This window comes from Ictalurus furcatus, chromosome 6 (genome assembly GCF_023375685.1).
Source record: "Ictalurus furcatus strain D&B chromosome 6, Billie_1.0, whole genome shotgun sequence".
In the NCBI taxonomy this organism is placed as follows: Eukaryota; Metazoa; Chordata; class Actinopteri; order Siluriformes; family Ictaluridae; genus Ictalurus; species Ictalurus furcatus.
Genome location: NC_071260.1, coordinates 6699528 through 6771616, shown reverse-complemented (window position 1 = coordinate 6771616; position 72089 = coordinate 6699528). Strand labels below are relative to the sequence as shown.

The following is a 72089-nucleotide window of genomic DNA, read 5'->3' as shown; positions in this document are numbered from 1 at the left end:
CAGTGGGACAGCCCACACCAAGCCCAGTGTAGGCATACTGTGGGACGCCTAATGGCATTAGGCTTAGTGGCACTAATGGCCACTAATGGCAGCTCACTGGGGGCCCTGTTACTGGCGTTGAATGCAGGGCACGTGTGGGCCCCACATTGTGGGGTCCAGGTTGGGCTCCAATGGGACAGCCCACACCCAGCCCCAAGTGGTCTATGGTCATGTTTGGGCCCACACTGGGTCCCACTGGGGGCTCACTCTACTTATTGTGGGCAGCCCACACTCTGCCCACACTTTGGGCTGTCACACTGGGGCCGCACCTGGGCCCCAATGTGTGGGGACCAAATGTGGCCTGCATTTCACGCCAATAATGGGGCCCACAGTGGACTGCCCAATGTCTCATATTTGCTGGGAGGTGTGGAGCTGGGCCAGTGTTGGTCTAACTGTAACTCAGACTGAAATTTGCCTCAGACTAAAATTTACCCTAGACTGAAATTTACCTCAGACTGAAATTCACCTCAAACTGAAATTCACCTCAGACTAAAATTAATTTAAGATTAAAATTCACCTCAGAATGAAATTCATGTCAGATTAAAATTCACTTAGACTGAAATTCAACTCAGCCTAAATTTTAGCTCGGATTGAAATTCACCTCAGACCGAAATTCACTTCAGACTGAAATTGACCACAGACTGGCGAATTTCAGGCTGAGCCAAATTTCAGTCTGTGGTAAATTTGGTAGATTAAATTTACTACGGACTGAAATTCTCTTCAGACTGAAATTCACCTTAGACTGAAATTGATTTTAGACCGAAATTCATCTCAAATTAAAATTTACATCAGATTGAAATTCACCTCATTTTAAAATTTACCAGAAACTGAAATTCAAATCAGACTGAAAATAGCCCCAGACTGACATTCACCCCAGACTTAAATTTACCACAGACTGAAATCTACTTCAGATTGAAATTTACTTCTCCACAAGCAGCACCAGCAGCTTGAAAAACTGGTCAGCACTTGCAATAACACTGCAATGCTGTCCCTGAAAAATGGTCACAAGCAGATTAAATGAAACTGATATATGTAAATAGGGTTAATGAATAAACACAATCTTTTGTATATTTTTGCAATGCCGAACACTATGATATTTAACTGTATTTTAGATTAATGTAAATATATAGGCCTACAGGCCTTTTAAACATTCTTATGACTAATTTTCAAGTTTTGTATGATAAAAATAGTATGATAAATGTGAAACCTTGTATGTAAACTTAAATCTTGCATGTCAGTACATGTTTAAAATATATACATTTCATGTCAGTATGTAAATTCAACTGTAATCAATTTATAACTATGGGTGTTTTCACACCTAGTTCGTTTGAGCCCTCCAAACGCTCTCGGAGCGGTTCAGCGTGAATATGTGAACAAACCAAGTGATCTCAGACCCCCCTAAAAGTACCCAAAAGCGAACTGTACTCAGACCAAAAGAAAATTTTTGCACTGCTGGAGGTGGTCTGAATACCTACGGCGCCCCTAAAGGGACATGGTCATGGAAAAAAATTGGGATGGGAGAAAAAAATTTTTTAAAAAGCTTTTGCAGTCTCTCGCAAAACTTTTGCATTCCCACGATAAACTTTTGTGTTCCCTCACAAAAACCTGTTATGAGTTCGGTCATACACTTCCTGTTTATTTTCCCGCTGGTAGAGATTCAGACATCTCCATAGGTTCACAATGGAGTGGTTCATAGAGTTTTATTTTGAACTTGGATTTAAATATAAAGAAATGCGGTCTGTGCTTAGTTTGAGGCACGGTTTTGACGTAAGTGAAAGACACCTGAAAAGGATATTACGTGAAAGAGCATTGTCTCGATGAAAAAAATTACTCAAGTGATGCTGTGAAGATACAAGCGCGAACCACCACGCAGAAGTCTCTCGCGAGAACACAGGTTTCACGAGAGAATACAACAGGTAGGCTATCTTTGTGAGGGAATACAAAAGTTTCTCGGGGGAGCGCAATCGTTTTGCGAGAGAACGCAACATCTTTGAAAAAAAAATTTTCTCCCATCCCAAATTTTTTTCCACCACCATGTCCCTTTAGGGCCTCCGTAGATTCGCGAGAGAACACAACAGGTAGGCTATCTTTGCGAGGGAATGCAAACGTTTTGCAAAAAAAAATTTTCTCCCATCCCAAATTTTTTTCCACCACCATGTCCCTTTAGGGGCTCCGTAGTTTCGCGAGAGAACACAACAGGTAGGCTATCATTGCGAGAGAACGCAAAAGTTTTGAATTTTTTTTTTCTCCCATCCCAAATTGTTTCCACCACCATGTCCCTTTAGGGGCTCCGTACTTTAGGGGCTCCGTAGCGTACGGTTTGTTTGTGGGTCCATTTGTGGTTTGATTACTTTGTGATTCAGGTCCTGGTCCGCTTTGCGTTACATTTTGACATGTGTACTTGGAGGCTTGCCATACCTGCAGCTATGTTCCGTCACTGCTGAAAAAAACACAAAACTTTTCACCATGTCAGGTTGCGGGGTTGGGTGGTCTCAGGAAATTTGGATATTTGGAAAGAGGATTGCATTAAACGGCAACTATCCTCAACAGATAAGAACATAAAAGTGTTTTGTTTGTTTGTTTGTTTTCTCACAAAATGAAGGAAAGAGGCTATAACAGAACAACACTACAATGCTGGGTAAAATGTAAAAAATACGACAGAAGCACCCGTAACAAAATGCGTCGAAGTGGAGAGTTAGCTGAAATTAAGGATTCCTGTCCCTTCTATGATGACTTGGATGAAATTTTGAGTGCAAGCTTGGGTCTGAGTTCTTTTGAACTTGTGGTGTGAACAAGAAAGGGTCAGAGATCATTCACTGCTGAAGAGGACCAAAAAAAGAACCGGGTTCTGTTTTGAGTCCACTATATTGTAAACACCAAAAGGACTGAGCTCACTTTCGGCTGGTCCCCTTTCTGGTTCACTTTAAGTGAACTGGGTTTGGTTCTTTTAAAACGAACTATATGTGAAAACACCCTATATCATATTGCAGTAGAACTTCTTACTGTTTTACAGCACACAGACTGTAAGACATACTTTACACTTTTCTCATAATCTCATTACATCTATTAAATGATTTTGATCGATCTCCCAACAAATTCATCCATAAGTTGGGGTAGCATGTGTGAAAAGTAAAATCCTCTCAAACGCTGTACTTGCTCCTGCGCATACAGCTCATCAAATGTAAGCATGCCATTCTCATGACGTGTCCATATGAATAGTTTTGCTGTTTTTAGATATGTGCAAAACATGGAAAGTTGCAATTGAATGTAGTATCCCCTACTACCAGTTTTCTGCAGATGCAGCTCTGCATCTACTAATTTAAAATCACTGTGTGAACTCTGAGTGAACTGGTTAAAGAATGATGTATAGTTTTAATTTAGCACAGGACATTTTATTTCTAGAAGTTCATAGGTGTCAATCACTAGATCAGGACTTACTGAGAGCCAAGGGTTCTTGGTCACTTATAACAGTTCTCATGTGTGTAATGTTCATGCCCAACTCTTTCAGTAGTTTGTAAACTGTAATTTCATTTGCTTTATTTTATTAGATTTTTTTTTTTCGTTGCTGCCATGAAAACTGTGACACATGAACTCACATTTGAATTCATTACCTTTGTAGCTGCATATACAAGAACCTTTTTGGCTGAACTTGCTGGAATTCTGATTTTCCTTGAACTTTGCACTTTTTGGTATATCCAAAGCATATACGTTTTAATGAGTTCATGCATCAATGGGAATGAAACTTATGACTTTGGCATTGCTTCCTTCCACAGGACAGCTGCTGCATGGCTACAAGACTTCCCTAACCCTATAACACACAAGCAACCAACCATCTTGATCACTCCACATTAAGAGGTAACATGTGGAGAGGGCAAATGAAACACTATGCATGTCTATGCAGAACTAATATCGATTCACTGAATTCAAAACGATTGTAAATTATTATCTTATGCCTTCTGATGTTAACATGAGTGTGTTCTTTAATATAATTTGTTTTCCAGATACTCCAGATTTTGGAGGAATCATGTCTTGCTTTGTCCCAGGAAACACAGTATTAGTATTACTTATTATGTGATTTATTTATGAGGGTTTATATTAAATTAAATTTAAATAAAGTTTTATTTGTATAGTGCTTTTAACAATGGATATTGTCCCAAAGCAGGTTTACAGAAATACATAAATTCAGAATATAGATCCCTAATGAGCAAGCCAGAGGCGATGGTGGCAAGAAAAAAACTCCCTGAGACAATATGAGAAACCTTGAGAGGAACCAGATTCAAAAGGGAACCCATCCTCATCTGGGTGACACCAGATAGTGGGATTGTAAATAAATCCAGTTTATAAATGTGCTAATATTACATGGTCAAATAGTGCAATTGTGTAACCAGGAAATTCATTGCAGTTTTTACATGAAGTTTTATTGAACTTCTCCACTGTTTGTGGTAATTGTAGTCCTAAGCCATCATAGCATAACTCTTCATATGAATTGAGGTCCAAAGCCATCTTTATAGTTTTTAAGTGGTACCATCCTCAGTAATCTCTATGATCTTTAGGCTGCACCATGTGGGGCCATCCTCAGCTGCAGCATGTAACTTCCAGTTAATGAGAACTCCAAACAGTAGGGCATCAGGATGGATCAGACATGTCTGAAGAGCAGAAGGGGTCAGGATGACGGGTATCTCAGGAGTATCATGTGTAGCTTGACAGAGGGAGAGAGAGGGAACTAGATTGCGATAGCAACTAAAATCCCAGTTTACCACAACACTCTATGCTTGTGAGCCCTCTAGATCTGTTATCTAAAAAACTATTCCACGATACTCTTTTTGAGATGCACCTGTAGAAGCCCAAGCTCAGGATCAAACCGAGGGTCACTATTCGCTATACCACCATACAGCCTCTGAATAATTTCATGGTCAAACATAAATGTGGTCAATTTAAAAGGCAGAGGTATTGGTTTTAATTATAATTATCACAATATTTTCCCTCATTTTTTAACACGGGGGTTTCCAGACTTTTCTTGTTGGGGGCCAGATGGACAAAGAAATATGCAGTATTAAACGGTTTTCCAAGCTGGGCTACAATTTGAGCTACCAGATAGCCTTTGCAGCATTTTCTTGAACTTGGTTATAAGGAGAAAAACTGGTGGTGTTGAGATAACAGGCTAGCTACCAGTCAAACGCCGGGGAGCGTTTATGATTATTTTTATGTGATAGCGACACCCAGTGTTCAAACTAGGAACCTCGCTTTTTAAAACTTTTTTAATAGTGAACCAATTTTATTTCATAAATACCTCTCTAGCCCTTTCAGAAATTAGCTTGGACAACCCTGCTTTAAAATTATGACATAATGGCTCATAATTATCCAAAGTTCAATTCCATTAAAATGTGTCCTCACCATATAAACTGTGCTGATGGTCATGGATAGGATACTGGATACTGGTCATGGATACTGGTTATCCAAGTTTATCAGTTAAAGAGAATGCATGTGCTAATCTTAAAATACTGCTTTAAGACTTTGAAATATTAGATATATTAGTTTTCACTTCATGTTGATGCCATATGTGCATTCTATTGTATCTGTCTATTTTCCTGATAAACAGCAATTTTATCTGTTCTGGTTCTGGATCCGACTGAGTCAGAGGACGAAAGATGTGTAGGATCATACAAATCTGTGTTTTGGCCCCAGATAGAGTATTCTCCGATTGTATCTGTCTATCTTCCTGATAAACAGCAATTTTATCTGTTCTGGATCTGGATCCGACCGAGTCAGATGAAGAGAGATGTGTAGGATCACACAGATCTGTGTTTTGGCCCCAGATAGAGTATTCTCCGATTGTATCTGTCTATTTTCCTGATAAACAGCAATTTTATCTGTTCTGGATCTGGATCCCACCGAGTCAGAGGAAGAGAGATGTGTAGGATCGCACAAATCTGTTTTGGCCCCAGATAGAGTATTCTCCTAAACAATTTTAACAGTACACACACATACACACACACACACACACACACACACACGCAGACACATTAATAAATGAAACAAAATAGGTTAAATATTTGGTGTGATGATGTTTTTCTTTTTCTTTTTTTTTCTTTTTTTTTTTTAAAAGTATTCTCAGGTACAGTTTGTGCAGTTTTATAAGGAAATGAGCTGTAAGTTTTCTTGAAAATCTTGCAAAACCAGTCACAGTTCTTCTGGAGACTCTGACTGTCGCACTTTCTTCCTATTTTTGCAGCAAAACCCAGCAGACTTCATTATGTTTTTTTGTCTGAAAAGTGGTCTCTTGTGTAATAGGTTGCTTTCTTCACTGACATACAAACATTTTTCTGTAGCATTTAATTTTGTGATGGACAATTAATGTTTGAAAATCTAAGTTTTTGAATGTTTATACAAAAAATAGATTGCCTAAGATATTAAAAAGAGCAGATTCCATCATTCATAATTGATGATGATGATGATGATGATGATGAACGCACATGCTGGACATTTAAGCCAACTGAGGAAGTACAACCTGCCACAGGAGCTGGTGACCCAGTTCTACTCAGCTGGCATTGAATCTCTTCTGTGCACTTCAATACCTGTCTGATTTGGTTCAGCTACCAAATAGGACATAAGAAGACTACAACAGACAGTCTGGACTACTCAGCGGATTATTGGTGTTCCCTAGCCTTCCCTTCAGGAACTGTGCTCCTCCAGAATGAGGAAACTAACAGGAAAAAGCATCTCAGACCCCACTCACCCTGTCCACAACCTCTGTGAACAGCTGCCCTCTGGCCAGTGCCACAGAGCACTGAGCACCAGAACATCCAGACACAAGACCCTCCTAGTGCAATTTTTTTCACTGTGAATAGACTCTTATTTGCAATTGTAAATGCACTCCTATTAATTCTATTACCTATATATACGTTATATATATATATATATATATATATATATATATATATATATATATATATATATATATATAATATTTATTTACTTATTATTTTACACACTGGACGCTTTACATATCTAGTCCCTGTGTGAGTGAGCACTTGGTAATAAAGCTCATTATGATTCTGATTCAAATGCCTGGGTTACTGTGGAACTTGAGCATCTTCTGGAGTGAATCCTGTCACTGTGACGCAACAGAAGAAGCCACTGTAAAAATGTTAAGAATAGAAAGGCGGAGTTTCAGTGTTTACTTGAACTTTTTAATTAACAGGCGGTTTAACCGAGTTCAGTGCTACAATGCAGTGTTTACAGTTTTTTACAATTGCTATGACAATTTTTTCAATACTTTTAACATTTTTTCTGAACTCTTAATGCACCAACACAACCACAACACACAATTGGCAAAATGGTTAATTTCATGCTCTAAATCACACACTGTAAACTAAAATCCAACACTAATTTTCTAAATACAATAATACACTGACACAATAAACTATGTCTACCAAAACACTAACACATGTTCTCTTCCAACAGGAACATTTAGTCAGTTATAGCACAATGTCATAAAAACACTAACATCAGATGGAATTACAGTAACTGCATTATTTTATATGTGTCAGGTCTGCCCTTATACAATAGACAGTGTATTGTATTGATCATAGATTCATATGGTCAGCCTCAACACCTGAGTGTTTCCTAGATGGGAATAAGCTGTGATTGATCTATTTGCATAATGTCAATCAGCTGTTTCTCAGTAGCAATGGAATAAAATACAGGGGATATATATGTGTTTCAATTCACAATATAAACAGCTGTTCACTTAGACGTTAGCCTATAAGTTAGGTTTAAAACATGATGTTATGTGTTCTGACATACAGTGTGAAAGCATTTGTAAATTTGGCAGTAAAAATCCATTGTTTTGGTCTTGTTTGAGCTTGAGTGTAAAAGACGTTCAAGCATTTTAAATTTGTGTTACCTGTATGCATTTTGTGTCAAAGCAAGAAGAAATGTGTTAATTGTATTGCCTACACAGACGTGTGTTGTGCTATCTGTGTTAAGAGTTTAGGAAAATTGTTAAAAGTATTGAAAAAATTGTCATAGCAATTGTAAAAAAAAAAAAAAAACTGAAATGAGTCACAGCCACAGGAGTTTATTATTATATTACAGTTTTTAACGAGTCAGTAAGTGTAAGTTTGTGTGTGTGTGTGTGTGTGTGTATCCTCAAAATACAAAAGCTTTTCTAATGAGTGATGAGATGAGTCCTCAAAAGTGTCTGAATGTATGTGTAGAAGTAAATAAAGCCAACATGTTTTGGTTGTAGGTCTTGCAGGTCTCTCTTGCTCTAGTTAGGAGGCAATGCAAGCAGGTGATGGAGTCCAGTGCTCAGCTACAAGAAGAAAACTCCATCCTGATACCTAATAAGAACATACTGCAAGACTGTGTGCACAAGTTGGAGAAAAAGCACTGTAAGATCCGGCACAGGCTTGTTAACATGACAAAGGTGAGTGAGAAAATCTGCACCACATCAGAGCCTATATGTACTTGAACAAAATAAAAATTGCATTAAATAGAAATGGTTCATTGTAGAACATTAAGAACTCAAAAAAATATATTATTTAGAATTCTAATTTTGTTACACCCTTACACTGCATCTGTTTAATACACATTTTCTAAAAGGGAAACAGAAGTGGCCCATTGTGGATGTAAACAAATCTGAATGTTAATTTTCTCCCTGGCTATGTTTTAGGATCATCAGCAAACAGAGGAAGCTTACAGCATCCTACAGTCACAGTACAAGGAGACATTAAATCAGCATGACGAGTTACTGAATGTAAGCTTTTTCTCTCATTAAGCCATGAATACTGTAGGACCACTATGGCAATTTTTAAATGAGATGCAATAAAAAAAAGTCCATGTGGTGTCAAGTCCTTAATTTCTACTTGACCAAAATTCACTTTACTTTGAATTTCCTCCTTTTTCACTGAACTGAAGCAGCCCAGTTAGCACAAAAATTTAAACCTCTTCTGCTCCATGGTTGTGTTTTAAGAGTGTGAGCGGGAGCAGGGAGGCTCATAGTATGCTGATGTCACAGTAGAATCAGATGAAGGAAACTTTTACCCACAATGAGGAGTCGCTAAAGGTAAGTTTTTATGTATCCACCACTTGGTGGTGGAGGCGTTATGTTTTCGGGGTTGTCCTGTACGTCCAAGATTCTCGTTAGCGCGATGTCTCAAGAACATATCAATGTTTGTAGGATTTATGTGGAATTATCAGAGTAACCATCAGATAAACTGATTAGATTTTGGAATTGATCCAAACAGCATTGAGATCAGAGTGACGTTTAATGTCTGAAAGAGTTTTTCGTCAGTAGCTTCCTTTCTATTTGAAATATATTTTAAGGGTATTTGTAAAAATAGACTTGTTGGAGGCAGAGGCATCCCTGTGGAGTTCTACTTGTTCTTCTCATGTAACTACGTCTGGTATTGTGAACTGTGTGTGTGTGTGTGTGTGTGTGTGTGTTGGTTGATATTTGTGTAGTCACATTTTGTCCACAAAACATTTTTTAAAAAAAAAACAAAAAAAACAAACAGGTTTTGGTTGGTGACTTCCAGGAGGAGAAATACGAGCCGGCGATGGAGTCCAGTGCTCAGCTGGCTCAAGCAGGCTCAAGCCTCAGCGCAGCAGCTGGAGGAAGAGCTCCATGAGATGTGCAGGAAATGTGACGAGATAACAACGGTATTTGGTTTCCCAAATAATAATGATAAAGATATTAATTATGTGAGGATGCATGATGAGTTACACCACACGTTACGAGAGTAGTCTCTAGAGGTGAAATAAAAACAAACCAATTTTGTTGTTATTTTAAATGTTTTTTGATTAATTTTGGGTGTCTCTATTTTTGTTTGTTGTTTGTCAACTTTAAAAACTATCGGTTGATTAATTGGTTATTGGCAGGTACTGCCCAAATTAGTTATCTGTAAAATCCACTATCGGTCGACTTTTAATCAGCATCATACCCTGATGGTACCTGAGAAGTTTGGATCAACTTCTTGGTCAAAAGGTATAACAAAATTTACAAATATGCAGGCTTTTCTGAATTTCATCCAAATAGTATGAATCTCACCTCTTTCAATTCCTTAGGTCTTACAGAAACCAGTGATATACCTACTTTTTCGGGGTTGTCCTAGACCATTTATCCAATCTTCACCATATTTCACATAGATCATCATCAAAGCATGCTGGCAAAATAACTTAACATCTGCTAGCACAGATGCAGGCCCAACAGCAGCAGGCACTCATGAATCTGCAGCAGCAAGAGATCCTGACTGAAGTAAAGTGGTGCTTTAAAGTTTGTAAACCCTTTAGTATTTTCTACATTTCTGCATAAATATGACCTAAAACAATATCAGATCTTCACAGAAGTCTTAAAAGTAGATAAAGAGAACCGAGTTAAACCAATGAGTCAAAAATATTATACTTGGTCATTTATTTATTGAGGAAAATGATCCAATATTAAATATTTGTGAATGATAAAAATATGTGAATCTCTAGGATTATCAGTTAACATAACATACCTAAACCAACACATTCAACATATTTTCAACAAGATGTAGGGTTAATTGGGTTCTCTTTATCTGCTTTTCGCACTTGTGTGAAAATCTGATGATGTTTTGCTCATATTTATGCAGATATATAGAAAATTCAACAAACTTTCAAGCATCACTGTAGTGGACGGGCAAGCTACAGACTGAGCCGCCATCCAGAGCCTGCTGACCTCCTCCTCTTCCTCCTTGTGAGGGTTGTGGAGGATCCAGGGCATATCACAGGAACACTGGGGCAGGAAAATACCTTTGATTTACCTTCAACTAACACTATTATCAGAGCAAACAGAAAGAATAGTTAAGATGTTGGACTACTGATGGTAAGGTTGTGAGTTCAACCCTGGGACCACCAGACTACCACTGCTGGGCCCTTGTGCAAGGCCCTTAACCTTCAGCTGTATAAATGCAAGTTGCTCTGGATAAGGATGTCTGCCAAATGCTGTAAATTAAATGTAATAAGTACTTAAATATTTATTGCTAAATTGCATGTTATTGAATGTTCATTGCTAAAGGTTAGCCCAAAACTACATGAATTTGTTTCATTAAAGTGATGTCTTACAGTCTAGCATGCTATTTTTATGAAATTTATTAAATGAATTGGTGGTAAAACAGGACTTTTTGAACTGTCAGATATTAATTGTTAATAGCAGTGTTGCTCAGAATCTAATTAGGTTTAAACAGAACTAACACATCAGACAGCAGTGTAATGAGATAAGAGATTTGTTTAATCAAGAAGCCTTGAGGGGGATGAATACATGAGTAAACTCTTTGCATTAATGGTATGCAAACCATATTGTTACTCATACGCACACACACATACACACTGTAGGTGTGTCTTTTCCCATGTTGCCTTTGTTTTAGTCGCTCTTAATCCCCTAAGCGTACCTGGCACGTCACTACAGCGACACCGGCTCTGGCGCCACTGGCCTCCAGTCCCACTAATCCAGAAATAAGGACATGAAACTTGAGAGTGTTACTGCTTGATATTATACCGACCACAAACGGATAAAAAGTATGATGTTCTTTAAGGGTTAACAATCATTGTGGTGTAAGAGGAATGTGCTGGATGTGCTATAATAGGGAAATTATCAACAGTAATACTACACCACCACCACTGTACACCACCATGTCACACCCTCAAGTGTTTTATTTCTTACTTATAGAATTTCATAATTCTATATAATCCCCAAAATTACTACATTGATTAAAAAAGTGCTATAAACCCTAATCCATGTGAATAATTTATAGAATATTATTAATATTATTTTGTAAAAATTATTAATATTATAGTATAAAATATGATTTGTACATTTGCATATGGATTCATGGATTCAATCAGATAAACAGATTAATGATCATAGAAGCCATTTTTCCCTTAAATACTATTAAGATTATTTTTACTTTGACTAAAGTGGAGGCCACATTTTAACTTGAACTAAAACTGGAAAAATTAATCGGTTCAATCAAAGAATGGTTTTATTCTAAGTGACCAGCCTTTTATTGCTTGTTTGTTTATTTCAGCCATAATTCAGAGGCTTATTCATGCTCAAATTACCGTGATGCTCCTCTATCAAGTCCTTAAAATTCCAAACGTTCTTGGATGGAATGCTGGGAATCTCCATTGATGGAAGCCAAATCAGCTCTAATGAACCTAGCCTGGTAATGGATTCAGAAAAGAACCCAAATGCCTTCCATTTCACAATATATCATGGGGGGAACAAAAGGTATCTAGGAGTCGTAAGTAAATGTTCTCGTTTAAAGGATAGTGGGTAAATAACCTTCAACTAAAACACTAACAAGATAAATATAAAATGATAAATACAATTTGTGTTCAACTGGCTTCTGTGATTTCCCAATAGACAAAATTCCTTTGGTCATGAATCTTTGGAAAATGTGTGTGTGTGTGTGTTGTGTGAAGGAGAGACTTTCTTTTCAGATCAAATATGGAATTAACAAACATGGAACAGAAATGCTGCCAACGCAGCAGAGTTTGAAATAGCTCATGCAAAAGAAAAGCCCACTTGTGTAATTAAGTATTGTAAGTTCCCATCATTTGTAGAACCGGAGCCAAGAGCCATGTGTGTATGCATTTTTCCCAGCTCGAGCACGGATTTGCTGCTCAGCAGGTCAAGCCTCCCGCTGCCTGTCTCCTACTAGTCCCGGGAATTCTGACTGAGTGGTACAGACGTCGTCAGCTCCCTCTATAAATGGGGTCTCATGACCGAGAACTTCCTCAGTTAGTCGTTACGTTCACTTCAGAAGCAACAACACAGTTTTGGAATCGTCAGTGGTACGAATGCTGTGAATATCACGAATCTGTAGAAAGGTAAGATGCTTGAATCTGTGCTTAAAGACATCCAGGTCATGGCATTTAATTGTAGAAACAGTATATAATAGGCTTGAATAATCATCATGCCTTACCCATTGGTTGCTGGCCGAAAGAAACATTACATTTTTAATGTCAAATATAACATAACCACGTTATGTTATATTTGACATTTACTGGTGAATTTTTTTACTGACCTGTTTCCAATGTTCATGTATTTGTGAAATTAGCAAATGTACTAGGGCAGTGCATTATGATAGTGGACTTCTGCACCAGCGTTCCAACTCTTTTCAGGAGAAGGTAGCTAATGCATACTCAAAACAGTCACCAGATATGGTCATATGATGTCATAGACTAATTTGCATATTCACTGAATCATCCTGATTTTTTGCCTACCAGCAAGCATGTTACATAAAGAATAACATTTTATATCATTTCTTATAGAAATATGGCACCACAAACCAACTTTTTATTTATTTACAAAATTCAATAATTTCTATGAAGAACACATGCAAAATGAAGCAGTGGTAGTGAGTAGTACAGTAACATACACAGGAACAGTTACAGATGGAATAACTCACTTTTCTCACGTGAGTGATTAGTTGTCATGAACAATGGTGACCTTTGAGAACAATGGTGATGAGTGATTGGTCGAGGACAACATTGGTGATCAGTGATTGGTCGAGGCGAACAGTGGTGATCAGTGATTGGTCGAGGAGAACAATGGTGATCAGTGATTTGTTGATAACAATGGTGATCAGTGATTTATCGAGAACAATGGTCATCAGTGATTTGTTGAAGGCAATGGTGATCAGTGATGTGTAGAAGACAAAGGTGATCAGTGATTTGTCGAGGACAATGGTGATCAGTGATTGGTCACGGAGTACAATGGTGATCAGTGATTGGACATGGAGTACAATGGTGATCAGTGATTTGTCGAAGACAATGGTGATCAGTGATTTGTCGAAGACAATGGTGACCAGTGATTGGTCATACAGGACAATGGTGATCAGTGATTGAGAACAATAGTGATAAGTCAGGCCAACCCAAGTATAAATCAGTGAGGCTTTACACACTGCTTTCTTAACTCGTATAATCAGCAGCTGTGATGTGAGCTGGACAGCCATATAGATTGCTGGACCATCTGCTCAAAAAGATGCTAGAATTGACTCAAGGGTCTTTTTTTTTTTAATAAAGTCAATAAAATGGGGCTAAAAATTCTCCAGATCCAGCAACAAAGTCAACAAGTTGGCAACTCTGTTCTGCACACCATATAAACAACTATTAGTCAAAAATATATATTAAAAAATGCAATTCCAAACTCTGGAAGCTGGGTGATCTATGTTAGTAGTGTTTCTTTGCAATTTCCTGACACCTTATCTGAAGTCTTGGTGTTTGTATCACGTGGTACCTGATAACTATGGGAAAAAAAAATTGCAATGTCAAAACAGGGTGCAGCTTGTGAAAAAAGGGAGCTTATTTCAGACTATTTATTGGTCATGATATTTCAAGGTCTTTATAAGAGGAGGCAAGATCTTACCTTTATTAATATGTCTGTATTTCATTCCAGAACCCACTGACCATTGTCAAGTGTTTCAGGAGTTCACAGCAGCCATGTGTCACCTGTCCATGACCTCCTTCTTTTTCGGTCTATTGATGTTGGAGCAGAAAACATGCAATGGCAGTTCAGTTACTAATTTTGATGCTGAGTTCAGCATCAGCCTCTATCAAGCACTCGCTGAGACAGATAACAGCTCCAACTTGATTGTGTCTCCAGCAAGCATCTCTCTGAGCCTGAGATTGTTGCAGCTCGGTGCAAGGGGAAACACATTGGCACAGATTGAAAGAACCATGGGATATGACATCAATGGTGAGCCAGGCATCTACAGTGCTTCATGTTTTTGTTTGGTTAAAGGGAATGTGTCATTTAATCATTGCCTTTTGAGATACCATGAGAAGACAGTGTCCTTATTTGACACTTCAGTATTGGTTCTTGTATAAGTTCTAATATGGAGCAATAAACTGTTTCAGAGTAGTCGAGCCATTAGTTCCTTAGACTTTATTTAGAACATCTAGACATTTAGACATGATAATGTGCTGGTAATATTAAATGGCAGCTATAAGGCTATTTAGAAATGCCAAACAAGGCACTGTAACAATATCAATTACGTGTCTATATCATGACTGTTTGGTTAGTATTGCGTTTTAGGAGATCCATCGTCATCCATTGCAGCAGGAACATTAGGGCAGGAGGAGAGAAGAAAGCAGATGTTTTGGTACACAGGTACCCAGCCCTGCACATTTTAGTGTATTCCCTGTTCTAACACACCTGATTCACCTAGAAAAAATTTGGAAAGTAGAAAGGTAATGGTGTTGGGAGAAAATTTAAAAAATGGGACAAGGAAATGCAGTCACGAAGGTCCTTGAGGATGGCATTCCATAGTTTGGGACTATGCCACTATAGGAACTTCCCACCATTAATGTCAGTCTGGTCTTGGGCACTACCAGCAAACCAGAATTGGTGGACCTGAGATTCAGAGCAATTAATTATTTGGCTAATTAACAGCTTTTCCTGACTTGAAGTGGGTGTGTTGGGGTCAGCAAAAACACTCAAATGAGCAGGACAGGGGTACTCCAGGACCAGGGTTGGGAACTTGTGGTTTAGTATAAAGAAGAGGCACAACATCATCAGCATATCAGTGAAAATCATGGCCATGTTTCTGGATACTTTGACCAAGTAGACCATGATGTAGGTAGATTTGTGAATGCCATAAAGTTTTGATAATATAATTCTTTATTCTGCCCATAGACCCTACTATCCAGGAAGCTGTATCACAAGCCAGATGTGACCTGTACAATTCTAGCCAGGGTGGTCGGCTTCAGTTTACTAACACCCTGCTTATACAGAGTGGAATCCAGCTTCAGCCAGAATTTACCCAGCATGCTATGCAATGGTGCAATAGCAGCCTGATTAGTGTGAACTTCAGCCTTCCAAATCACACACAAGTTCGATTCCAGCAAGTGCCGACAAGCAGAGGTGAGTTGAACCATCCCCATGTCAGTCATAATGGAGTTAAGAATGAACATACAGTGGATATAAAAAGTCTACACACCACTGTTAAAATGGCAGGTGATATAAACCAATGAAATCAACATAAATCATGTCAGAACATTTAAAAACTTTTTTTTTAATGTTATCCTATTAATTAAAGTGAAAATCAATAAGAATCCTTTTAGGGGGAAACAATTAAAAATAAAAAACTTCCAGCTTGCACACCGTTTTATAATTGGGAATGTGGCAGTGTTCAGAATGTACTAATTACATTGAAACGCATGTTAAATACTAATTAGTATACACTTGCTATCTATTAAAGTGACGGATTAACCCCAAATAAAGTACAGCTGTTCCTATAGGACTTTCTAGACATCTTCTTGGTAACATCCAACTAGAAAAGCTAGTTGGATGTTATAAAACAGCTAGGGGATCTCTTTGTTGAAAAATATCAGGAAAGGGTTACAAAAATTTTTTCCAAGACTCTGGATATACCATGGAACACTGTACAGGCAATAATCAACAAGTGGAGAAAATATGGCACAACAGTGACACTACTAAGAACAGGATGTTTTGGAATGCCACAGCCAGAGTCCAGACCTAAATCCAATCAAAGGTCTGTGGGGTGACCTGAAGAGGGCTGTGCACAGGAGATACCCAGCCAATCTGAAAGAGTTAGAATGCTTTCATGAGGACGAATGGAAAAATATTGCTAAGTCAAGGTGTGCCAAACTGATTGACTCTTACCCAAAAAGATTGAATGCTTTAATAAAATCTAAAGGTGCTTCAACTAAGTATTACAGTAGTTTAGAGGTGTGCACACTTATGCAGTCATGTTATTAGATATTTTTCACTTTTCCCCCTAAAATGATTCATATTGATTTTCACCATAATGAATAGGTTAACATTTTACAATAAAGGTATAAAATGTTCTAACATGATTTATCTTGGTTTCATTTATTTTTTTTTAACATAACAGAAACCATTTTAACAGGGGTGTGTATACTTTTTAGATCTACTGTAAGTGGGGAAGAAAAACCACATCAGAAGCTCCACCTACTTCCTGTTTAACATCCTATAACTTTCCATATGTCCCTTTCTCTGATTAAGATTCGGGACCCACCACCTCCCCATCACCTCCCTACTATTCAACAACTTCTGTCCAAGAATAATTAGTTGGGAATCTGGCTAGCTAGCAAAAAGCAAAGCTCCCTTGAACTCCAGAAAAAGTTCTGAGCTCTTCCCCTATTATAGCAACACAGTCACTCTTGATGATGTGGCCTGAAGCCGCACATACTTCTTTCCTGTTTTTAACATTGCCGCATCCGCTACATTTTAACTTGGCTGAATCTGTCTTAATCCAATCCACCATCTTAAGTCATTGGGGTTTTTTTTAAAACTCAAGACATAGCCCATAGTTTCCTTTTCAAAAGAGCTCAAAGATAGTGTCTATGTGTTATGATTTGTTGTGCTAAAATTGGGCTTTATGTAGAGGACTGCTCCTCAGTAAATGGAAGTTAATGTAACTCTGTTACTTTACTCTGCTAACTGATTGTTCATATCTCCAAGGAAAATCCTCTATATAAAAAAATACACTCCATGTGTTTTAACTTTGTGCTGCAAGTGGCCACGTGTGATCTATGTGATAGAAATTTGTTAATGTGACTATCAAAAAACAAAAGCTAGTACTAATGTGGTATTCTGACTGGCAGCACTAGCATTTGTTTATATTTAGCCTTGCTAAAACTCATGATACTCTTGCAACATTATTTGTACTTTATACCACAGTGCTGTTAAATTCTCAATTCTGATTGGTTAGAAGGTGTAGAACAACAGCTCCAACAGCACCTGGAAGTCACAGGTTTATATTAATGGATGCATTCTAATACACTATTGTTTATTAGGGACCTTTAATGGATTTTTTAAAAAAAAATTAAATGTAAGTGATAGCAGAAATGAACTTTAACATTAAATGTAACAATTAATCAGTTATGATGTTGTTATTAATAAATAATCATTAGACTTGACAAATTGTTGTGATATAAGTAGAACATCTGGCATGCTGTTCCAGGAAAACAATCAACTTCAAGGTGGTAACTGTAACTCTGCTTCATCATACCAGCCCCATTGTTGATAATTTTCCTACAGCATGACAAGTAGCTTTTGTATTATTTTTACATTGGACCATGCCACACTGTATATAGCTAGGAGGATGAAATGACAATGTTGATTAGAGTTCACTGAGGATTTTTAGTTTTTACTGAGTTGGTTTTCACCACACAGGTGAGGCAAAAGAAGTAATGCAGGCCTCATGGTGGGCCACTGTGCCTCATATGGCATTGCTGAGCTCAGTGGACTTCCAGGGCAGCTGGCAGAAACAATTTCTGTTTAGAAGGACACAAAATCTGCCTTTCTCTTTGGCTAATGGCAGTAACATCAAAGTGCCCATGATGTACCAGTCGACTAAAGTAAAGTTTGGTGAGTAAGCCTGTGTTTTTGTGCTGTTTTTCATTTGTCATACAACCCCAGTTCCGAAAAAGTTGGGACAGTATGGAAAATGCTAATAAAAACAAAGGAGTGATTTGTAAATGTACTTTGACTTGTATTTAAACAAAAAACATATAAAGACAAGGTATTTGACATTTTACCTAATCAACTGCATAGTTTTTTGAAGATATACATTTATTTTGAAATTGATGCATGCAACACGTGCCAAAAAAGTTGGGACAGGGGCAATGTAGGACTAATAGCGATGTGACAAGTTGAAATAAGAAGGTGACGTGAAACGGATGAGGCAATCATCTAATCATAGCATATAAGGAGTCTCCAAAAAAGGCCTAGTCTTTCAAGAGCAAGGATGGGTTGAGGCTCGCCAATCTGCCAACAGATGCATCAGTGAATAATCCAACACGTTGAGAACAAAGACAAATCGGGTTTTGGGCATTTCACCTTCTACAGTGCAAAATATAATTAAATGATTCAAGGAAGCCAGTCAAATCTCGGTGCATGTAGGGCAAGGCCGAAAACCACTTCTGAAGGCGCGTGATCTCCGATCCCTCAGACGTCACTGTCATAAAAACTGTCATAAGTCTATAACGAATATCCTGAAATGGGCTTGGGAATACTTTGCTAAACCTTTGTTACTCGACACCATTCGCCGCTGCATCCACAGATGCAAGTTAAGGCTTTACTATGCAAAGCAATAGTCATACATCATCACTATCCAGAAGCACCACTTCTCTGGACTCGGTCTCATCTGAGATGGACAGTAGCACAGTGGAACCGTGTTTGTGGTCTGACAAGTTCAACATTTCAAATAGTTTTTGGACAAAACAGCCGTTGTGTTCTCCGGGCCAAAGAGGAAAAGGACCATCCAAACTGTTATCAGCGTCAGGTCCAAAAGCCAGTGTCTGTCATGGTATGGGGGTGTGTCAGTGACCATGGCATGGGTAACTTGGACATCTGTGAGGGCAGCATTAATGCAGAAAGATATGTACACATTTTGGAGCAACATTCTGCCCAGATTACAAGCACATGGTTGCGTAAACATAGAATGCGGGTGCTAGCATGGCCTGCCTGCAGTCCTGACCTGTCTCTGATTGAGAATGCGTGGTGCATTATGAAACACAAAATAAGGCAACGAAGGCGCCGTACAGTTACGCGGCTGAAGAAATGCATAATGGATGAATCTGGGAAAATTTTGCTTGCTAAATTTAACTTATCTTCAGTTCCCAAATAATTAATGTGTTATTAAAAGAAAGGGTGATGTTACACAGTGGTAAACAGTTAACTGTCCCCAATTTTTTGGAGTATGTTGCAGCCATCAGATTTGAAATGAGTGTATATTTTCAAAAATAAATTAAATTCACAAAGTAAAACATCAAATAATGTGTTAATTATGTGTTTTCAATATAGTACAGGGGGCGCACGGTGGCTTAGTGGTTAGCATGTCCAGGGTCGGGGGTTCGATTCCCACAGTGGCCCTGTGTGTGTGTGTGGAGTTTGCATGTTCTCCCCATGCTGTGGGGGTTCCCCCCCCAGTCCAAAGACATGCATGGTAGGCTGATTGGCATGTCCAAAGTGTCTGTAGTGTATGAATAGGTGTGTGAAGGTGTATGTGAGTATGCCCTGTGATGGATTGGCACCCTGTCCAGGCCCCACCTTGTGCCCAATGCTCCCTGTGATAGACTCTAGGTTTCCCCGTGACCCTGAAGGAAGGATAGGCGGTATAGAAGATGGATGGATGGAATATAGTACAGGGTGAACTGAATTTTCAAATGACTCTTCGTTGGTTTTTTGCATTTTCCATACTGTCCCAACTTTTTTTTAGAATTGTGGTCATATTACAGAAAGGAGTCATCTTCCACAACATTACATTAATTTAATAAATTAATTCATGTACCACCTCCTGTTTTTCTTGCAGGTCAGTTTCATTTGCCATCAGATCAGCGCTACTCCGTCCTCGAGCTGCCCTACTCTGGCCAATCCCTAAGCCTTTTGCTGGTGATACCAAGTGAAAGGAAGACCCCACTCTCACTGTTTCAGACACAGCTCACCCGACGCACTTTGGCAATCTGGAATACAGGACTGCGGCACACCAAAATGGACATCTTCCTCCCCAGGTGGCATAGCACTGAACAAACAAAAACACAAACCTAAAACAATTGTGAAATCGTTGTATCTACCAGACTTATTGTGGCTGTGTGTTTCAGGTTTAAGTTGCACTCCCAGGTCAACCTGAAGCCAGTTCTCGAGTCGCTCGGCATTTCCGATGCTTTCGATCCAATCTCTGCTGACTTCAGAGGTATATCAGGTAGATATGCTGAAACCTTTGATAACGTTGTACATCTCCTTGCGTGGGTTATTACTTCAAGTCCATAATTATTTGCATACTGACAATGTTATACTTATTTTAGCTGTCTACCACCGTATATTGAAGTAAAAAATAAATAATGAATATGAGCTCAAACTGCACACTTACAGCTTTAATTTCAGGGTATTTACATCCAAATTGAGTAAATGGGTGTAATATGTTATATGTGGTCCCCCCTTTTTAAGGGACCAAAAGTAATTGAACAATTGACAGCTCAGCTGTTCCATGGCCAGGTGTGTGTTATTCCCTCATTATTTCACATACAGTGCATCTGGAAAGTATTCACAGCACTTCACTTTTTCCACATTTTGTTATGTTGCAGCCTTATTCTAAAATGGATTAAATTAATTATTTTCCTCAAAATTCTCAAAACAATACCCTATAATGACAACATGAAAGAAGTTTGTTTGAAATCTTTGAAAATTTATTAAAAATAAAAAACAAAAAAAGCACATGTATAGAAGTATTCACAGCCTTTGCCATGACACTCAAAATTGAGCTCAGGTGCATCCTGTTTCCACTGATCATCCTTGAGATGTTTCTACAACTTGATTGGAGTCCACCTGTAGTAAATTCAGTTGATTGGACATGATTTGGAAAGGCACACACCTGTCTATATAAGGTCCCACAGTTAACAATGCATGTCAGAGCACAAACCAAGCCATGAAGTCCAAGGAATTATCAGTAGAACTCCGAGACAGGATTGTATCGAGGCACAGATCTGGGGAAGGGTACAGAAACATTTCTGTAGTATTGTGTCCCAATGAGACACAGTGGCCTCCATCATCTGTAAATGGAAGAAGTTTGGAACCACCAGGACTCTTCCTAGAGCTGGCTGCCCAGCCAAACTGAGCGATCGGGAGAGAAGGGCCTTGTCAGGGAGGTGACCAAAAACCCGATGGTCACTTTGATAGAGCTCCAGCGTGTCTCTGTGGAGAGAGGAGAACCTTCCAGAAGAACATCTCTGCAGCACTCTACCATTCAGGCCTGTATGGTGGAGTGGCCAGACGGAAGCCACAGCCCACCAGGCACCTGAAGGACTCTCAGACCATGAGAAACAAAATTCTCTGGTCTGATGAAACAAAGATTGAACTCTTTGGCCTGAATGGCAAGCGTCATGTCTGGAGGAAACCAGGCACCACTCATCACCTGGCCAATACCATCCCTACAGTGTAGCATGGTGGTGGCAGCATCATGCTGTGGGGATGTTTTTCCCAGCCTGTCCCTCAAATCAACCACAACCTCAATGTACAGCTCGGCTCAACCACACTCAAGCCAACCAGGACGGCCAAGAACCTTGGGGTGATGTCTCGCGAAATGTCTCACGGATGTATCGTTCAGGGAGGCATGTGTTCTTGCTTTGACAGAGTCCTGGCTGGATAAGTCTGTCCTGGATACCAAGGTTAGCCTGGACGGTTTTGAGATCTTTCAGGCAGACAGAACCAGTAATTCGGGGAAAGAGCGCAGGGGTGGGGTGTGTATGTACATCAACTTGCGGTGGTGTACTAACATCAAAGTACACGGGAAATCTTGTAATCCGGACCTGGAGCTGCTCACCCTGTCCGCCCATGCCTTTTACCTCCCCAGGGAGTTCTCGACTGTTGTGCTTAGCTGTGTTTATGTTCCACCAAGCGCTAATGTCAAGGCAGTGGCTGAGCAGATAGTGCATAATACACAGACTATGCTCAGCAAATACCCAGATGCTCCAGTACTACTTCTTGGAGACTTCAACAGCTGTCGGCTTGATTACGCATTGCCAGCCTTCAATCAATATGTAGATGTACCAACAAGATTTAATAAAACTATAGATTTATATTACAGTAATATCCCGGAAGCCTATAAAGCTAGAGCTCTCCCACCGCTAGGATTAGCGGATCATAATGTTATCCATTTACTTCCTGTTTACAAACAACGGCTGAAACAACGCAGGCCAGTAATACACAGTGTCCCTCGATGGTCGGAGGATGCTATTTCATGCGTTCAAGGCTGCTTTGCGTGTACAGACTGGGAAGTCTTTGAGGGAGAGCTTGATGAGAAGACTTCGGTTATTACTGATTACATTAAATTCTGTATGGGTTCCTTGATACCGGTAAAGACTACCAGAACATACCCAAATTCAAAACCTTGGATCAACTCATCTCTAAAATCTCTTTTCCAAAAGAGAAAACTTGCCTTTAAGCAAAAGGACTTAGCTGGTCTCAAAATCACACAGCAGGTAAAACTGAAATATTCAAGGCTAAAAAGAAGTATAAAAACAAATTGGACCAGGACTTTGCAAATATGAACACCAAACAGGCTTTTCAGTGAGTCAGGTCTCTTACTGGACAAGCCGTTAAACAGATTGTCTCTGTACCAAATCCTACCACCTTTACTGTTAATCTTAATAATTTCTATGCCCGTTTTGATACCTCTGATTTTTCAGCAGTGTGAGATAGCCTTCTGGATTCTTTACCTTCTCAAGAGCTGGATTATGAGTCCCTTCTAACTAAGCAGGATGTCTATTTCCAGCTTATTAAGTGCAGATGGAATTCCAGGTCGGGTCTTGAAAAACTGCGCTCTGGAATTAACCCCCATTCTTCATTCTCTTTTTCTCCGATCACTTTGTACTTCAACAATACCAGTCACATGGAAAACAACAGTTGTTATTCCTGCTCCCAAAAAACCTCACCAACAAAGTTAAATCACTACAGGCCGGTATCACTAACTTCAATCATAATGAAATGCTTTGAGAAAATGGTTCAAAACATTATGCTTCCATATGTTTCACCTTTTTGGATTGCCTCCAATTTGCATATAAACAGAAGAGAGGTACAGAGGATGCAGGCTTGTCTCAACACCTGGATATTCCTGGAAACTATGCCAGACTTCTTTTCATTGACTTTAGCTCTGCCTTTAACTCAATTCAGTGTCATCAGGTAATCAGGAAACTACAGTGTCTGCAAGTCCCATCACCACTAGTACACTGGACTTATAAGTTCCTTTCTAATAGACCACAAGTTTTAAAGGTGGACAATGCATTATCGCCCATTATTGTTCTCAACACTGGTGCCCCTCAGGGGTGTGTACTTAGTCCACTTCTTTATACAAATGATTGTCAGAGTCCAGTCACCACCACTCATTACTTTAAATATGCAGACGATACTGCCATTGTTGCATTGCTTAATAAGGACAATGATTCTTTTTTGGACTATCAACGCTCCATAGCACATTTTTGTACATGGTGTGATGATAACTTTCTCCACCTTAATATCAAAAAGACTAAGGAACTGGTTTTTAGTTCTTCCAAAACACTTACCCATCCTTCTAGTATTACCATTAATGGAGAGATGGTTAAAAGTGTGGAGCATTTCAGATATCTGGGCATTACATTGGATAAACATCTCAACTTCAATCAGCACACTGTAGGTATTTACAAGTGCTGTCAACAGAGACTCACAGTTATCCGTAAGCTTAAATATCTGTCTGTTCAGCCTAGTCTGCTTCTTCTTCTGTACCAAAGTATTATTGAACCGGTTCTTATGTATGGTGCCATTTGTTTTTTCCATATGCTAACAGTAACCAATAAGAACAAACTTTTGAAAATAACTAATTTAGTGAGAAAAATCATTGGTATTCCCACCCCCAATTTATCGGACTGTGTCAGGTCATATACGCTCCGGAAGGCACATAAAATTTTGAATGACCCAAACCACCCACTATAAATATTTCAACCCCCTTCCTTCTGGCCACAGGTATAGACTACCCATGTGCAGAAAGGCCAGCTATGGTAGGAGTTTTGTTCCTTTGGCTATACGAGTATTGAGCAAAGGCTGTGAATACTTATGTACATGTGCTTTTTTGGTTTCTTATTTTTAATAAATTTGCAAAGATTCAAACAAACTTCTTTCATGTTGTCATTATGGGGTATTGTTTGTAGAATTTTTAGGAAAATAATGAATTTAATCCATTTTGGAATAAGGCTGTAACATAACAAAATGTGGAAAAAGTGAAGCGCTGTGAATACTTTCCGGATGCACTGTACAAGAAAGCAGACAGTAGGTCTAGTGTTGATTTCAATGTGGCATTTGTATTTGGAAGCTGTTGCTGTTAACTCTCAATATGAAGTCCAAAGAGCTGTCACCTCCAGTGGAACAACCCATCATTAGGCGGAAGAAACAAAACAAACCCATCAGAGAGATTAAAAAAAAAACATTAGCAACAACAATAGCAAAATGGTGATTTCAGGAACACCAAAAGGCCCGAAAGATCACGGAAAACAACTGTGGTGGATGACAGAAGAATTCTTTCCCTGGTGGAGAAAAAACCCTTTACAACAGTTTGCCAGATGAAGAACACCCTCCAGGACAATCAAGAGAAGACATCACCAGAGGGTTTATAACAAGAACAGGTCTCTACGGTAACAATTTCTTTTAGGAGCACTTGTGCTCCTAATTACAAAAATTTAGGAGCATGGTTGAAGTTTTTTATTATTATTATTTTTTTTTTTTTTAGAGATGGTAACATTAATGTGCCACAATATAACACACAAGTAGGCATGAGAAAACTTGAGCTTGTAAATTATGACAGAATTTATGAACATGGTGTGAGCCATGACACATTAATTTACCTTCTGATAAACTAAATTTTATATTTTCAGTTAATTTTACAGGCTGTATGCAAAAACAACCGTTAACCTGTTCCACCTTGTAAACAAATACAAAAAACCTCAATGTTCAGTATTTGAAGTCTGCTCCTCTTAAATATATTTAAAGCTACACTATTAGACATTTTCCACTGTCATGGGCTGGAGCCAATTCTCGAACCACTCTGTGTATATTGTATATATATCTGAATAATCTCATATAGAATGTGATTGGGTGAGTTCATTTACCCGTCAGATGTAAAGCGCTTTAGTTTAATGGTGTCCATTAGGGATGCACCGATCAATTCAATTCAATTCAATTTTATTTGTATAGCGCTTTTTACAATAGACATTGTCTCAAAGCAGCTTTACAGAAATATCAGGATTTTTATGACCGAAACCGATCGAGATACCAATCTTTTTTTTTTTGTTTAAGCTTTAATCAGGAGGTCTGTCATAAACAGTTAAATGTAAGCTCTCTCCTCATGGTCACTGTTAATTGAGTTAAAATAATAGTAATGAGAAATACCATAGGTTAATTGATAAATAAACAAGCATAAAATATTTATTTTTAAAATATTTTAAACAATAAAGAGTCCTAATTAAAAGTAGACTAACACAAGCATGATCCATATTAGGAAAAAGGCTAATAGCCTTCTAAGGAGATAGCAAACTAAGCTTAATGTCAACTTGATATTAAATGTAACCCATAGTAATTAAACATCATTCTCATTTTATTTATATTTTATGAAGTTATTATAATATGTTTTTTATATTAAATGATTTATTTATAACTAAGAACATTTTCTTTCTTTACATTTTATTAGTTTTTTGTTTGTTTATCTATCAGTTGTTCCTTTTAGATCGGTTCCCCCAGTACAGTGTTGCCATGCCTGCTGATAATATTGTGTTTTGGGGGGGATTAACTCAAAACATGAAAACTCTGAGTTTTCTAGTGATATCTAGCAACCGTGAGTTTAAATGAAGTGAATGCGCTGTGCGTGTGAGGCGGGACGAGTTAGTGAAGAGAGTGAAGGAGAGTGGCAGGGTACTGTATGTTTACAGACTGAACAGTTGCTACTCTTGATTATGATTGGTGAGGAATTATTTAATAAAGAAATTTGAATTAAACCCACCTTGTAGAATTAGCATTATTATTAATTTACTCCGCTGTGGCCAAACGAGCAGGTCACAGTTGCAGGTTCAGGTCATTTTGCGTGATCAATAAAAGATGGCGGTTTGTGAGATTGGCAAGTTGACATTTTATAGTGTGGGTGTGTACGGCTGCTAGGCTAACTGGTTCCCTTGTATTTATTGATGTGATGGTAAATGGTCTGCACTTACATAGTGCTTTTTAAGCTTAGCAGTTCTACAAAATGCTTTACATTGTATCTCATTCACCCATTCACACACACACACACACCAATGGCAGGAGAGCTTCCATGCAAGGCTAGTGCCTGCCATCAGCGTCCTGCCCAAGCAAGACTTCGGCGTGTGGAGACATGTGGGCTGGGAATCAAACCACCAATCCTACGATTAGTGGCTCTACCACTTGAGCCACAGCCGCCTGATGTGACGTGTATAGGGTTATATTATCTCTTCACATTCAGCTACATGCATCAAAACCCATTGGACAGCACTTCACACTGCAGATGACCTGAAGCAGAATCTTCCAAAAGTGGAATCTTCTGTCAATCAATGGCCAAGTCAATCACCTGACCTGAATCAAACTGAGCTGCATTTTACTGCCTGAAGAACAAGAACATGCAGGAACCAAAGACTGCTGCAGTAAAGGCCTGGCAGAGCATCAAAAGTTAATTCCTACACTATCCACCTAATTTGGATGTATTATGATTGTAATTTCAACTCCAAAATACTGTAGTAGACAGCAAAAATTAATAACTTGGTTAATGTCAAATGTTTATAGACCTGACTCTATATGCATAAAAAAATACCAAATGCGACTATTCTGCCCCTGCTGCAAGTAGTATTCACCTCGACAGATAGCTAAACAGGTTGAGGACGGAAGGAAAGTCGAAACCGAAAGAATTCCTTTAGTGTCTTACTTTGGAATTTCAAATCCACAACGTCAATTTGTGAAACTACAATACACACAAAAAACACACATGAAGTATAAAGGTCAAGGCACTGGAAAATTAAGGAACGTGCTAAGAAAGAAAACATAGCCCTACGTTATTATACAAAGAGAGGTAACTATAACCTCCTTTGCTAAATTTACAGCAAATGTTTTAAATTCCATAAAATACTCCAGTTTGCCAAGCCACCTCGAGTGCATCGAGAGGTGACCATCCAGGGCCCAAAGATGTCAAGGCCAACATAAGTGAACAGTGGATCAGTGGCAAGCCGATCTGGTGGAAGATCTGCCATTTTTTTGTTCAACGACTCTTCCCCTGAGTTTTTGACATATGATGCATTTGTGAATCACACTATGAATGCGTTTCTTTGCCCCAATGATCCAGAATCCTGCATTTCTGATGGCACCTTCAGTAAACAGACGGCCTTGGTGCCTGACACATTTGTGAAAGTGTTTCGTGATCAGAAGAGCTAGGTGGATTTTCCCTGGAATGATAATGGAATGCTTTTCTCTTTGCTCTATGGGAGCATGCGTGAGTCTGCCACCTAGCCTCAGAAGCTCGTCTTGGTCGATAAAGAGATTTAGAGTTCTCAGTCCACTCGTTTTTGGGATTTCTTCCCCTTCAGAAAGGTGAACAAACTCAACGTGGTAGCTTAGACGTTGGACACATTGTACTATCACAACTTCTGCCTGTGAAAGTTCCTCAGTGAGTGTTTTTTCACAAAGATGCCATTTTTTACAAGTACTTGCTAGCTCCATTTTATTCCGTTTGAATGAATGTATGATGTGGATCAAGTTGATTTCGCTCGTAAGAGATGTTTCCAGGTCGAAAAGCGTTCAAATCGATGTAAGCCAAGTTTAACAGGACAGTCATGGGGCGTCAGATCCATACAGTTGGAGCGTACTTCAACATCTGAATCAGGCTCATTTAGGCTGTACGAGGGGTTGTCTTCAAGACACTCCGTATCAGGACGGGAATGAAAAGCAGGCCCAGAAAGCCATGTGGAGTTCTTCAAGTCTGAGGCGGGCACTGAACGTGTTGCATGATCCGCAGGGTTTTGAGTTGTGGAAACATAATGCCACTGTTCTTGCCTTGTTGATTTCCTAATCTGCTGGACTCTATTACTTACATATACATAAAACCGTCTTGTTTGGTTATGAATATATCCCAACGCGACTTTACTGTCAGAATAAAATTCTACAGCATTTGGAGTGATATCCAACTCATTTTGAATGATTTCTGCCACTTCTACTGCCAGCACTGCTGCTCCTAGCTCTAATTGAGGTATGGTGTGAGGAGACAGAGGAGCAAGCTTAGCCTTGCCTAGGACAAACCCTACATTGTATGAGCCATTATCATCCTTCACTCTCAAGTAGGCTGCAAGGAATGTTTCCAAGCCTCCCATTCATCTTCCCTGCCCATTGGTAGAGGGGCATCCCAGTCTTTTGTGTCTGCTGTCAGGTCGCGAAGGAGCCAGTCCGAGAGGGTCAAAGACACCGTTGACAGTTGCTAAGACACCTCTACGAGTGAAAGGCTTCTCTTTTACATCAAGGCGGAAGGTGAAAGTGTCTGTTTTAAGATTCCAGCTCAGCCCAAGACTCCTCTGAATAGGTGGTGTATCTTTTTCCAGATCAAGGTCCTTGAGGTCTTTCACATAATCTTCCACAGGAACTGCATTCATTACAGAAGGACTGTTCAATGCTATTTCATGAAGTCTCAAGCTGGAATGTGCTAGCATCTCCTGAGTTCTTTTCAACAGATCAACTGCTTCCTCAGCGGTGGGCACTGATTTCAGGCCATTATCCATGTAAAAGTCACACTCGATGAAGGCTTTTTCATTGTTCCCAAACTCAAACTCTCCATGTTGAGCAGCACGATGAAGTCCATATATCGCTACAGCGGGTGAGGGACTATTCCCAAAAATGTGGACTTTCATCCTATACTCAGTGACGTCTTTAGAGAGATCATTGTTCTCAAACAACAAAAAGCGGAGAAAGTTGCGGTGATCCTCTCTAACCACAAAACTATGGAACATCTGCTCAATGTCTGCAGTGAATGCCTCTTTTCGGAAACGAAGCAAGATGCCTAGCAAGCAGTTGTTTAAGTCAGGTCCTGAGAGAAGTACTTGATTAAAAGAAATGCCTTTGTACTGTGCACTAGAGTCAAATACAACTCTAATCTGTCCTGGCTTGCGAATGTGATAGACACCGAATATAGGCAGGTACCAAACGTCCTCATCTTCCTTCACAGGTGGTGCTAACTCTGCATGACCAGCGTCGAAAATCCTTTGTATGAATGTGATGAAATGTTCTCGCATTTGTGGCTTCTTCTTTAGTGTCTGATGGAGTAACAGGAGACGTTTTACACTCTGGTCTCTATTGTTAGGTAGCCATTGGTGTGAAGTTCGGAAAGGAAGAGGTGCCACCCAGCTGTTAAACCTGTCAATGAACATTTCCTTGTCCATCAGTTTCAGGAACGCTCGATCTTCAATGGACGGGGCCACCTTTTCATCATCCCGTGTCCGTTCAAAGATAGTGTTACCCAGCAAGTCCTCCGGGCAGGTGGATGGAGAGAAGTGACAGCCATGGGAAGAAATGGCATGATCCTCGCTGCTTAGCTTCTCTTTCACCTGTATCTGATTAGGACATGGATCACATAAACTTGGACGCCCGTTGAGAAGCGTGCTTGTGCAAAACACATCAACTGTGCTAGGTCTATGTGCTGACCCCAGGCAGACATTTCCAACTATCACCCAGCCAAAGTCAAGTTTTTGGGCATATGGTGCCTTGTTCAGTCCATTAAGCTGTTTTCTCACTTTGTGGACCTGGATGATGTCTCTCCCCAAGAGTAGCAATATTTGAGCATATGGATCAATCTCTGGTATTTCATGAGCAATGGATTTCAGGTGAGGGAACTGGTGTGCAATGATGGAGGATTGGATCTCAGAATGGTCATCAGGCATGTAATTACACTCAATAAGTGTTGGGAGTGACGTATTTTTCCATCCATAGATACAGCTTGAAACCCAGTGGCTCTTCTTCCAGAAGTTTCTGTCACCCCAGCACAGGTTTGAAGAGTGTATGGATGCTCTGTTCCTTTTACTTTGAATAAATAAAAAAAAACTCAGATTTAACTAAAGACCTGTTACTTTGCTCGTCAAGCACAGCGTACATCTTCACTATACTCTCCGGATGACCCTCAGGATACACCCCTATCAGGCATATCTTAGACCAGGGGTGTCAGACGTACGGCCCACGGAACAAAACCGGCCCGCTGGGGGATTCAATCCGGCCCGCAGGATGAATTCTGAAAGTGAAAAAAGGCATAAAAGACACGAACTAGAAATTTTTTATAAAATGCTATTCCAAAATTATCCGCTAGGGGCACACTGTTAGTCAGAGTAGAAGACGCGGCACAACACTGGGACTCAGACCAAACAGCAGATGGTAGCAATATGCCTTCGGCTATTTGTTATTACGGTGTAGCCTACCCTATTTTCTACTCGGGCAAATATGCCCCAGTGAGCCTAGACTCATTTTATCATTATCTCTTTGCAGGGTATCCCAAATGAACAGCCCTGGCCGCAAAAAAATTTGTGCATTTTTGGGACAGCCTACCTTTGTGAACAAGTTTTCTCAGTAATGAACATCAAAAAAACAAAATTGTGCTCAAGGCTCACACAGGAACACTTAAATGACATTCTGAGATTGGCTGCTACTCAGGACATGATGCCTGATAATGATGCACTTGTGCAGACAAAAGATGCCAAGTTTCAGGAGCAAAAACAAACTAGTCTAGACATGACTAACTCCTTTAAAATGCTGCTTCAGACACTGATTGCACTTAAAGAATACAGATCTGTGAAAATGAATCCTTGCTGTAGTAATAGTTAAAAAATGTGCAATTTAATGTTAGCCAACAGCTTCACTACAAAAGAGTTTGGTTTGGCGGAATCCTATTGTTCATGCAATGCCATAAATTTTAAAGTGCAATACTATATTTTTCAGTTCCAAATACCTGTGAATTAAAGTTTTTTGCATTTGTTCAAACACTGTGACCAGTTGTAATGCACACATGTAAATGATGATCAGAAGCAAATTGTACGTTTGTCTTAAAAAATCTGAGGTTGTTCATGATATGTTTTGTAAAACGATATTTCATTAAATATGAAGATTTTCCTAATGTACTTGTACTTATCTGCATGAAAACAAAGGGAAAAACATGGACTCATTGTTATTTATAGGTAATTATGCTATGAATTTACTGGCCCGGCCCACTTGACATCTAATTAGGCTGTATGTGGCCCCTGAACTAAAATGAGTTTGACACCCCTGTCTTAAAGCATGATTTGGGTATTGGACTGTCTCCACAAATCTCAGTGCATTGTGAAGTAAAATTTGCAGGAGGGCTTTTATCGTTCTCCCCGCTATGCTCTGATGAGAGGTCTTTGATGGCCCAAGGAGGAGGACCAGGATGAAGTGCAGATATATGCTTGTCACCCTCACATTCACTGCACTTGATTACTGCCTTGCAGTTCTTCGCCAAGTGATTAGTTGTAGCACAGCACCTATAGCACACACCATTTTCTTTAAGCAATATGTGCCTTTCTTCTAGAGTCTTCGCTCTGAACCCACGGCAACATCTCAGAGGATGAGGTTTATTTTTGTGTATGGGACACTCCTTTTCTACATCAGTAGGCTCGTTAAAGGAACTTCTTGTAGGAAGAAATCAAATTGTTGTTGCCACACCTGTCTTGTGAGTAGACACAGCAACTCTTCTTTGCATTGGCCTTTTAACCAACAGCTCTGTCTTGATCTGGGTTGTGCTGAATGTGCCAATACTAAAGCTTGGATCATTTCGAGCCCGTGCTTCCCTACAGACAAAGTCAGTAAAAATGGAGAATGGTGGGAAGGTAACGTTATACTTCCTTTTGTACTCAGAACTCTGATAGATCCATTTTTCTTGTAGGTGATAAGGCAACTTCTCCACAATTGGATTGACTCCCCTGGAAGTGTCCAGGTAAGAAAGTCCTGCTAAGTAGCCTTCAGCTTTAGCAGACTGTATCTCGCATAGCAGATCTCCGAGCGCTTGTAATTTCAGAGGATCTTGTTTATTAATTTTTGAAAATTGCTCGATTTTGTAAAAAAGTGCTTTCTCCACCACCTCAGGGGACCCATACATCTCTTCTAGACGATCCCAAGCCATTTTAAGCCTAACATCAGGATACTTGATATTCACTGACCTGATGCGTCTCGCATATTCTGATGACTGACTGCCAAGCCACTTAAATAGTAAGTCCAACTGTTCGCTGGAAGTGAGTTTCAACCCACTGGTCTCATTTAAGAAGGAAGACTTCCATGCCCAGTAGTTTTCCAGGTGGTCGTCGAATTTTGTGAGCCCAGAGTTAATAAGTTCACTACGGGCAAGAAACCTTGCTAAATCGCTCGTTTCAGCTTCTCCATGAAAAGGTGGTTGAGCAGGGGTTTGGGCATTGTATGTCTGTGCAAGGGGCCAGTAATTAACTGGGTTGTATGTGGTAGACTGAGGTTTGTCGATTACAACAGCTTTAGGCTATGAGACCATATCATTGGCTTGTCTAACACAATCAGGTGGCACACTCTTTGGAGAGCTTTCCGTTGACTGCTTGTTTTCGCTCTTGTAAGGTCTCACAGAGTCAACGTGGTGTAGCTAAACTTGTTTCCACAGGGGGATCAAATATGGAGTGATTTGAGTGCTGCTCCGCATAATCGCTAGTGTGCTGCACAGGGTCTGCAGGAGGAGTGATCCGGCTAATCAAGTGGTAACTGCCTTCCTCCATGCTCTCTATAGCCTCCTCCAATAGTCTTGCCTCAGCCATAGCGGCAGCAGCCTCTTTTTCATGTTCTAGTGCTGTAAGACTGCCTTCCATATGCACTTTCTCTACTTTCATCTCAGTTTCTTTCTTGAGGTAATATGCAGGTGTACGCTCTGCCTCAGCTCTAGCTCGTGCCTTTGCTGCAGCCATGCCAGCTGATGTCCTACTAGACCTTTCAGACGTTGTTGTTGAGCATGTGACAACAGATCTAGTTTCCAACGTTTTCTCAGTCTCTGATTTTCCGTCACCCTCCATGGCGTGTAATGCATGAATCGTACCTCTCAGTCGAGGACCGTAATGACAAGGACGAATAAGATAAGAGGAGAGACACGTAAAGGCGACTATGTAGCTCGATTGAAGAGGTTACGTCTTTTCACTATTCTGCCCCTGCTGCAAGTAGTATGCACCTCGAAAGATAGCTTCAATAAAATACTCCTAAAATGGCGGCCATGACCTCTAACCTAAGTCACATGACACATTTCAACCAATGAAATAAAACAAGTTAAATAACTACTTCAAGAGTCAGAACACTACCCGTATGGTATTTAAGAATACCACTATAAACAAATAAACAAATTATTTTTGTATTACAATAATTACGTAAAATAACTACTTCAAGAGTCAGTACAGTGACTCTTTCTTGGTTAAGCCTAGTGCTGCTAGTACACATTTCTTTACACAATTTACTGTGCAAATAAACTGTTGCAAATAAAGTGGCCCATGAATAGATCATTTTAATATTTTATTGTAAAATAGATGCAAATGAAGTATCTTTGGGGGAAAAAGCATAGGATTCTGAGGTATGTGCCAACTGGCAAACCAATATACCACAGTTAAGGATTCTTCTATACTGATATCAGCCTGATCCCATGCTCATTTACTCATAAAAATTCTCAGATACCAATATCAATTTGTGATGTAATCTTAGTGTACATGCTAATGAACAGACAAAATTAAATGACAGCAAAACTGCAGCATCTTCCTACAATACAAATAACCTGAAAAAACATCATTATGGTGTGTAACTAGTATGTTTAATAGAGAGGCCAAGGGTAGCTGACCTGAGCGCACAGAGTTGAAAGCATTGAAAATGAGCCCAAGGTGCCGTCAACTGCACATGCACAAAGGTATTTGGGAGCATGGAAGCAAGTGTGCAGAGAAACTCTTGCACATGGGAGCACTTCTGTTCAATGAGCACTGAGCCACTGGTGCTTGTACTCATTTGAAAAACCATGCCCATTGATTCTCCTCTGCAAAAGATACTGTTTAAAAGCCATAACATCTTAAACATAAAAACAGAATGTAAGCAGGTTACTCAACTTGGTATCAGTATTGGTTCTGACAAGTATAAAAAAAACCCCAAAAAAACATGTATGGTACTGATGCATCCCTAATCACATTATCATGGACATTTCAAAACTACCCTCACTATCATTTCCCTTGCGAGTGAACAAATGTTACATGAACAGAAACTTGTACGTGTTCTGAAAAGTTTTCTCTCTTGCAGATACAGAGGGCTTCTATGTTTCAGAGGCCGTCCATAAAGCCATGATAGACGTGACGGAGGATGGAACTGCAGCAGCGGCAGCCACAGGTAAGCACAGAGTGTTACAAATGAATTCAACAAAAGACCCACCTCGTGGGTCTGGGGCTGAAGCTCTGGAGACGAGGACACCACATTGACCTCTGGCTAGAGCTCTGCAGGGGAGACTGCCTTGTGGGTCTCAGGCTGGACCTGTGGATATGAGGTTGCCACGTTGACCTCTGGCTGAAGCTCTGCAGGGGAGACAGCCTCGTGGGTTTCTGGAGCTCTGGAGTTGTGGAAGCCACCCTGTCGGCCTGGGGCCGGAGCTGGGCTGTGGAGGCCGCCTTGCCAGCCTGGGGCCAGAACTGGGCTGTGGAAGCTGCCCGGTCAGCCTGGGGCTGGAGCTGGGCTGTGGGGGCCGGAGCTGGGCTGTGGAAGCTGCCCGGTCGGCCTGGGGCCGGACCTGGGCTGTGGAAGCTGCCTTGTTGGCCTACCCATAATAGGTGGTGAATGGCAGAACAGGTTCACTCATATGGATGGTACCACCCAAAAGATCATCCAGGTTAGCGGTGTACTCTGGACTCCCAAACTCCTTTACAAATAGTCCCACAAACTGAGTTATATTATTAAGCCCACTGGATTCTGTACTGGCCAGATGCTACACCGACTGGTGGGCTGGGCCAAAGAACCGGGACAAAATGAACCCAAGCCACTGCTTCTTGTTGGGCTTGAGGCTCGCCATGCTCAAAAAATATACCTGGCAGTCCGTGAAGAAATATTCGGAATAACTAAAGAAACTATCATACAAGTCAAGGAGGTCTATCGCAGTCCACCAGGGGAACTGGATCGAGTCAAATGTAGGCACAGTTTTGTTGGGCTCCCTAGTGTGATGTCTCCTCTGCTTTCCTGCTGCATCCATGTTGTTGAAGTATTCTGCCATGTAATTATTTAAGGAGACAGATGCAAGTGCAGTTAAGAGCTTATTGAAGAGCTGGGCAGACAAATCCAAATCGTAAAGCAAAACCGTGGTCAAAAACAAGCAAGGAGTCAGGTCATCGGCAAACAGGCATAAACTGGGCTAGGAAAAGAATCGTGAAATGCGAGGCTATAACCAAGTACAAAAACCATGAAACAAAGAAACACGGATCATAGGGCTTGGTAAGGTAGAAACACTATTCAATACTTTGCACCCGAAAAAGACACGAGGGGTTTAAATACTTAATGAAATCAAAGGTAAAGCATAAACAGCTGTTAATAATAATGACACGTGAAGGAGACATCCACTAATGTAACAGAGGTGGAGACAAGACATAAGCCATAACAAAACATGTGTAGAACATAAACAAAGTCAATGTTACTGGAAACCTGGAAGCGCACGCTATCGCGCCACGGGCTGTTGAGCACGCTGCTCGCTCTGGTGCTCAGAGCGAGGGGAAATCCCTGACAGACATGACAATTATGCAACATATTACTCAGTCTTATGCAAACAATGCAATGTTTTCAAGTTGTCTGTCCGTGCGTCTGTCTGAGATTTTGGTTAGTGCTATGTCTCAAAAATGAATGGTTGAATGTTTGTATTAAATATATGGAATCATCATTGTAACATTATACTTGAGATGAACTGACTAAATTTTGGAAGTGGTCCAAAAAGGATCAAGGTCACAGTCTAATGGTTCTCAAATATACACCATCTTAAACAAGCATGCCCTGAAATAACCATTTATTAATGTAAAACATCCTATAATGGTTATTATTAACTGTGTTAATCCCAGAACAGCTTTTCCCTTCTATTTCATAAGTATGAGCATTAACGGAATGAGTACACACCGAAGCAGACTTGTGAATTAAAATATGTGAATCCCCACAAGAATCTGTTTTGTACGTGCCAAGCTTTTAGATGAGAAAGGTTTGAGCCAGTGCAGTTAAATAAAGCAGGTTTTTATGAACTCGATCATTTTCTTGTCCTTTGTAGCCATGGTGCTGTTGAAAAGATCCAGGGCGTCTGTGTTCAAAGTGGACCACCCATTCCTCTTCATCCTACGGCGTGTAAACGGAGGTAAAGGCAAATTCCTTTTAATGCTTGAGCACCTGCATCATCTCTGAATGCCTTACGTTTGTCTTAACATTATCTAGTGCTAAACATTTATTATATCCAACATAATATCCAATATAATATATGTCCAACATTATTATTATTGTTGGAATTGTATTTTTTTTTAATATTATTTTTGTTATACTGTCGCTAAAAGCTGGGGCAGTAAAGTGCTTGGCCCACTGAATCACTGTCTGCAGCTACAGTTGCAATCAAAATTATTCAACCCCCATTGCAAATCAGGTTTATTGTCAAAATTTACAGACTTTCAGCTGCAATGAACAAATCAAACAAAACCAATTGAAATAGTTGAATTGAACAACACAATGAATTCTTCTAGTGGTTTCCCCAAATTCAACTGAAAATACAACTTATAATGACTTCTCCAGTTTCAAAATTATTCAACCCCTTCATGGCAAGCATCTTTAGTATTTAGTAGAGCACCTTTTTGCTGTTATGACCTGCTGCAAATGAGATGCATAGCTTCTGGCAGCATTCCTGAGGAATCTTAGCCCATTCTTCATGAGCAATGGCCTCTTGTGTTTGCGTGCTGCAATCGCCTTCTTCAAATTCCACCAGAGATTTTCTATGGGGTTCAAGTCAGGTGCTGTGATGGCCCTGTAGAATCTTCCAAGCCTTGGTGGAATTTGAGGTACACTTGGGATAATTGTCCTGTTGGAAGGTCCAATGTAGCCCAAGTTTCAGCTTCCTCAGAGACGGCATGATGTTTTCTCCTAGGATTTCCTGATACTTCAATGAATCCATCTTGCCTTCCACACGCTGCAGGTTTCCGGAGCCAGAGAATGTAAAGCAGCCCCAGAGCATCACCGAGCCACCACCATGTGTGACTGTGGACAGTGTGTTCTTTCTTCATTCTTCTTCCTCCAGACATACTGCTGATCTATCAAGCCAAAAAGTTCCAGTTTTGTTTCACCACTCCACACAACAGAATCCAAAAACTTCTGTGGATCATTTATATTATTTTGAGCAATTTTTCTTGTGCTTTTGGGTCAGTAGTGGTGTACGTCTTGGATTTCTGGCATGGAAACCTTCTGCGTTTAGTACACACCTTACTGTGCTCACTGAAACCTCAATGCCTGTTGCCACCAAGTCTTGCTGCAGGTCTTTTGCAGTCACTTGAGGGTTTTTCACAACCTGCCTTCTCAGAAATCTGTTTTTTCTGCCCCGTCCAGGTAGTTCATGTATTTTCTACCCCTAGCCAGGTATTTCATGTGTTCCAGCTCAAGCACACCTGGTGCAACTAATGAAGCCCTTGATTAGTTGTATCAGGTGTGCTTGAGACAGCACCTGTTATGCATATTTGTTCTGTTGTGAAGGATTGAATTCAGGGGGCTGAATAATTTTGAAACTGGAGAAATCATTATAAGTTGCATTTTCAATTGAATTTGGGGAAACCACTTGAAGTATTTGTTGTGTTGAACTATTTCTTGTGTTGAACTATTTTAATTGCTTTTGTTTGATTTGTTCATTGCAAACAGTGGAAAGTCTGTAAATTTTGACAATAAACCTGATTTGCAATTTATTATTATTATTATTATTATTATTAATCAGCAAATATATAAGTTAAGGTTTTAAGAGCATGATGTGTACCTATTAGGTAAACCTATAAGACGTAAATATGTTAAGTGTTTACTCCAACTGCTCTTAGGATAGTAACTCAGGATTCACAAGATGTAAATATCAGGAAATGTAGGTAGCTGTAGGTCATTTGTTTTTATCCTCCACTGTCCCATAAGACATTCATTTTGATTTTATTATCTGTAATTAATAAAACAAACACCAATCTATTTCTATTTTCTTCCTTTCCTTCAGGTTCGGTGCTGTTTATAGGCAGAGTAATGAATCCAGCAAAGGAGTAGAATAAATACAACACACACTGTCCTCAACATGCACACAATACCCAGTAGCACACAAACCTGATCTCTCTTCTCTCTCATGGGTGGTTGGGGTCAAAGGTCATATGGGGACCAATAAGAGGGATTTGTACATATTTGTAAATAAACCCTTTTTTTGCACCAGAACATTTGAAGTCACGCGTTTATTAGAAACAGGCATTCTCTTTTCCTGACTGAAATTCTTTTCATTTTCAGTCCACCTCTTACTATACACAAACTAAAACAAACTCTGTTTACAGCAAAAATGTTTATTTCGAATACTTATTGACAGTATAAAATAGAAATTTTATTCATCCATGTACAAAAAAAAAGTAGGCTTTCATGAGAAATGTCCTTTAAATAATACTTTAAATTTCCATATTTACATTTGTACAACTTGCACAAAATAAGCAGAGCTTGGAGTGCTTGGTCCCTATGAGGAGTCAAGATGAGATCGGCAGGGTGTGATGGTGGTGTGAAAATAAGAGAGGAGTTACTATGAAGGACGGATCCAAAACAAAGAGAAAAAAAAACTGTTGATGGGAGAAAGGAGACATTCCCAGCATTCCATGGACAAAAGACATTTTCTTTAAGGGAATGACAACCTTGTTTGTTATTGTGTTGTCTTGCTAAACTGTTGTTAAAGTAATTCTAATAATGTTCTTGAAGAAATCCTTACAGAAGGATTTCATTTTTAATAAACATTATTAAATTGTGAAGACTCTGACCACTGGTTGTTAAAATGAATGATTGCTTGAGATGTCCAATTTAGAGCCAATTCTCATGATGGCACAGATTGTCCTGATAGACAAATGTTTTAGTTTTTTTCCCCCAAAGTCGAACTTAGGATTCAACTTCATCTGCAATAAGGATTGGGAATTTTTTTTAACTAGACAATGCACTTGACAAATCCATTCATCTTTGGCATAAAGCAGGAGAGATAAAGAGATAAGAAAAGCACAGTAGGGGGAAATGAGGTGGAGGATGAAGAAAGATGTGGGGGGGTTATATTCTACCTTTCCCCTTTGCCCTGAGGTGTGATTACGCCAAAGTGCTCTCCGTGTGATTGCCTGCGATTAGAAGTCGTCCAGATGGTTCATGCTGTTCGCGCGTAAATGGATCTCTTCCAGGAAGTTCTCCAGCTGCTCTATGAGCACTCGCTTTTTAAATCTGAAAATAAACACACAGAAGAAAGCGCTAGCTCTTGTGTACAACTAGATCTAACAGGGATTAAACAGGAAATTCTATCACTCCTGTTTACACTTATAAACCGAATTGATCACTTTTTTGATTAACAGATTAATGTTTATTCATTAAAATGATTAATAGACGTTTCCCAGACAGAGTGCTGTGTACCTCGCTGCCTCTTTAATGATGTTCTGTAGAAAGATGAGTCTCGTTTCCAGACTGCCCTTGATCTGCTTCAGGAGGTAGAAGATTCTCTCATAGCCTGCAAGAGGAAAAAGAGAGAGAAAATCAAGAAAATGTCCTTTAGACTTTGAGGAGTACACTTCACATAAAAATATAAACTTTAAGTGTACTACATATAGAAGAGAATGTTACACCACCTGATGGGAGGATACTTTATATTGAGCAGATATAATGAATAAGCATACTTCATATTGAAATGTCTATTTTATTCCAGTAAATACATTTCAAAAATAAAATGGGTTTTATATAAACAGCAGGAATGACCAAAATACTGATTATTGTAAGACTATCGGCATAAAAATATTTATATAACCGTTAATGGTATTTTTGTCACCCACTGACTGTAAAAGTTGTTTTTTTTTTTTTTTTTTTTTTTTTTTTGAGAGTCACGATGAAATTAACATTTTAATTCTAACAACATCCCAAGACTAGATCTTTGGGTTTAATATGCATGCAAATTTATGCATCTTTAATTTAACTAGATGAAGCCTCATTTGCATAAACATCACTTTTGAACATACAAAAAAAAATAAAACCTCATCAGTTATTAACCAACAAAGACCGATTGTCTCATCTACTGTCTTAAAAAAGACCTCATTGACCTGTAGCATCTTGCCTCGAGTGTGCAACATTTAGAGCTAATTACGCTACGCTGTATGTTGTCTGCTAGTTAGGATTTCTCATCAGACATAAGACCTCACTATATTTGAGAAGCAGCGACTGTAGAAAATGTAAATAAACACATCTGTGTGTAAATCTATCACATAATATCACAAACTGTGAAATTGTTAGCCAATTAAACGTGATGTAAAAAATGCAACATCATCACGTATCTATACTTCACTCATCAGTTTTGTTTAAGGAAGATTGATCTTGGGGCTTCTAAGAACTAGATCTTGCTTCGTGTTCCACATTTTGTTGAACATGAGCCCAGCGAGTGCACCTACGTCGGCCTGGCTTCCTGATCTCCCTGGTGATGAGGACGCGGAGCTCTGTGTTCAGTTCGTGCCCTTCCTCAATCCTCCTCCTCTTCAGCTCCTCTTCCTCTGGATCGTCTCCACCGTTCTCCCGCTCGGCCTCCTCTTCCTCCGCCAGGTGATTTCCGTGGATGTTAGGGGGGGGCAAGGATGGCAGTTCCTGGGTCCGTTCCAAATCAAGACAGCCCATGTGATTGGAGTCTGGGGCACGCTCCAATTCGACGTGGCCTATGTGGTTGGAATCAGGGACCTGTTCCAAATCGAGATGGCCCATGTGGTTGAGCACTGGGGCTTGCTCCAATTCGAGGTGGCTCACATGATTAGCATCCGGAGCTAAAGTTGATTATGAAAGGTTACGAATATACACATGAATTTGTACTGAAATTAAAATGATTTGGAACATGACGCTAAAGGACGTGTGTGTGTGTGTGTGTGTGTGTCACCTCTGGGTGGTGTCTTATTGGGCGGGGTGTATGCACGTCCCAGGCGCAGTAAAGGCGACATGCACCTCCTCCGTTTTGGAGCACCAGTAGGTGTGCTGGTATCGATGGGTCGCTTGCCTTTTCCCTGAGTTCCAGTCACAAACTCGTCTGCTTCATCCACCATCATTGCCTGTCAGCGACAGAACAGAAATATCATTATTCATCATGTTTATATTATTCAGTGAGACAGAAAGCAGACAGATTAATTCATTGAGCCACCCAAAAGTAATCAGCATAAACCGTCATCATAGTACCTTCTTGTCCAGTTTGAAGGGGTTGCCAAAGGTGTGCAGTCGCCTCGGCTGGTCCGGGTCCACCTCTCTCAAGGGGGCGGGGACAAGTTTCAGGAAGTCCTGATAGTTGCCCATTTGTGCTATGGGCACGCTGTGGAGCTGATCTAGAAGAGAAACAGACAAACGTGTAAAGACTAACTGGATGTAAATATATAGAGGAAGTCATAACTTTTTATTTTCTTTCTTTTTTTTTTTTTATACAAACAAACAGAACAGTGTCACCTTGGTCTTGGCCCTTCAGCACACACATGCTGGTGTTCAGAAGATTTCTCCTCATGCGACTCAGCTGGTCCAGCAGCTGAATCCTGGGTATGTCATATGGGTTCCGCAGACTCTGTGGCTTCAGGGCCTACACACACACACACACACAGAAATAATTTTTAAAAACTGCTATACTGAGTTGAATTAATTAATAATTGATCAATTGTGTGTGTGTGTGTGTGTGTGTGTGTGTGTGTGTGTGTGTGTGTGTGTATCTGAGTGTATGTGCGATACCTTGTTCAGCACAGCCAGCTGGAACCCTGAGAACTCTTTAGGGTTGATGTCAAGCGGGCCATCTCCCATGATGCTTTGCAGCAGCTGTGCAAAGTCCTTTCTGTGAGCTAACGAGAGAGCGGAGCCTCGGAGGCGGAGCTTGATACCCACATCAGGCCCCGCCTTCTTCCCAACAAATGCACAAACACGGTCCGCCTCCACCTTCGCCTGGAACACACACACACTTTGTCTTAATGAAGTAAAACAACTACAAAATGTCTTGGATTTGGATTCAGAGAGCTTAAAATTTTGAGGAACTACCTGCTGGCTGAGTTTCTTCAAGTATGAAGCAACGCTGTAGCTCAGGCCGTACTCCATGCTTTCAGCCAGCAGATTCGGTGCTCCCATCATCCTCAGCGCCTTCCTCAGGGGCTGCAAGCAGCCAAATCAAGTTTACACACAAGTGGTGCGCGTGTATGTGCTCGTGTACGTGTGTGTGGTGCTCACCGTGATGTAGTATGGTGGCATGGTCTTCAGGTAGCTCTCGAAGGCCTGACGCCATTTTGGAGTAGGCTTGAATTTGTGCACTCGAATCAAGTCATCTAGAGGCAGACAAAACGATACATGACTTGCACGGTACGGAAAAAAGCATGTTGCCATGGTGACATTTCTTTATGTTATGGTACTAATTCTTTAAAGGGTGCACAAGGGGCACATTGTGTGTGTAAAGGCACTTACCAAGTAGGGGCAGCACCACAGGGTAGTTGTAGGGCATGATGAAGAGGTTGACACAGCTCAGAGCTGTACTCGCCTTCAAGTAGCCGAACGGCTGCCCGAGCTCGCCATACTTAGCGCTATTACCTACGTAAACCTGAACACAACAATTAAAGGAACAAAACGTACACAAAAACACCCTATTTACTATGTAGTGTGTTCATAACCTAAGAATGTTTATGTGACCTGAATAGTGAAGATGGTGGGTGCGATTTGGGAGGCATCCACATTGACGGTGTAAAATGTTAAGTCCCCAACAAAGGGAACAGGGAGTAGGGTACCATCTGAAACACATGCGAGGGTGTGTTTGTGCACATGTATGTTACCTGCCAGCAGGTGTGTGGTGACTTCCTCTCCAGAATGTACTGTGTTAAAGGAGACGGCTCCAGCTCATACTTATCGAAAGGGACCTTATCTACGACCATAGGCTCTGCCTCCAAGCAGGAAAAACGCACCTGTGGATGAGCCATTCGTGGTGGCTGTGCACACAAAACACACACACACACCCCCGACACACAATGAGACATATCCATAAAATCTGAGAAGACTCCATTTTAAAAGGCAGTATAAAGAATCAGCACATTAGCACTGTAATGACCAGTGAAACATGGAGTGCGCAAAAACCACTAACTGTTGCAAATCAAGGTTTGGAGAGATATGAGTGAGTTGTGCACTTCCTGTAGAGTGATGTAGGATGCAGATGTCCTCGGGTGTGCCTCTCAAACTTGAACTAGTGCATGCATTAAAACAGCAATAGCTTTTTTAATATTTCTAATTTATCAAACTTTTAGTAAAGTTGGGTGTAAATGTTCTTGCAGGCCAAACCTAACTAAAACTTCTTGCCAGATCAGTAACACAGATTTTCTTCACGTGGGAATTAACACACATTTTGACAAATGCCAACTGCCAAGCCTGTTAAGAACACACATGATTTACATATGCATAAAAGGCAACACTCACAGTGAGCTTTGAAAATAACCAAACGATGACTAAATAGTGAAAGAGCGCCTCCAGAGCCATGACCAGTAATGCAGCTCAACCACTGCAGCACATCATCGATCATAGACACACACTAAGACCTGTTTCACGCTGAAGCAGGAGAAGTAGCACTTTTTTTTTTTGCCGCCCGTGTTAACAGGTTAAAGGATTCACACTGCATGATCATTTCGGCACCGAGTCTATTTCTGCTGCACTGCTCATGCTGAATTAAAGTGACAGTACATTGTTCCTGGTCAAAAAAAACATGGGTTGAATTTGCATGTCTTTCACACAGTCACCATATGAGTGATGTTTCCATCGCAGTTTATGCACGTTTTCTTCTCAAAAAAAAAAAAAAAATAAATAAATAAATAAATAAATCACATTTACCAACTCAATTGAGTGCGTACGTTCATGTGCATTTTGGAGATTTGATTACATTTTATTCACCTCTTGACCTTGGTGATGATAAACCGAATCAGATAATAAGTTCCGATGTTTTTCTCTTCGCTTTTACACCAACCAGCAATGGCCATTTGTTGTGTCATGGTACATTTCGTAAAAATAAATAAATACCAAGGAAAAATGATCAATTGTAACTCTGTAGGAGCATTATTTAAACCTGAAACAGAGCTCAAAATTTGACTAAAATGCCTGGTTTCCATGACCTATTTCTTGAGAACTGCAGAAGTGCGGGACTGGTGTCGTTTAAAGATACTGTTTTTTTTTATAACCGATACTTTGAATGTTTATGTGCCAATAACCGATATGCAGAACCGATATTTATTTATTGTTTTACTTTGATACTGTTTTTGACACATTGATAACACCACCAAACAAAAGTTTTATTTATAACAATTTTGTCAATTTCACATCCTCCTTGTATACAGAACAAAACTCTTATTTATACACCAATAAATAGAGGGCTCTGAAAGCGTGCAAACAATAAAATAAAAATAACAGCTTCGACGAGGTACATAGATTATGTGACTCAGTGAGTTTGTCTCTATTTCTTAGCTCCAAGCTGCTTAAACAGCATACCAAGCATTTAGGCAACACATAATTTGTGTATTAATGGCTCTTATGTTAAATAAAGTTTATTAATTAACGCAAAGCAAGTATACTTTACGAGTCAACAGGACTCGTCTCCCCACAGATTTAGTGCTGCAATAGCGCTCCTGCGCACAATTCTAAATACGCCCACAAGATGACACCATTTATCGTTTTTTCCGATATTGCAATACTTTTAATCAATTATGGAAAAATGCTTAAATTTCTGGAAAAATATCGGTAAAACAGATTTACAGTCGATCTCTACTCTATATATTTTAACTCTACGGGATGCACAGATTTGGTCCACTGCTGCTTAAACAGTGTAATTGCATTAGATGCATAATTAGGAGCAGTGGTGGCTTGATGGTTAAGGCTCTGGGTTACTGATCGGAAGGTCGGGGGTTCAAGTCCCAGCACTGCGAAGCAGCCACTGTTGGGCCCTTGGGCCCTTAACCTGCTGACCCTGCGCTCGGACCCCAGCTTCCTGACATGCTGGGATATGCGAAGAAAAGAATTTCACTGTGCTGTAATGTATTGTATATGTGATTAATAAAGACTCATTCATTCATAATAGTGCGATGCATTGTTAAACCCTTTTATACTTTACATATTTGTATTTGATCTGAATTGAAAAAATTGGTATGTTTGTAAGGTAACCATTTCCCCATGTGAGTGAATATGTATATATATGTGTGTGTGTGTGTGTGTGTGTGTGTGTGTGTGTGTGTATATATCTCACCAGAGTGGGGGAGTTCTGATCAGGCCAGAAGGACTCAGGAATGGGCCAGTGGCCAACAGGAACCCCCGTTTTAGGATTAGGCCGCACGTAAATGAGCTTATGGCAGCTGTGCCACTGCTGGGGGCCGGATTTGGCTTCTGAAGGACCATCTGAAAAGGATTTTAAAAAGATTTAAACCTTCATTCTAGACCACAGTTGTAATTGAGAATGGATTTCAACAGCTCCTGAAAAATATATAAAAATGTATGGAATGTAACCATGCATTAGTATGAGAAGGAATTATGATAATTATAGAGCTTAAGAATAAATCACTACGGGCATGCTATTGTGGAAAAATAACCCACGATGAGGTTGGTAATGAGCTGTTACTATTACTTAGGAAGTTCATCACACTGTAATGCCTATAAAGAGTCACTAATGACTTATTTTACCTTCAGCAGGGTCGGGTCCCGTCTTCTCAAAGTTTATCACGACTCCGCTCTGGATTTTCTGCACCAGAGACTCCAGGCACTGGTTCAGCATACGCTGAGAAAACACACTGTACGAGCGACCTACACACACACACACAATTGTATACCAATTATTTGTAAGTAGTATAAATACATAAAAGTATCTTAAATTAGCTAAAAATATATTTTAATAAATTGAAACCCAAAGAATTAACACAGATGGTTCAACAACTATTGTATTTTTAAAGAAAAATACAATGAAATCATTCAAATGTGTAACCACTACCACTAATAGACTTTAAATAAAACTTAAAATTAAATATAAATAATTGAAGAAAGCTAGATTTAAATAACCTAAATCTCTCACTTTTTGTTTATATTGATGGCTCTGGAGCCATTTTAAATCAGTGGACTTGAATTAAGGTTAAATATAAAGAGGCAGAATGATCGACTGTATTCAATAAATAACAGACAAATGATATATTATTATGAGGCATTGATGATTTAATAGAACTGATACTTTGATGTTTTTTTTTATTTTATAATAAATATTTTTTCTGAAACATTGTACATTAAATATGCTTCTTCATTAAATTTACTAAAGCAAAAATAAAAGGAACTACTGAAGCTAGTCAATGAATTCAAGTACAAAATAAAATTTATATTACAACACTTTTACTTAATTTTTGCTGTTATTTTTAAAAATGGAGTCATTTTATAGTTATATATTTTTTGTTTAGGATTAATACTAACGTGCAACATTTAACTACAGAACTGAACAATTTCTATTGTTGCACCCAGTCACACAATCAACCCTGTGCACGCTCTCTCTCTCTCACACACACATAAAGCAAGTTCCAGTACTTTCTTGAAATAGACAGCAAATTGACCCGCCTCTCTTTGTTCAATGTGTGTGTGTGTGCGTGCCAGTCAGCCAGCTACATCACTCAGCAGTTTAATTTAATTTATCAACAAAACATAATTTAAGAAACATCACTAAATACTCTAAATGCTCCACTCGCATCCAGCTGTGATAACTGTTTGTGTTAATAGCATTTTAATAAACTTCCTTTTTAAAACACGACTACCGTTAACTTGGACTCAAGTGCAGCGGCCATTTTGAAATGCCTGGCTGCAGAACTGTTAATACGAAGTGACAATCTGGCCACACTTTAATATCTCACTACTAAGAAATATCTGCCAACTCACGTTTACATGCTAGTTTCGGCAATAAATCATGCTAATTACTACTTGAACAAAAACAAAGATCTACATTTCTCAAAGCACCTAACATTAGCTATCGTAAGCAGGAAATCCATCCTAAATGTTATCTTCAATACAGATTCTCAGAGAATACTCACCTCCTGTCACCTCACACATGGGCGTGACGGGGGAGGGGTCGGCCGGGACACCGCCCATTGGCTCAGGCTCCAGAGGGGCGTGGCCTGAAATGCGGAGCACCAAAGAAAAAAGGCGCTGGTCCCAGCGGAACGGCTCCTTCGTTAACTCGCTGCCCGGCAATGGGGTCATCAAGGGCAAATGCAACTAGGTGAAGGGGAATAAAAACTGAAAGGTGTGGACATAGAGACGTAAACTAAACAGAAGCTATTAAACTAGACCGATTGGTGCGGATATGGTGCTCCTGTAAAGAGATTAAAAGAGAATAAAAGGACTCTTCAAATATCCCAATATCACATGTACCTTATTTTATAATGCAGGTTTAAAAAAAAACATTCTCCAGAGACACCAACCCTCTCTGCTAGTTCCTGCCAAAAAATTTTTCTACGTACTGTTGTTAAACATGTTTAACAAGAGGTTGTGTTTGACAGGATATGAGGAAACCATGGTTAGAAATGTTCTACTCAAGCTGGATGCAGAACTAACTGGAGGTAGGTAATGTTGTGAATGGGGAAATGAAAAAATGTCGTACCACACGTCATATGATGGAATGAGGAATGATACAAGGCGATCATTTGAATTTGCCGCTTTACCGTAACCAATAAATCACACATCATACCTCGTCCTGCACTCCTGAAGTGCTGGTCAGTTTGCTTCCATCTGTAATGGCCACTATGATGGCAGGCTCCAGGAAAAATGGGTTTCTTCCCTGCAGACAGACAGAGCTTACAGTATATAGTCGTTTTCCCCGACTATTTTAAAGAGAAAAAAGACACATCATAGTGTGGGTTCATAAGGTGTTGGGCCACCGCAAACTAACAAACGGTGTCAAATACACAGCTTCTACAAGTCTCTGGAGCTGTACTCCATTCTTCAAAAATTATTTTTGTATCATGGTTTCTGTAGCGCGACATCCAATGCTATCAAATAAGATCAAAACTTTATGATCTTCACTAATGCACTTTACAAAATGTGTTACACAGTGGTAGCCTTGAATAAAAGAAGAGATCAATTGCTAACACTTAATGTTCTAGTGCCTGTGTCTCATATCGCTGCAAAAGGTTCCTTGAACCTCAGTAAAATCAAAGGCGGAAACAAGGGGTCATGAGCATCTATATTTATCCCAATGATCAGATACGGTACCTGCCCGTAGTTGTCTATCCCTGAAATTAATCTGTTTAGGTTAAGCAAATCGAAAGAGGTCCTTAAAGACTGGCCGAATGTGGTTAAACCAACAGCTTGCAGGTTCCTCAATTCCGTCATGAAGATGGCATGGCTCTCTTTCCATCCAGCCTGAGAAGAGAGACAGAAGTAGAGTAAGAATGTCAGCTCTTCCCATAATGAGAAAATTGACTTACTGACACGGTTTATGACAAGAACAGTCATGAACTTCGTATAACTTGGTAACAGAAGCTTGCAGAAGGTCGGCTTGATTATTAAGAAGACATCAGTATATTATCTAGACCGATACTGGCACGGTATGAAACAGGCTGCATCCCTATTGAGACCGATATAGGTCTGATACCAACCCTATAGTTTCCCTACATTATCACTTGCTAGCGTGAACACTGGGTTAGCAAGACAGTCTTAATCCCGATCGTAGTAAATTCTGGTGCAGCTCTACAGCAGTGAGAAAGCAATTTGACCAGAATGCAACGCGTGAACCAAACATGCCATGTGTGGGGTTTTTTTGTGCAGATGAGAGACTAAATTATGTTGGTTTAATGTTTGAAAATGGTTATTAATACAGGGTATCAGCACTTCAAATTTTATACTTTTTAATACCATATTCAAGACATTTCTAAAAAAAAAAATATTATATATATATATATATATATATATTTATATATGTGTATATATATATATATATATATATATATATATATATATATATATATATATATATATATATATATACACACACATATAAATATATATATATATATACACACACACACACACAAATATATATATACACACACACACACACACACACACACACACATATATATATATATATATATATATGTGTATGTAAGACCTGCACATCACGTCAATCATGTTACTCGCTATATCAGCTATAATGGATTGTGTTCATGCATATACATCCATTTCTGGTTTAAGTTAACTATAGCAAGGTAAAATTCTATAAAAGGTATATGGGAGACCAGAGCAAATATCCTTTTTGCATTACCCTTTGCTCCAACAGTGAAAGAAAAACAAATCCAGTATGTCCTTTCCATGACTTTCCAAGAGAGGAAAAAAAGGATTACGGCAGTCAGAAATGAAAAAGATGTAAAACTTACACAGCAGCTGCATTAGAAACCCCCTCACAGCAGTGTTTGAGTTTTTTTGTGTAATTTAATGCCAGTGTAATGTAACAAGCAATGCTATAAATGTACAGAAATTTTTTTAAAGAAGAAAATATATATTTAAAAAAAAAAAAACCTTGCTATTTTGTAATATTACTATTGCACTAGGGATGTCACGAGAACCGATACTTCGGTACCAAGTCGGTACCAACATTCCACATTAAAACGCGATGGTACTTGCTTTCTGCAGTAGCATGAGTACCGTGGGTAATGAAGTGCCGTGGTGCAATTCTTCTGGAACTGAAAGGGGCAGCAAATACGCACAAGTGTTTTAGTCGGTCCACAAGTGGTAAAGAAGAAGGATGCCAACTAGCACACGGGAAAACTACAGAAGATGGCGACAAGTTTAGCTCCACCACGACTTGTTGAGAGGAAAGATGGTAAGAGTCAAATATGGAAATACTTCGCATTCGAGGCGGATGACAACAAACATATAACTGATGCTCTCAAGCCGGTTTGCAACCGATGTAATCGTTCATTTCAAACAAAGCAAGGAAACACCTCGAATTTGGCGAAGCACCTGAAAGACGGACCCATCGCATTGTGACCGTGAAACCAGCTAACGTTATGCTCCATGTAATGTTTGCGATCGGCAGTTATTTGATAACGACGCTAACGCATTGCAATGTTATAAACTACCTCCTAATGGACCACCATGCATCGCCATTCAGCCCGTGTCCTGTCAGCAAAATGTAGCCTAATGTCACTAATAATTATTCAAATGTTCATGCTTTTAATAAATCTTTTTGGCCTGCCACCATATCAGTGAATTTAAACTAATGCTTGCATTCAGACTATAAGGGGGGGGCGCGTTAGTGCACCTTAGCACTTGTAGCCTCCACTGTTTTATTAGTCATTGTCAGACAGTGTTTGATAACCAAGATATCTCTCTCTCTCTCTTTTTTTTGCCAGTATCAGCCAGAGGAGGATGTCCTCCAGGAGAGTTTTTAATTTTATTTTTTTTATTTTATTTTTATACCACACCGTGGTATTGAGTATCATGTACTTTTGATGGTATCGTGACATCCCTATATTGCACTGAATAACACTTAACAATAATAATAAAAATTATTTGGGAGTACAAATAGTAATATATTTCTGACTTTCATGTTTCATATAATTCACTTTCATGTGTTAGACTTTGTGGCTTTTATTTTGGCGGAAAATCGCAGGAAGACCTCCTTTTAGTTGGAGATAGTTTTGTTTTTGTTTTTTTAAATTCACTTCCCAATACCAATCAGGTGAAATGTTGTAAACCTCTGCCCACAAAAATGTTTAAGATTACAGTAACATAAAACTAAAGTGAATCTGGCATGTATTAGGTTCTAAATGCACGTTATAAGTAATAAACTCACAGCATGAACACAGCGTTTCCTGTGAACCGAGCCGCTCTAAAACACTGATGAGCCGTACACACTGAGTGCAACACAGTCACATGGGTTTACCATCTCAAAGAGCAACGAGCCAAAGTAACATCTAAAATCTTTACGGTGTCGGTTCGGTTACATTTTTAAGACCTTTGAAACATGAATTTGAATTCCATTGACACAAGATCCTCATCCACTTGAGTGGAAACCTCCATCCTCTGCCATACCCTTGGTACGGCATCACTAATGAAGTGACGACTGCAGACCCTTGTATGAGATGTGATATTGAACCTCTTGTGTCAAATGTGTTTCCACTTTTTGCGTGTTTCTTCGTCCACACGAAAAGCGTGTAAACTCAGTATAGAGTTCAATTTCGTTGTGTCCCGTTATGTGAGATCTCCTCAAAGTTCGGCCAGACATTTACATTTATTCATTTAGTAGACACTTTTATCCAAAGTGACTTACAAATGAGGAAATACAAGCAAAGCAATATATCAAACAGAGAACAATACAAGTAGTGCAACCATACAAGATTTATAATTGAGTTCCAGAAAAGCCAAGTGTGCAGAGTAGAGATGTAAGAGCCAGTGTAAGTTTTTTTGTGTGTTTTTTTATAAAAATAATAATGTGGTTTTGGCATTTTAAAGGTTAGTTAGGTGCTCATGAAAGAGGTGGGTCTTTAACTGTTTCTTGAAGATGGTGACAGATTCAGCGGTCCAGAAAGGGGTTGGAAGTTCATTCCACTACTGAGGGACAGTTAGTGTGAAGGTTCTGTAAAGGAACCTTTAGCTACGCTGAGTAGGCACTATTAAGCATTGGTCTTTAACCGATTGCAGATTGTGTGAGGGAACATAAGCCTTCAGGAGAGTGTTGAAGTAGGGAGGTGCTGTTCCAAACAAGGTCTTGTACGTGAGTATCAAGGCCTTGAATTTGATATGGGCAGCTACAAGAAGCCAGTCTTCCCGGCGTCTATACTTTAACTTTCTGTAAGCCATTAGTATAATGAGATTATATATTATACACACACTATAATAATAATAATAATAATAATAATAATAACAACAATAATAATATAGTTTAATCGTTGTAAAATTAATCATATGAAAGAGTTCTGCTGCTAGTACACTTCGCTATAGGAACACGCTATACGGAAGTAAAGTCGCTGGCTGAGATTCTACAGGAAATATGTAAACTGTGTTCGTGCATAATCTACTGACAAATGTATTAAAGTACATTAGTGAAAGTACATCATCAGCCCTATGCATATCAGCCAACATTTTTGCTCTTTTAATTGTGAGCAATATGAAAACAAATCAAACCAAAAAAAACTAATAAACAAAAAGTACCAATTTTGATGTGATTCTGTGTCAGCAGGCAGACTAACAGCCTCAGGACCCTTTATAATCCTAATTACAGGATTATAAATTATTACCCGTTCTACCCTGCATAGTTCCAACGCAGGGAATATTTTCGACCACCGTATTCGTTCCACCCACCGCAGTCCCCTTGCTCCTCACATTAGAACAAAATGTCGGCCATGTTTTGAAAGAAATATCGCTGCTTGTCGGAATGTTTCACACACAGCGGGCACAATAGTTGACAATTTAAAAAGTAAACAACTCAGACGGAATAGAAAGTTGTGTTTTTGAGTCTCTGAAGAGAAAATTACACTAAAACACTACCTTTATCCCGGCAGGAGCTTCCTCGAAAGAAACTAGCATGTATCGGTCTCCTCTGCTCGCCGGATCCCTACTCCTGAGCTGCGTGGACACATGAAAAAAAAATCACGAAAAAATATTTTAAAACGCTAATTATTTAGGTTTGCGCCATGTTATTTACCTTGAGGAAAGTCTCAACAGCACCCTTAGCTATGTCCAGATAGGTAGTGCCCAAACGGGAGCGCTGGTTCATAGAGGCGGACGTGTCTATCAGAAACAGGATCACAGGCATCGTGTTGCTTTTATGACACCTTATACATGTCACTGCTAATCGGCCAAATGAAGCAAAAATAACCAAAATGTCTCTTTTGTTCTCCTCCTGTCGCTTCTGTCAACACGCCGCTAGCTAACACTCATGCTAATGCTAACGCTAACTGCCTTACACATCCTCAAAGTGTACAAAACAGTTAACTGAATGTAAATAATTGCCCCGCTTCGTTGTAAACTTGAGAAAAGCTATTAAAAAACCCTTGGGTGGGGAAAGATTAGTGATACAAAAGGGTAAATAAGTGTCTTTTGGCAGGAAGTTGGAAAGATAAGCCTAACTTTCATTTCGGTGCAACTTAAAGACTGGAAACCTCTTTCGCCGCCTCACTTCTTTTAACTCTGGGCTCAGGCCAGGATCCGCCCTTAGTGTAACGTCACGGCTTGTCAAAAAACGACTTCGCTGATTGGTCCTTTTTGGGGGTCGTTATTATCATATGCAAATAAAGAACGTTTATAGTGACGGGAATTCCGATTCTTTTGTGTGAGTCAAATCATTCGGTTCAGCTCATCAATAAGATGACTCTCGGTTCACAAAATGCTCATTAAAAAAAAGGGGATATTTTGGCCTGTGATTGTTCTCAAAATATTCTCAAATGTTCTCAGAATATTCTCAAAAGATAATATTTCGACAGCTCCACAAGCTCTTTTTGTGATTGGCGACAACATAATAGTTGAAGTAACTTTTAAGGTTTGGCATCAAATTTAGTTTTCCTCAACAGTTGTTATTATCAATCTGTTAAGGTTAATCAAAAGATTACCACCGGATAATTCTCCACTTGGAGCGGTTTGTCACTACGTAACTGAACGTCAGTAAACGAAGACGGCAGTGTTGTAATTTTATATCTTCAGCGAACAGAGGCGAGACCAATCAGACAGGGTTTATAGGAAAATATGTTGAAATGCTCGTGTCTTATTGGCTGACAGCTCTCAATACTGCTGAACGCTAGCTCACAGAGTCAGTTAGTGTAAGCGGAAAAATTGATACACACCAAGTAATTATTATTATTATTATTTATTTATTTATTTATTTTTTTATTTTTTTACCAGTAAAGAGGTTGAAACTAACACTAACATCCTCTGATGCTGAAAACAAGGTGTGTAAATATCTATATAAGTTCCAAGTTACGTGAACATGATATGAGCAGAGCATAAGGACAGATAATGTACTCTGCATGCTACTGTATCAGCTAAACACATACAATGATAGCTTAGTTGTGCCTTCCTATGGCTTGCAACACCAAACTAGGCTAGTGTCGTGTTAGAAAAACTTTGACATTTTTCGGTCTGGTAGTCCTGCAAACAGTGATAATACCCTAGGTGAGGTTTATGATAAAACTAACTTTTTGTCCAATTTTCAATTTTTTTTTTAAAGCAATTAGCCCTCACATGCAAGGGAAAAAAATGCATGGAAAGAGTTTATTTAGAAGCATTTTTATTTTTTTTTTCTTTAAAGTTGCTTGATGGAGAATAATCTGGGCTCAACCCTGGATGATTAACAGTCCAGCTAATGCCCCTGCATTCGTTTTAATCTCTCAAAGTCTGATCTTCACAACACATGTTTGTGGAAGTGTATCATGGCACGAACAAATGAGATTTCTGAGGACTTCAGAAAAAGAGTTGTTGATGCTCATCAGGCTGGAAAAGATCACAAAACCATATCTAAAGAGTTTGGACTCCACCAATCCACAGTCAGATAGATTGTGTAGAAATGGAGGAAATTCAAGACCATTGTTACTCTCCCCAGGAGTCGTCGACCAACAAAGATCACTCCAAGACCAAGGCGTGTAATACGCTCACATTGGCTAATGTTAATGTTCATGAGTGAACCATCAGGAGAACACTGAACAACAATGGTGTGCATGGTTCATTTTTGTCTTATTTTTTAATTGGGTTCTCTTTATCTACTGTTAGGACTTGTGTGAAAATCTGATGATGCTTTAGGCCATATTTATGCAGAAATATAGAAAATTCTAAAGGGTTCACAAACTTTAAAGCACCACTGTAGGTGGATTCCACCCACCGTCTACTCAAGCCAACTGGATAACGGCCATATTGAGCTGACCAATCGTAGCATGTTCTCGCTCCAGCTAATCATGTTTTGTTTTATAATCAGGGTGGGAACAAAGTCATATTAAACCAAACTCACATATTATAAAGGCTCTCCAACATGGTAGATCAGGAGGAATCACGACAGGTGAGTGGTTCTAACCATCTAACCACATCATTGTAACAACATCTAGAAGAAAAGCAACATTATGGGTCATAAATGTACTGTTATTATAGATTAGTGGTCTGATGGATTAGTAACTATGCAGCCTGCTAGGGCAACACTTTCTTGCCAATGCCACCTTTTCACAATACACAATCGTTCAATTTACATATAAGATTTACATTTAGATGTAACATTTAGATTTAAATTGAAAATTTAGATTTAGATGAAAGCGTATTTAGATTTATCGTTGATATTTATTTTTAAGTAATAAAATTGTAATAGAAAAGCCACAATGCTTATCTGTGTAAATCTTGCAAAATCTGTTTTTGTAGTTAAATCTGACAAAATTGGACCAGTTTTTGTTACACGTTATTTTACAAACGGCACTTCTTAAAAGAGAGTTTTTTTTTTTTTTATTCATCCCCCAAAAAATCCCAAAGTGCCATGGATCTATGCTTGTGCACCCAGAAGCAGTATCTTGTGGTGCCTACTGTCTTATTATTGACTCTCTGAGTATCTCTGAGACATAGTTCTTGGTTTGAAGGCTCCCTGCACCAAAGACCCTGATTCAGAGTCCATCAAGCCTGGCCTGACGCAAAAAAGCTTAAGAAACTTGGTCTTGGCTACCTAGAACCTGATAGCTCAGAGCAGCCATATAGTCACACTACCGTGTCCCCTTTGCAGATGGGAAGTCGAATAATTGACAAATACAGTTATCTCTAACGGAGCCAAGATGCACTAGCCCATGACTGGCCTTTAGACCTACAGTATGTGTCTCCATCTCAGATAAAACCACAGAGTGCTACTTGTGGCCCCAAAATGGCCACTGAGACCTGGTTACTCTCGCTGTTTGTGCCTGTGGGTTCAGTGAACCCACAGGTGTCACTGAATTGTGGTGAACAATTCAGTGACAGTGATATCGTAGTTCAAGAAGCAACCCTGAGTGACAGAGCTCCTAGTACACAGGCTTTATACACTATCAGGTAATAAGTGTGAACTGCTCTGTCAGTTGGACCCGGTGTGCTTCCCAGTACCTAACTGATATACTTTTTGCAGGGACTGCTGAATAATAGCTACACTGCCTACACAGAGAGAGTATAGAGGGCATTTGGGAGATCATAAGCTCATATCAGTATTTTTGAACGGAAGTAGGCACCTCCATCTTTCATTTTCCCCACAAGGAGCCTGCCTTGGGACTTTCTTCTCCTGTTGGAGTACTTCAAGTTATCTCTCCATGAGCATACCCAGGATTTGAAATGGGTGTGTTTAGAACCCTGGTGTGTAAGGGTGGGGAGGCAGGCGGAATTTTAACTGAGCTCCCAGATCATGTTTATTCAGACATGCTTTTCAGCTTTTCACTTGGAGGCCATTGGGATATGCAGTTCATTCCTTTGCTGTGCAGAAGAGCCGGGCTGTTCATTCGATTTGAAGCCACATGATGTCTCCCTAACATCACACACCACAAGAGCCACGTCTTTAATACATTTCCTCATATTCTAAGTTATGGTTGAAGTGAACCTGTATGTTGATGTAAATGCGTACTTATTCATTCATATAGATCTCAGAACAGAAAAGTGACAATTATAGTTCGTTTCTGATCTCTTGTGCCAGCTCCTGACCATCAATATCACCCTTAGTGACAAATTTCTGCTCTGACCCTGCATTAAATGCATAATGCAGGAGATATCAGTCATTCAAGAAGAGACAAATTTTATAATACTGAGTTAGTCCGGTACTCTGGATACTGAACTACAACTAACCTAGAGCTGAATTTATTGTCACTGCCTAATGTGTCAAGAACTGTCTTATTTCCCAGCCCCACAATACCAATGTAATGTTGTGCTAATTATTGTTTCTTTCAATACCAACCAAAAAAATATATAAAGTGTACTCCGTAATGTTTTAAAAAAAAATTTCACTACAAGCAGTTTCTGTATGATGCTGCATCCATGCCACTATGGGTGTCATTATAAGCCCAAGACATCTGCCAGGATATTAACCAGCATCCATCCATCCATTTTCCATACCACTTATCCTACATTGGATCAAAGGGGACCCTGGAGTTTGGGTGAGTCTGTGCCCACTGTAGAGTCAGATTCTTGACTGACAGGAGTGGTACCAGTCATGGTCTTCTGCTCGCATATCTCATCCACCTCAAGGTTTAATGTGTTCTGAGATGCTTTTTTGCTCACCACAGTTGTAAAGAGTGCTTATTTGAGTTACTGTCACCGTCCTGTCAGTTCAAACCAGTCTGACTGTTCTCCTGCGACCTCTCTCATCAACCAGGCATTACGACCCACAGACCTGCTGCTCACGGGATGTTTTTTTGTTTTCGCACCATTCTGAGTAAACTCCAGAGACTGCTTTGTGTGAAATTCTCAGGACATCAGCAGTTTCTGTTCCTATATAAAAGTTTGATCATTTTGTCTCATACAAAAGAATGACATTACATTTATAATCAATTAGTTCTTTTATTTGTGATTTTTTTTCTCCACATGTAAAGACACACAAATACAAGCATTTTCTTTGAAAACATGTCAAAACGGTACATTTGTTAATCTAAAAGTGCATTGTAATGTTCACATATGGTACAAGACTTGACAAATGTTAAGTATTTACACAGTATGAAGAGAATTGGCCCACTGGAACATGACTGCACCTGTTCTCACACACACACCCCTTGGATATCATCAAGGTCATTATATCTCTGTGGTGTACATCCTGTGCAGTGAGTGCTGTAGTGATCTTTAGGATACCACAGGCGTCATGTCCCATAGCTACACACACACACACACACACACACACACACAGAGGGATAGGACCAAATATTAATTATACAATTCACTATTCAACTTTACATACCAGTCACAGACACATAATGCCTCAGTTGATCCATATTATTAAAAAATACATTTAAAAAAACATCAACAGAGGCACCAATATTGCTAACAAGAGAATGCTAGCAGAGGGAAAAAATTACCACAAAAATCCTCTCAGGCAGAGAAAAAAGAGAATATTACTATAAAAAAATATCTTAGTATACGTAAGATAAGATAAAACCGAGTTCAAATCCAATCACTGCCACCACTGGGCCCCTGAGCGAGGCCCTCAACCATCTACTGCTCAGTTGTATAAATGAGATAAACACAAGTCACTCTGGATAAGAGATAAATTCTGTAAATGAAAATAATAAAAAAATTTCTCCTTTGACTCCATTTGTACGCTGCCTTGTTTTGTGTATGTGTCTCATCATCCACACTAGATTAGAACACACTGGACTTTATTATAATTACACGTAAATTATATATTACTATATGCTGTATATATGTATATGTGTGTGTGTGTGTGTGTGTGTGTGTGTGTGTGCGTGTAAAGACCTTGATGACCCTGTCCGTCCCAGAGGTCAGCAGCCAGCTCCTGGTTGGCTCGTAGTGAACATACACAATGGTGTGTTTGCTGTCATGGAATGTTGCAGTTGGTGCTCGCCTTACAAAAACAAACCATGCAAAACTTTTTAACAGTCTCACACAGCTTTCCAGACTTACAGTAATATACATTATATACTCATCAGGCTGGAAAAACTTGCAAAATCATCTCTAAAGGGTTTGGACTCCACCAATCCACAGTCAGACAGATTGTGAACAAATGGAGGAAATTCAAGAAAATTGTTACCCTCCACCGGAGTGATCGACCAACAGAGATCACTCCAAGAGCAAGATGTGTAATAGTCCGTGAGGTCACAAAGGAACCTAGGGTAATGTTAATGCTCATGAATCACCACCAGGAGGACACTGAACAACAATGGTGTGCATGGCAGGGTTGAAAGTCACTACTCTCGAAAAAGAACACTGCTGCCCATCTGCAGTTTGCTAAAGATTATGTGGACAAGCCAGAATGTTATTGGAAAAATATTTTGTGGACAGATGAGACCAAAATAGAACTTTTTGGTTTAAATGAGAAGAGGTATGTTTTGAGAAAGGAAAAAACTGCATTCCAGCATAAGAACCTTATCCCATCTGTGAAACATGGGGGTGGTAGTATCATAGTTTGGGACTGTTTTGCTGCATCTGGGACGGGACGGCTTGACATCATTGATGGAACAATGACTTCTGAATTATACCAACGAATTCTAAAGGAAAATTAGCCATTTTCCCTCCCCGGTGTCATGTGACTTGTTAGTGTTACAAGGTCTCAGGTGTGAATGGAGAGCAGGTGGGTTAAATTTGGTGTCATCGCTCTCACACTCCCTCATACTGGTCACTGGAAGTTCAACATGGCACCTCATGGCAAAGAACTCTCTGAGGATCTGAAAAAAAGAATTGTTGCTCTACATAAAGATGGCCTAGGCTATAAGAAGATTGCCAAGACCCTGACACTGAGCTGCAGCACGGTGGCCAAGACCATACAGCAGTTTAACAGGACAGGTTCCACTCAGAACAGGCCTCGCCATGGTCGACCAAAGAAGTTGAGTGCACGTGCTCAGCGTCATATCCAGATGTTGTCTTCGGGAAATAGACGTATGAGTGCTGCCAGCATTGCTGCAGAGGTTGAAGGAGTGGGGAGGTCAGCCTGTCAGTGCTCGGACCATACGCCGCACACTGCATCAAATTGGTCTGCATGGCTGTCTTCCCAGAAGGAAGCCTCTTCTAAAGATGATGCACAAGAAAGCCCACAAACACTTTGCTGAAGACAAGCAGACTAAGGACATGGATTACTGGAACCATGTCCTGTGGTCTGATGAGACCAAGACAAACTTATTTGGTTCAGATGGTGTCAAGCGTGTGTGGCGGCAACAAGGTGAGGAGTACAAAGACAAGTGTGTCTTGCCTACAGTCAAGCATGGTGGTGGGATGTCATGGTCTGGGGCTGCATGAGTGCTGCCGGCACTGGGGAGCTACAGTTCATTGAGGGAACCATGAATGCCAACATGTACTGTGACATACTGAAGCAGAGCATGATCAGTATGTATTATTCCAGCATGATAACGACCCCAAACACACCTCCAAGCCGACCACTGCCTTGCTAAAGAAGCTGAGGGTGAAGGTGATGGATGGGCCAAGCATGTCTCTAGACCTAAACCCTATGGAGCATCTGTGGGGCATCCTCAAGTATGGAGGAGCACAAGGTCTCTAACATCCACCAGCTTCGTGATGTCGTCATAGAGGAGTGGAAGAGGACTTCAGTGGCAACCTGTGAAGCTCTGGTGAACTCCATGCTCAAGAGGGTTAAGGCAGTTCTGGAAAATAATGGTGGCCACACAAAATATTGACACTTTGGGCCCAATTTGGACATTTTCACTTAGGGGTGTACTCACTTTTGTTGCCAGCGGTTTAGACATTAATGGCTGTGTGTTGAGTTATTTTGAGGGGACAGCAAATTTACACTGTTACACAAGCTGTACACTCACTACTTTACATTGTAGCAAAGTGTCATTTCTTCAGTGTTGTCACATTAAAAGATATAATCAAATATTTACAAAAATGTGAGGGGTGTATTCACTTTTGTGAGATACTGTATGTAAAGATGTATAGCTCAAAAAAGAAAGCAAGAAAACATCTTATAAGCAGGTAAATACAGCATGTAACTATCTATCTGTCTATATAAATAAATCAGGTGTGTGTTGAACACTCACTCTTCATCAGTGATGGATTTGTGGCATTCGTCACACACTCGCACCTGGAACTCGAAGCCCATCAGAGGGATGGTGGAGCGCTGGGATGAACACTTGCCGCACACGGCCTGGCCGCACTTCCTACAGTGATGCTACAAGGAAAGATGATCACATGAACCTCACACAAACAGTACACTGTGTATAATGTTTACTGTCAGTCTGTTTCCTACTGATGGAACTGTAGCCCAAGCACTGAGCTATTTATTTTTTATTTATAACTGCAGAGACAAGCATTCAGTAAGCTGCTGATAACGTGGTTACCAACATTCTTTTATCCTGTCTAACTAGAGGGGAAAAAAAACACCCTACTGATTATTGCAAATCAATTTTTGTATTGTTTTAAATGCAATGGTCCTGTTACGTGTGTGTGTGTGTGTGTGTGTGTTTGAGAGAGACAGACAGAGAGAAAGTGTGTGAGTGTGTGAGAGAGAGAGAGACCTGGCGCAGGCCGATCTTTTTGCAGTCCCACATCTGTTTAAAGTTCCAGAAGAACGGCTGCTCGCATTTCTGACAAGAGTCGCTGTCCAGCCATTCAGGAGTCTGGAACACACACACAGTGCAACTTACACAGCATACACACAAAAAAAGTCAACAGAAAAGGAAATTTGACATTGTGTCTTTTGTTCACCTCTTGTCGTGTGACGTCCATGTTCCATACGACAATTCCACCATCAGCTCCACAAGAAATAAGTTGACGAGTGTGTGGAGCATAGTACAGCCCTTGTACCTTGTCACTGCACACACACACAAACTTTTCTTAGTATCACAAAGAAAAATCCTTTTCCACCAAATTAGCACAAAATAGCACAACAGCAATACAAACCCATGCTGTAAGTTTTTATATGTACATGTATGCCGGTTCAGTGAAATCATAATGTACAGTTTAAATAATGGTGATTTTTCTGATAAAGGACTAACTGTATTCTTCCTCCCTTAAATGAAAAGTCTTTCTATGGGTGAATGGTTTTGAATATTAAGAGTTCCTTTGATCATTTTAGTTTAGACAGGTCTTAAGATGATATGAGACAAACTTGTTGAAAATTGGACAGAATATTTGGAGGAGGAATAACAAAAGTGGTAGACGTAATTATTTTTAACATTATTGTAACTTTTGACCAGTAGGTGGTGCTGACACGAAATTTGTTGCAAGGTTTTGCTGAGATACCACCTCATCTCCTGTTTGGTGGCTTCGCCTTCAGATTGTTGGTACATTACGGACAAACCATTTAGAATATTAACAATCTTTTGACAACTTTTGTCCAGGTTGGTCATTGTATGATATATTCTAAATTTGGTGACGGTTGGACAATTTTTGGAGGAGTAGTGAAATTTTGACAAAATCCAAGATGCCTGACAGGAAGATGTTAATTAGCCAAATTTGGTGAAATTCAGACAAATGTTTTTAAATAAATCCAAGATGGCTGAAAATCTAATTGGGCAGAAATTGACATCATATGGTCCATTAAACACAGCATGATCCAAGGAATCTAGGGAAACCTTACATTGAAGTTTTGGCCACACAGTTAAAAAGTTATGGGCATAAACATACTTTGAAATTTGGCCAGAATTTGACCTGTTGGTGGCGCTAGAGCTTTGGGAGCTTGGGACCCAGATTTAGTGTATTTGTAGCTTAATGTGTCCTGAAGCTGTGTGCCAAATTTCACAGCTTTTTACCACACGCGTCTATGGGCTGCCATAGACACACTAGCCAGAATAATAATAAACAGAATCCGTAGAAAAACAATAGGTGCCTTGCACCGTTGGTGCTCAGCCCCTAACAAGAAAAGATAGAACAACAATAGGGTGCCTACGGACCTTCGGTGCTTGGCCCCCTAATAATAAGTTTGTTAGTGTGTGAGACTTGTTAATTCAAAAGAAAATAGGGCAAAAGAATAGAGCTGGGACTAAGGACATCCGAAATCAAGAAATGTTACTTATTTCAGTGTAACTAGCTAGTGCTAAATGTCTGTGCTAATTCACAGCACAGCATGAAAAAGTAAAGTCTGTGTGCACAAGCAGAATAACAGCTAACATCAGCCAACATTTTACCTGTGTTATTGAATGATTTCAAAACGCAAGACTTTTCTTCATCCCCTAAACTAAAATAGACCTAGCAAAAAAGCATACAGTGACATGCTATTAGTCTAGCCGTACATCATTAGCATTCACACTAGCTCGCATTTGTCACAGGTGGACACGAGCATGGTTTCAGTATCTGAGTCTCGATTTGCATCGTAATATTCTCAGTGATTTCTTTAACCTGCCACATTTCTGCTCCTCACTAATGTTATCTAAATTCATCTTAGTCAGCTAAGCATGCAGGTTGTGGAGCTTATTTTGAAGCTTCCGCCCACGTAATAAAGGATTCAATCTGATCGATGTTGATGCCAGACGGGCTGGTTTGAGTATTTCAGAAAATGCTGATCTTGTGGGATTTTCACACATACAACAGTCTCTAGAGTTTCCACAGAATGGCGCGAAAAACAAAAAACAGTGAGCAACAGTTCTGTGGGTGGAAACACCTTGTTGATAAAAGACTTCTGAGGAAAATAGTTAGAATGGTTTGAGCTGCCAGGAAGGATATAATAACTCATGAATGAGTAGGTGTACAGGTGTTCCTAATAAAGTGGATGTTGAGTCTATATTTTGATGTAACCCTGCTCACGCAGTTGTATGATACACTTTATATGAGTCACATTCACCAGTCACAATCATTTCATGTGTGGGTTTGTCCTACGTTGTAACAATGCATCAACAAACATTACAGCACTTATATAAGAACGAACCACTTTGGAATGTGTGTGTGTTCATAAGTCTCACTTGTGTCCCTGCAGTTCGATGGCTGTGCCTTTACGACCCCCGATGTCCCACATAATAATGGAATGATCTGAACTTCCAGAAAATAAGACCCTCTGTACAGGGTCCCAACACAAGGCTGTTACATTGCCTACACACACACACACACGCACATTTGAAAAGCAGAAGTTAAATAAAAAGGCATAACATTTAAAAGGGGTTAATGAACTTTTAAGGGAAAAAAAAATGCACATTACCTTGTGGTTGTTTTTGTGAGTTTACACATCGACTGTTCATACACACTACTTGCATTTCTCTCTCTGTGTGTGTGTGTGTGTGTGTGTGTGTGTGTCTGTGTGTACGTACCCGTGTGGCCTTTGAAGGTGGTGACCAGACTGCAGTTGTCTTGTTCCAGTTTCAGAATGGTCACCTGACCAGAGTGATCCCCAACAAACGCATGTCTGGTCTCTACATCAAACCTGACAAACGGCTTGTTAAGGGGGAAAAAATGACTGAAGCACTACATTGTTCTGTTTGTTCTGCAAGCTATTTACATGGACACAGATGTGTGTGTGTGTGTGTATGTGTGTGTAAGACAGTCCTGAGGGTGCAAGTGTAACGTCTGGACTTTATAATAGCTACAAGTGAGTTAATGAGAGCGAGACATGTAAAAAAAAAAAAATTTCCTGCAGCAACTGAGGCATATTCAAAACCAAAAAAAAATGGAGCTTGGGGATCGTTCTGTTCTTTTCAAGCATGGGATCTTACTACTGAAGAATCCATTACTGGATTATCGAGACTGAGTAAAAGGGGTTTCTTTAGCTCTCTGAGAGTTTATACAAAGGGTGGCAGTCACTTGTAGGGCATCACACAAAAATATTAATAAGCAGCCCCTCCACTCAATTTTTTTCCCTGACAAAAGAGACCAAAGTTCTTGTTTTCTACTGACTCACAGGACCAAAGATTGCAAAATCACAGGTCAAAGTTCACCTAGATAAAGTCTGAAACAGAAGTGAAAATAATGACTACCAGAGGCAAACGCGTATCGTTCATATCCAACTTCTTTCGCTCTTCAGTGGATTGGCTTTTTTTTTGCTGGTTAAAATTTTTTTTTACCATTCAAACCAACCAGTGAATAATGAAAGATTTGAAACCAGCTGGTGTTTATCCGTACCACGTGGTTACTCAGCAGACAAAATTGTTAAACTATTGATTTAACAGGTGATGAAGCTCCAACATCTCTGGAAAAGTACAAAATTTTTATTGAGCAACTTTGTCCTAATGGAGTCAATATACCATTTACAAATATATTCAAGTCTATAAATTTGTAACCAATCAGTAAGTGCGGTTATCAGATTATTTTCTCCCTTTTGGGGTGCCATGGTGAAGGAGCTTGTGAACCTCAGGGCTTAAGGCCACACTTGCTGTACAAATCTGAGGGGAGTGGACAATAAAGAGAGATCCATGAAAGGTATAGAAGACTAAGGTACCCTGAACATATCAGGGTTACCAGGACCTGCCCTTGGTAATGAGAACGTGGTGCCATCTTGTGGGGTCATATGCTCATTAGCCAATAAAAACACAACAGACTGGACTTCAATTAGTGAAAAAAGGTCAGACTGTGACAATTTTTTAAAATAACTAATGTAGAAAATCCAGTTTTTGGCTGTGTGTGGGTGGGTGTGAGAGAGAAAGTATGCGCTCTAATGTAAGGATACTGCAGTCCAGTTACCCACGCAGCGGTCCTGTAGGTCCCCAACTGATGGCCACTCTCTGAGCAGTGCCAGGTGAAGGTCTTATCTTGACCTGTGCTCAGGACCCACTCGATCTCCAACACAAACAACACCACGGTCACTGCACCCTGATGAGCTATACACACACAGAGTAATAGAAGTTCAGCAGTAGATGATTGCACACATTGTATAATGAATTTTTATGACACTCACCCTGATATGTGCGAGCCAGAGTCATCTTATTGTAGTCCTCAGACACGGAGAACTCCTGTACAGATGGGAAATGGGTTTTAGACACACACACACACACACACATACATACACACACACAGTGAAACAATCATCCAAGGCAAGCGCTACTTAATAATTAGTAGTCGTCCCCCCCCCCCCCCCCCCCCCCCCCCCCCCCCCCCCCCGTGTACTCCTCACAGTTACTGTGTACTCCTCACAGGGGCAATTCATCCACACAAAGAGCTGATTACACACACACACACACACACACACACACATACACACACAGAGGACTCACTCACAGAAATGACTCCATTGTCCATCCCGATTGAAAGCCTTCGGGTCTCAGGGTTAAATGACATGCACGAACAGGAAGCTGCAAACAGATGCAGAGAAACATACCACAGTAATTACAGTCAGCCTTACACACACTCTCTATCACTCACTCACACACTCAACAGGCAGGCACACAAGCCCTTGATCTGCCTGGACCGGCAGAAACACGCGCCGTGTTCTTGTCATAGCAGGAGGATGTGCCTCTGCAATATCGTTAGTATTTGAGAAGTGATCAAATAAAAGCAGTTCTCTTGTAGAGGATTCTTAGCCCTGACTGAACAACTTAAATGCTAAGATTACAACAGCTATCATACGCACGACTTAAAAAGGCAACTTTTGGGTGTCATTTTGCACCAGTAGCAGTAGCATCTCGTCCACAGGGGCAGGTTGAGGGCCAGCGTTTATGTCAATCATTCAACAAATGGCTCCACACATTTTAAATTCCACTGAAATAATAATGCCTCTTATGAGGTACTAATGATTTTAAAAAAATGTTGTTATTTGACAGACATAAGCCAATGTTGATTCACTCCGATAATTTGCTTCCCTTTTTAGCTGTGCTCACTGCCTCACTCCTGTACAGGAGAGTTCGAATGTATTGCACCTAGTGGACAAAAATGGGAACTGCAACAAGCTCTAATAGACATCCATAGCATATTTCCCTTTGTTCCACAATCACTCAATACGATTTTCAGTAGAAGAGGAAGCAGAAGAGCAGACAAGACAGTTAATCACCAGGTTGCCAGATTGGACAATACTTTGTGACTGCCAAGATCTTGTTTTATAGCCAATACCTTGAATTAAATCTAATACATTTCCACAGACAGTGTCTATGATGTACACAACCATTAAGATAAGATGTATTGGTAAGATTCAGAGAGGGAAAAGGGGGATTATGGAGCGGAGAATGCCTGTAAATGCCTGTAAAAAAAGCTTCCTGAGGAAAAGAAGAAAATGTCTCCCCATTCTCCCCCATCTTTTTTTGGGGCTAGTTTCCGGTATTTTGAGGTGTTATTAGGCTGGAAATTTTTAGCTGAAACCTGTAAACCCTGGTTATATTACCTGGAACACAGTTTTAAAAAAAAGTTTTGTTTCCCAATCACTGGGCTTAGACATCGGTTCTCTTATTACGGTTTATTCAAGTAACGTTTGTAAAACATGGTTCGGGAGTGTGTGTCACAAAGAAGAGACTTTGGATGCATAGAAAATGCAAATCTGCATTTTTTGTAGTCGATTTAGTAACTAGCTAATAGTTTGACAGCTAATTCGGTCCCTCCGTGATTTTGCGATCGCAGAAATGAACGAGCTTGTGATTTTTCAAAATTACAGCAGATTTTCCACAAATTTGGGCCGGGCCATCACAACATGCATTTAGCCAAAACCCTCTTCGATTCACAAATTTGTGCAATTGTGATTTCGCAGATTCAAGTAATTTTCCGCAATAAAAAAGCACAAAAAACACTGCAAGTTGCATTGCAAATTTTTTGGCTGCAACAATCACAAAAAAAAACTGTACGGACTGATTAATCAGCCGAGTAGTGATTAGACTCATGGGACAGATACTCTCAATATTTGTCATTAAGCTATTTCATAGCTAGCCCCTGCTTAAATGAAGTGACAGTTTGAACAGTAGCATGTACACCAAAAAACAACAACAAAAAAAAACCCCAAGAAAACTAAAACATATGACCGCTTTCTATATATTTGTAGCAAACTCTGAATCAACAATGCTTTATTTCATTACACAGTTGTTTAAATGTTAAATCAACAGTGAAATTTATCAGCAGTTATATAAATACACTGAAAAGACAGAAAACGACTTGTGCCTCATCGTGATTGTAACGATGAACGGAGTCTCACCGGGCATGATGTGGTAGATGCTGGGCCAGTACTGTCCACTGTCTCTCTTCAGCCAAACACGCACCGTCCTACCACAGAACGACAGAAAAATGTTCATTAGTCCACTTACTCACCAAGTACCTTGTCTCAGATGCAGCTATAAAAGCTTACAACCACAATGTAGGCATTATTTATGATAGGTGCAAGATATGTAACAAATAGAACACTTGGAGAAACAATGTGGTGTGATGCAGCCCAATGCAAAGCACTTGGGTTTATCTCATTGTGATTTCAGTACAGTGTATTTATTCTCACATTATAAAAAACGTAGCTGAGTGAACAACAACTGCGAAAAAAAGACAAAACATGATGAAAAGTGCTGAACATGTCATGGATAATAAATATCCAGTTTAGCAAGATTGAACATTGCACGCATTCGTGCTCTGATGCGCACGCACACACACATTAATAATTGTTTAATGTAAGATGTACAAAGTTTAATTTAGGGTAGTTCAATACAATTCAATTTGATCTGTATAGCGCTTTTAACAATGGACATTGTCACAAATCAACTTTACATAAATATATAAATTCAGGATACACATTTGATATATTTATTATTTTTTTAAAAAATCTATGAGTTATCCCTTCAGGTGGTGAAAACAATAACTGTTTCTTGTATGAAATTGCAAAAAATTCTTTTTTTTTTTTTTGGAGCCGACCTTCTCTGCAAAGCTTAAAGAGAAATCTTAACAGGAAAAACACAAACAGTGATGCAGCTGAATTCTTGAATCTGATTGGTCAGAAGATGTTGACTAATTTTCTGTAACAGCAGCTCTGGCTATAAATCAAACACTCGTTACTAATACTTTATCATTCCTATAGTAACAGCATACACAGGGACTTGTAGGGTGGACGTGCCACATAATCTAAGTCTGATGAAGTTTCCAGTGTCAGCATTTTGCAATAGTCAATTCTCGGTACAATGACAAGCTGTTTTTTTTTTTTGTAGTTTTTGTCTTATTTCTCATGATAAAATTTTAATGAGTTTCCAAGAGAGAGAAATAAAGAGACTGGTGAGGAAGCAACAATTATAGGTGTTAGGCTACAATGTAAGTGAGAACTACATTCCCCTCTGAAACTATTGGAACGGCAAGGCTGATTCATTTGTTAGTGCTGTACACCAAAGACATTTGGGTTTGAGATCAAAAGATGGATATGAGACGAGAGTTTAGGATCTCAGCTTTTATTTCCTGGTATTTACATCTAGATGTGTTAAACAACACAAAACATAGAATCAGACCACCCAATTTTTGATCGAGCAAAAGTATAGGAACAGACAATTCTTGAAGTAATATAAAGTAAATTAAACTCTTAATATTTTGGTTGTGTATCCCTTGCTTGCAATAACTGTATCAAGCCTGCGAATCACTGACATCACCAAACTGCTGTTTTCTTCTTTTGTGATGCTTTTCCACAGCTTCTTTCAGGTGTTGTTTGTTTTGGGGGGGTTCTCCCTTCAGTCTCCTCTTTAGGAGGTGAAATGCTGCTCAACTGGGTTAAGCTCTGGTGATTGACTTGACCAATCTAAAACCTTACACCCCGCCACCCCTGATGAAGTCCTTCGTTGAGTTGGCAGTGTGTTTTGGATCATTGTCTTGCTGCATGATAAAGCTCCTCCTGATTAATCTGGATGTATTTCTATATAAATTGGCATACATAATGATTTTTACTGCTGATGAATGGTTTGCATCTTGTGATATGGCCTCTATATTTCTGCTCTCAAAATCTTCTTTGAATTGTGGATTGTGATCCCTTCACCCCTGCCCTCTGGAAGTTCTTGGTGACGTTACTGACAGCACCAAGAACTGATCACCACCAATAACTGACCATTCTGTGTCTGTTGCTCAGAACACCAGGGGTTTATTTTCTTTTTTAGGACATTCCAAATTGTTGTATTGTCTATGCCCATTGTTTCTGCAATGACTCTGACTGATTTTCCCTCTTCTCTCAGCTTCAAAATGGCTTGCTTTTCTCTCATAGACAGATCTCTGTTCTTCATGTTAGTTTTTCCATTTTAACAACAAATGCAGTCTTCACAGGTGAAACCCAGGGATCAAACCAAGAGTAGACATTCAGAGCTATTAATTGTTTAAATGATCACTCTAACAGGACACACCTGAGCAGCACGAAACACCTATCAGTCACCTGTTCCTATATTTTCTGATTACTTGAAAAAATGGGTGGGTTCATACCAAAGGTGCCAAATTCTGAGTTGTTTAACATGTCTAGATGTAAATATAAGGAAATGAAAACTGAAATTCTGATCTCATCTTATTTCTATCATCTCATATTCATCTTTTCATCTGAAACCCAAATGTCTTCAATGTATATAGAAAACAAAAGAATTAGTGTTGCTATTCCAATACATTGTGGCATTTTGAAAAAGGCACGTTGCCTGGTTATGGAACAGAGTGTGTGGTTTGGGACAAGACAATGTCTGTGGACTGATGACAATGAGATGCTTGATGATGATGGTGAAGTGGCAGGATGTGACTGTTGCATCACATGATGATGAACAAACCGCGTAGGGAAGGAAAACTATGTGGGGTAATAAATTGCAAAAGAGTCTCCCTTTGGCCACACGTCTACTCAGGCCCTTGTCATTTCCATGCTCTGGATGAGAAGGAGACCCACTGAGGGTGGATTTACACCTCCATCAATCATAGCTACCAAAATCATTTACTGGAATCACAAGTTGTGTTAAGTGATAATTTGCAGGTTGTAATAACAATTTCCCACATCAGCACATACAATGTGCGACATGAAAAAAAACAAAACATGGATGCCTCCACGAAAGCGTATCTTTTGTTAGCTCTGTCAGAGCACGTAAAGCTCATAAAAAACTACTTTAACCCCACTTTTACAGTTACAGGACTGAGTGCCTATTGGTGCAGTTCTACTATAGTGAACTTCAGACATTCATTTAACATTTAGGACTGAAACTGCAGCACGGCAACAACAGTGGACAACAGCGAGTAGTTTAGCAACAAGCTAGCCAGCTAACATTAGTGATTCGAGTTTAAAGTTAAGTCAAAACAGTGATTATTACTACTGCCAAATGTTATAGATTTAACCAAGTACTGCGTCGGTATATGAACTGATCTAAAGCCAAAACTGCTATAAACTAGTTTAAAAGTAGAGAAGGGGAACTTTACACTGTTCACAGTGTGAGCGGCCATGTTGATCTGACGTCACAATGGGGAACTCTGTAAAAGGTGGAGGGGGGCGCTTTGGTGGTTTCTAGCAGGTGTACAGTAGGCAAGGAATTACAAGTTACAATCTGCGTTTTACAAGTTTTCTCCCATTAAACACCACTGTAACTGTGCTAGCAATAACAGAGTCCCATTATGACACCGGTGCATATATTCTTACAGGAATAACGAAAATACAGCATCAATCTACAACTTAGCACCAGAATGACTAAACACCTCATGAAATATTTCAACATAAACATCTGTTGTGTTTCAAGGTGGAGTTTTCCTTTAACACACCCTTCATTGGAATTTAAGGGGTGTGTCAGAGCCGAGCAGG

General features: G+C 39.7%; 3 protein-coding genes across 4 annotated transcripts in view; 1 reads left to right on the top strand and 2 right to left on the bottom strand.

Annotated features, from left to right (window-relative positions):
- Positions 1–12009: 12009 nt before the first annotated feature.
- On the top strand, positions 12010–38950 carry serpine3 (serpin peptidase inhibitor, clade E (nexin, plasminogen activator inhibitor type 1), member 3). Its single transcript, XM_053626358.1, has 9 exons — positions 12010–12897; positions 14468–14767; positions 15707–15934; positions 18233–18427; positions 20373–20571; positions 20662–20762; positions 34901–34987; positions 36891–36974; positions 38844–38950. The coding sequence occupies exons 2-9, from the start codon at positions 14512–14514 to the stop codon at positions 38888–38890; spliced, it is 1197 nt and encodes a 398-aa protein (XP_053482333.1). The 5' UTR covers positions 12010–12897; positions 14468–14511; the 3' UTR covers positions 38891–38950.
- Positions 38951–39148: 198 nt separating this feature from the next.
- On the bottom strand, positions 39149–53993 carry ints6 (integrator complex subunit 6). Its single transcript, XM_053626357.1, has 18 exons — positions 53532–53993; positions 53375–53452; positions 49097–49246; positions 48573–48662; positions 47917–48100; positions 46538–46657; positions 46107–46255; positions 43663–43815; positions 43301–43433; positions 43070–43164; positions 42884–42994; positions 42584–42790; positions 42311–42437; positions 42050–42192; positions 41757–41925; positions 41284–41646; positions 40262–40355; positions 39149–40075 (listed from the first exon to the last, which is right to left on the bottom strand). The coding sequence occupies exons 1-18, from the start codon at positions 53640–53642 to the stop codon at positions 39982–39984; spliced, it is 2571 nt and encodes an 856-aa protein (XP_053482332.1). The 5' UTR covers positions 53643–53993; the 3' UTR covers positions 39149–39981.
- A 4353-nt stretch (positions 53994–58346) lies between these two features.
- Positions 58347–72089, bottom strand: part of wdfy2 (WD repeat and FYVE domain containing 2) — a 15457-nt gene continuing 1714 nt past the window's right edge. The window contains exons 2-12 of one of the 2 annotated variants that reach the window (XM_053626355.1): positions 68517–68584; positions 66623–66696; positions 66303–66357; positions 66075–66225; positions 64723–64835; positions 64381–64507; positions 62189–62294; positions 61999–62100; positions 61522–61652; positions 59267–59375; positions 58347–58666 (exon numbers count right to left, since the gene is read on the bottom strand). In XM_053626355.1, coding sequence (XP_053482330.1) covers positions 58637–58666; positions 59267–59375; positions 61522–61652; positions 61999–62100; positions 62189–62294; positions 64381–64507; positions 64723–64835; positions 66075–66225; positions 66303–66357; positions 66623–66696; positions 68517–68584 — 1066 coding nt within the window. In that variant the 3' untranslated portion in view covers positions 58347–58636. The remainder of the gene's footprint in view (positions 58667–59266; positions 59376–61521; positions 61653–61998; positions 62101–62188; positions 62295–64380; positions 64508–64722; positions 64836–66074; positions 66226–66302; positions 66358–66622; positions 66697–68516; positions 68585–72089) is intronic. The other variant, XM_053626356.1, reaches the window with a different exon arrangement.

Bases quoted from the DNA above. Each gene is read 5' to 3' on its own strand.
- serpine3 (XM_053626358.1), top strand. From the start codon at position 14,512: ATGTGTCACCTGTCCATGACCTCCTTCTTTTTCGGTCTATTGATGTTG. The intron at 15,935-18,232 runs GTGAGTTGAACC...TTCACCACACAG, and splicing joins GCAAGTGCCGACAAGCAGAG to GTGAGGCAAAAGAAGTAATG. The intron at 18,428-20,372 runs GTGAGTAAGCCT...TTTTTCTTGCAG, and splicing joins GTCGACTAAAGTAAAGTTTG to GTCAGTTTCATTTGCCATCA.
- ints6 (XM_053626357.1), bottom strand. From the start codon at position 53,642: ATGCCTGTGATCCTGTTTCTGATAGACACGTCCGCCTCTATGAACCAG. The intron at 41,926-42,049 runs GTACTATGATGA...TGTCGCTGACAG, and splicing joins CCTTCAAACTGGACAAGAAG to GCAATGATGGTGGATGAAGC. The intron at 40,356-41,283 runs GTAGGTGCACTC...TTCCTCTTGCAG, and splicing joins GATCAGGAAGCCAGGCCGAC to GCTATGAGAGAATCTTCTAC.